The sequence below is a fragment of the Dermacentor albipictus genome, chromosome 1 (assembly GCF_038994185.2).
Source record: "Dermacentor albipictus isolate Rhodes 1998 colony chromosome 1, USDA_Dalb.pri_finalv2, whole genome shotgun sequence".
Classification (NCBI taxonomy): domain Eukaryota; kingdom Metazoa; phylum Arthropoda; class Arachnida; order Ixodida; family Ixodidae; genus Dermacentor; species Dermacentor albipictus.
In genome coordinates, this window is record NC_091821.1 from 137,655,318 (window position 1) to 137,727,406 (window position 72,089).

Genomic DNA, 72,089 nt, shown 5'->3' on the forward strand with positions numbered 1-72,089 from the left:
GTCTTTTCGCCACAAAATATCACGGTACTTCTTGTGCGCCGCATCCACAGCGTCTCCAATCGCGCACAGTCGAACGATGTGAACTGATCGAGGTGCTGTTATTTATTAGATCATGTGGATTTATTTTACTTCCCTCTTGTGAGTCGCCACATATAATAAGGTGGACTGGCCGAGAAGCTGATCATATACACGGCCTCCTCGAGGGGTGCTTGGTAACGGCGCGTGTCTCGCTTGTTTTTGTCGCAAACAGATTGCGCTGCGCACTGCGCGCATTTGTTGCATGCATGCATGCTGCAGGTTTCTTCAGCATGAGCTGGTGGCCCTTAACATTGTCGAATGATTTCGGAGAATTCGTGTCGATCTGGAGTTCCCTCGAAGCTTTATACGATTATCGAGACTCCTACTATAGATCGTGCATTACACTCTATGAGCGCATCCCCAAGTCGGGGCTCAAATTACTGCTCGCATTAATTCATTGAAGTGAATCAAGGAGTCGCTGAAGCATGGAAATGTCTTCAGGAGAACACGCGCATTCACCATTTTGGTTGATAACATCATCACGGCGTTATTGACCAAACACGCATCTTTCTTTCGTGATCAAGTCATAAATTAGGTGGACGATATGCCACGCCGATTCTATTTTGCCGTATTTGGCCGCATTCGTCAACAGCGTGAAGGCAGCATGTGCCTTGTGGTGAGATTTTTTTGCATTGTGCGTTGCTTCTGTCGCGCACCGACTGCTTTTCCTTATATTTTTCACACATTTGCAGCTCCCGCTCGTCTCAGGTTTCTTCTTCGTCTTCGTTGCTCAGGACAGTCAAGAATTTGATGCGCAATGTAACTTTCGGCTAAGGAAGAGTTGGTTATTCCCGAATTAGCTTGTAAATTATCCGCTGTAACACATACCTTCGGCCTTTAGCAGTAACTTACCACTTCTGCTGCAATCTAAAAGTAAGCGGACGAATTAATTGTCAAAATCTAAGTAGGTGCATTTGTTTTAGAAGCCAGATACAATCCCAATAGCGTTGACGATCAGCTTCAGAAACTTCAACCCCAAAAATGGCCACCGAAAGCCTCGGTTTCACACGCCACAAGTGATTATATCACAATCATTATTGAATCCGTTAGATGTAAATATATATGATGTAATCACGGTAAACAGCATCTGCTATTCATTGGTTATTACTTATGATGACTTTTACCTAAATTTTGCAAAGCATCTTCCCTCGCATATACTTAACCGCTTACTCCAGGATCACTTGAATCAGCTCCCCGCTAATGTAATAATAGCAGCGGATGCTTCGCAGAGTGAGGAAAAGGCCGTAGTGGGAATTTTTTCATCATCATTGGATTGGTCTTTTTCTATTCGGCTTCCCGACTTCACTCCAATATACGTAGCCGAATTCCGAGCTGTTGTCCTAGCTTTGCGTAAGCTATAATCTTCCAGGACAACCTTGGTAATGATCACAGAATATTTGTCGCTATGCACCTCACTTACTGCTCCCGGCGAGCCGCATATATTAAAGACGTTGTACTCACTGGCCCCATGTCTTTTGAAGAGCTTGCGACTAGCATGGGTACCTGGGAACAGCGGCATATTTATGAATGAAGTTGCAGACAGCTTGATCAAGGATTGTATCAGCGGCCCGGTGCTTAGCCTTCTTCCAACGACGGGTTTTATCACGTCTGTCAGGTTTACAAGATACATCCTTTTCACATCAAAATCAAATCTTAAATTCTCCTCGGAACTACACCCCTTACAATATCCTTGGAGCAGGAAATTTCGCAAAATAAGAGAAACGGAAGTGGCATCAACGAGACTGCGTTGTCGAGTCCCATCTCTAAATTTATAGATGCACCCATCTGGTCTGGCCATATCCCGTTTCTGGCATTTTTGCAACTCGTTAGAGGCGAGCGAACACTACTTACTGGAATGCCGGCGTTTTTTCTCCTTTAGAAAAATGACATTAGAAATTACAGTGCGAGAGCTCGACGTGCCATTCATCACTCCGGTACACAGTAATGTGCGCATTGCCTTAGAAAAATTCATTATTGAATCAAACCGATTTCATTGTTGACCGCATTATTCTTTCCATTCCTCCTTTATCGGCTCATATATATTATATATAATTTTTTTTCTCTTGATTGAGTGACAGTCTACTGAACCGTTTTAAACTTCCCTCGCTTTAATTTATGCAACAAAATTATGATCTTTAAATTCATTACCTGAACACATAGGCAAAGTCTACCCGACTCTTGGCCAATCCGCGTGAGAGGTTATGAGCCAAACTCATCATTGGCAACATCATCATCATCATCATAAACACGTGGCGTGCGCAAGTAGGAAAAGAAGAAGACGTTGTTCTGAAGAACGTTTGATCACGGCTAAAGTACAGAGTACGTTCACGGCAGCGTTCTTCGGGCTTAGGCAGCGGGCATGGAAGTTGGAATGGAAGCCGCTACCTCCTGGCGGTCTTGGGGTAAGCAGTCAGACAACCGATTGACCTGCGTGACCCTAACAATGTCTGGTGTGTACTGTTCGGATGCTGTGTGGATAGCTGCGCTGACAATGGCGACTATGAAGGCGCAGGTTGGGGCGGCATGGGATCTACCCGCAAGGAGAGCCTTCACAACGGCGGCGCCTTGGCAGCCGGAGCGGATTGCTGCGGTGAGGCAGCCCTGCAAAAGGCGGAGCTCAGATCCATCTACGGGGGCGGCCACCCTTGGCGACGTCGTGGGTCAGCGAGAAGCACCACCGGCCGAACCTACGTCACGTGCAACCAAGAAGGGCATATGAGCCGGGAGTGTCCCACCGCTGCCTCGGGACGAGGCTGCTTCAAGTGTGGCGAAGAAGGCCACATGAGCAGAAGTTGATCTGCAGACATTTGGGCGAGACACACCCAGATGTGGGCCGCTGCCCTTCGTGTGTGGCCAAATTATGCGTTTTGCGGGTACTTCCTTCTTTAGTAGCTTGTTTAATTTTAGGAAATTGTGAAATTTTTACTTTTTTGATGATAATAGTAAATATATTCTTATACCTTCTACTGACTTGTATTCCTTTTCCGTATTCGCTTTCGTAGTTTCAATAGTTACGTTCCCATACGTGTGTCACATATATATTCTTCCCACGTTGCCAGGCGACATGAAATGGGCAATTTACGTTGCATGGAACGCAATCGTATTTAGGGAACTTACACGGGATCCAACAAGAAATCGTGCTCTTGTGAAGCGTGAAAGCATCAAAGCGTCAAGCGTCCACAACTACGAAGTTACTGAGAAGCAAGTGCGTTGTTTACACAATTACCCCTCGTTTAAAATGGGGCATTCGGCGGCATAAGCAACGAATTTAAAAGCAGAAAAATGTGTCGCGACTTTTTGTTGTGAATCGCGCGATGTAGGCCTGCGATTAATGCAATCTATATAATACGTCCCTCAACTTGACGCGATTAGGCTCTCCTCTAGGTAGTGGCAACTGCATTCTCTATTAGATGAACGGTTGAACACGAGATCACCTGTTTAGCAGAAAAAGCGGTGCCTCGAAACACCGAGGGTACGCGTGTCGCATCATATCGCGTCCTTCTACAATGCACCGCTTCTTTCCGTAACGACGAAAGCATTCGGTGTCTGGTTTTGGTAGCATCGTCGCGAGGGACGCTCAGACAGTCTGACACCGCATACGCAGGAAGGAAACTAAAGTGGACACCTTGCGCGGCCTTCATTTATTCATTAGCCTTAACTGAACACGTGTAAAGCAATGAAACCAATCTCGCAAACACCAGTGGAAATGTCGAACTTCTCAGTTGTTAAACTGGCACCACCAGAATTCAGAGAACCCGTGGAGGAGCAAAACACGAAAACATGCGAGGCGGCATGTTGTAGTAGACGAAGTTTGCGAGCGTGCCTTTGCGAACACCATAAGAGTGCACAGCATTGCTATTCATACAACGTAAAGACCTTTTTTTCCAGGAGACACCGAAGAAAGGTTGCACTTTATAAATCACAAGTTAAGCACCTGACCTAAGCAAATATACAACGAAACACAATTTGTTTGAATGAATTAAACAGTGCACTTTTTAACTAAGGCCTTTATATTGACAGTATTTGTTCTCACATGAGTCATGCTTGAATCAAAACGCCAACCGCACTCCCGGTTGACGTCGGTGACAATTGCTTCTGGACCACTTTCTTCGCGACCCATGTGAATATAATTAGAATGTGCCGATTGCCACAAGCCACATATGGCTCAAGGCGGGACCTGCGCTTGCTTGTAAACACACTGTCCAGCAGTCTGTAAATGGCGCTTGGCTCGCAGCGGCTGCGGCTAGCCGCTTCGTGGTCGTTTCATATGCGTGCGTATGCGTTCCCAATTGTGCTTGGTTTACATGATTATAAATCTGCAGCACAAGTTCAAGATGTAATACACAATAAAAAACTTCGAATTACAGCCTGTGCAATTGCATGTGTGTACAGTATCAAATGAGGTAGAAGTCAATACATATTCAACTAATTAGGAAATTCAGTAATTAACATATTATATTATTTACATTACTGCCCATATTGCAATTTACAAACTCTATCCGGCGAGACTGCAAGACACATGCCTATGAAATGAATTTCCAGGACACCAGTTTCGAGATATTATTTGCCAAAGTGTGGGACGAACTAAATGAGCGTTCAGTTACTGTTTTGATTCTATGCATAAGACAGCACATTCAGGAGATTTGTTTATTTAGTTGAATATGTACTTTGATTTCTCTTGCAGGTAATGTGCGCCTCTCTGAATAATCAAGCTGAAGGAGCAGAATTATGTTTTAATTAAATTTGAATTCTATTTTTTTTCTGGAACAGGCAATTTTAAATATACCGTGATGACCCCTTACATTTCTGTATGCGACGTCACATTTCTGACAATGCAAATTCTATTCAGTTCTGGGGCCCTATGTGATCTACTCGGAACAAGAACGTGCACATAGGATGTGTGTTGGCGTTGGAGCGGACAGCTGAGGTGAGGCAACCCCGGAGAAGGAATAGCTCACCTCAATCTACGGGGGCGTCCGCCATTGGGTGCGTGGCAGATCAGCGAGTAGCACCGCGGGCAGAAATTACGTCAAGTGCAGCCAAGAAGGGGCACACGAGCCGGGACTGTCCCAGTGCTGACTCTGGAGGACGACGAGGTTACGGTCGCAGCTGCTTCAAGTGGGGCGAGGAAGGCCACGTCAGGAGAGATTGATCTGCAGACACTTGGGCGGGTCACACCCAGTTGTGGGCCGTGTTCCAAACAATGGCAGGAATTAGATCCGGAACCGGACGTCTGACTCGTTTGTCATCTGACAGGAACTGCACGAGTAGCGCCCATGACCACCGCTTGTTTTAGGCGCACCTTCTTTTTTATTTGAAACAGGGCGCTACGGTTCGTGTGTGGCCAAATTAGGCTTAAAATTGTTTAAAAAATGGTGTCTTAAAAATAAATAAATTCTGAAGTTTCACGCGGGGCGAAACCATGATTTATTTATGGGGCAAAAAATAGTGGGGTACCCTGCATACATCCGTACCACCTGGGTGTTTTTAACGTGCACCCAATTCACGGTATACAGCTGTTCTTGCGTAGCTGTAATTTGGTGGGCGCGTCGCGCCAATCTGTCTGTATTCAATGGTGCGAAAATCAGCGGCCGATGTTATCCCTTTATCTTTCTTTTTCAGGACCAAGCTTGAACATGGCAGCAGCTACTCAGAAGTGCTATCTGGTGGAGCACAGGACGACAGTCAAATGCCTCTTTCTCGAAGGGAAATGTGCAAAGCAGATGCGTGATGAAATGCCGCAAGGGAAATGTGCAAAGCAGATGCGTGATGAAATGCCGCAATCTTTGCGCAACATTGTGGCCGCTCATATGCTACCGTTACACATTCGGTTGTCAATTCTAAAGCTGGCTATTCCGGTCTTGAAAGTAACAAACGCAGCGCAAAACCTGTTTCTCTCACTGTACCTGAATGTGAAATCGATTCATGCCAATATACCAAAAGTACTGCTACTCAACTCGTTAAATCATGTGAGAGGTTTTTTCACATCATCCACAACGACCTGGAAATGGGAAAGCTTACAGCAAAGCGGATCCCAAAACTGTTGACAGAGGAGCAAAAGAGAAAACGTGCAGTGTCATAGGTGGCTGTTCTGGAGCGTTAATTATTAAAACCGCACAACAGCGGACGGAGGGAAGGAATAAAAATCGAACGTATACAATTTGTTTCCGTCCTCCATCTATTGTTGCTCTGTTTTTATCATAGATTACCAACTAGCCCGGTCACACACAATGTTTTGGAACATTTTGGCAACTATTAGGCACATTTCCCGGACAACCTGGTAGCTGGCAATGAGACGATGTACTTTTCTGATCCCGCGACAAAGCAGCATTTAAAGAATAGAGGCTCAGTGGTTTTCCCATACCCACGATGTTTCGCGTGCAAAGGTCGGTGCAGAAGCAAATGTCATCGGTTCTTTGGGATAAGAAAATATTTTTCTGGTGGACTTCCTCCAACAGAGTGCAACCATTAATGCAAGATATTACTGTATGCTTCATTGACGATAATGAGGCAAAACAAGGAAAAACGTCGTTTAAAGCTGTCCAACAGTCTCATCCTTTCGTATGACAATCTCTTGTCAAACACTGCAAGGGATGCTCCATCCACCTCATTTGCCCTACCTGGCTCTCTCTGAACTTCATTTTCCCCCCTCTCAAAATACACCCTAAGGACAACTATTTGGGAGTATTTTGGATGCAACAATGATGCTGCAAATGAGTTGGTACACCAGCAGAAAGAAGAATTTTATATCAAGGGGACTTAAGAAGCTTCAGGACAGATGTCGCAAGTGCATTGGCTTCCTGGAGGCATATGTAGAAAAGTATAGCAGTTACAGCTTCATAGCTAATTTTTTATGGGTAAAGCTCTAGGCTTATCAGCACCTCTCGCACCTACATTTCTGTCAGTGGCGTCGCATGCATGTAAACGCACCTTCTAACCAGTTCCTGAGCCAGGCAATGCGAAAAAATCTTATATGACCGAAAGGAAAACAGGCGCAGCGCTATCAGCTGCGTATATGGTTGCGTATATAGTTGGCAATGCGCATTTCGGAATTGTTTCTGGCGTTGCGAGTGCTCTGAACGCGATGTGAAAGCAATCGGGCGCGATATATTATTTTTTCATGCGTGCGCGCGAGCTTGTGTATGTGCGTCTGTGTTGAGCGATTCACAAACAACCGCGGAGGCAAACGAGGTACGTGGGTGACGTACGTGCCCCACGTACGTCACCCACGTACGAGGTACGTGGGTGACGTAGGCTTCGATGAAGCTCGTGATCATGAGCTGACTGCTTGGCCATGCTAAGGACCACCCACAGGAGCGTAATGAGAGATGCTTGGCATATTATCGCACTCCAAAGATGCAGTTGCTACACCAGCGGTCACAGGAGGCATTAAAATTGCGGCTGCGAAAGACGATCACGTAAATGTGATATTAAATAGAAGATAATTTTTTTATTTGTGAGCTCAAGGGACCCAGACGCCAGGTTATCGGCACTCCCGTGAGGTGGCGCTAATATAAAGTGTTGCGTAATGTTTTTGTCGATGGCTCCCGCCACCGTAGTGAGCCCGATTTGAGGCAAGGTCCGCCATCTTGGGCACCAATGCTCTGCCGGAAAGTCGCTCATCTCATGCGAAGGAGCAGCGCTAACACTGGTAGCGATGTCAGTAGCAAAGTTTTTATTCTCGTTGTCTTTATTCTTGCTATCGTTTTTATTATTCTTGTAATATTAACGCGTTGTGTTTTTCCGCCTACACCTAGGTACGATTACTGCAAATGTTATGCATTCTCAGCACGTATGGCGCACAAAGCATCTGCCAGACCTTCCGATATCCAGCCTAAGCTTCGAGTACAATACTAAACATCCAGAGAATTTCTGTTTCATTAGGCATGCATGCGACCATGGGTCGCGGCAGCTGAATGGCGTTAACGCTCGAAATTAAAAGCGCGAAACAGCCCTGTTGTACCACTCTAGCGTTTCCGAATGAAAGTTCACCTGAACCAGATGTATGCCATGAAGAAATACGTACGCCCATCACTTGCCCTGCGCCGCTACGTGGATACTAACAGTATCCACATAGCGGCTACAATATACTGTGGCCACAGTGGATACCGACAGTATAGCTCCCTTATGTGCATAATAATGAACGTCGCGTCTAGATTTTACTCGCGTTACGGGGTTTAGGTAACGCGGAGACTCAAGTCGTGTGTCCTAACGGTTCCCCGCGCGAAAGTATAAGTTTTCTGGGGGCGCTTTGAATTCAGCAACATCTGTAGTGACGCGCTTGTACCAAAAGAAAGAATCAACTTCATTCTTACAGTTGGCGGTGCATGAGGTATTTCCCGCGTGGTACTGCGTAAAACAATTTCCCGCTTTCATTTTTGTATGACAGTGCAGCGCGCTACACCTCGTTATACTGACACAGGTGTCAACGCATCGCACCACAGGGACGTTTCAACCAGTTCCGCACGACGTAACACTTGCGACCACTGCCACGGAGGCAGAAGCTCACGATCTAACCATGGAGCAAGGAAAGAAATAGTGAGAGACGACATCAACAGTGCATGACCGGCCGGGTTACACGGTGTCTTGGCGTCGCCTCCAACGAGTCGGCTTCGCCGCAGCGTAGCGTAACCAGTTTTGACCACGTGATGGTGCTCGGCGAAAGTAGGCGTTCGCCGAACAACAGAAAGCATCCCGAGAGCACAGGCAGGCAAAAAAAATGCGCAGTTGCCGCAGGATGGGAAATATACCGGGAGAAAAAGTCTATGCTTCAAATACTGGTGCAAGCAAAGATAAAAGGTGAAAGTGAACGTTGGTTGTCAGAAATACGTGAGAAAGAGAAGGCCGCACCTAGAACATTGTGGAACCACATAAAATTATTAGGCAGGAAGTCACCAACAATACAGCAACATATCCTAGGCGAAGATGGAAGCAAACTGGAAGAGCAAGCGGCATTAAATTACATCCGAAAAATACCAGCCGTATCTTTCCAAGACAACGACGAGATTGTATTTGAAGAAAAAAAGAGCATGAAAGAGAACCAGATGGAAATGGAGCTGGTGCTCACAAATTTCTACTGGAAGAAAGCCGAAAAGAAAATTCCTAAGCGCACAGCCACAGGGCTAGGCGAGGTTCCCGTTAGGATGATTAATGAACTACGATAAAAAAAATAAGGAAGCTCTGGTGAAAGCAGTGGAGAAAAGTTTAAAAGATAGGCGAATATCAGACAGTTGGCGACGAAGTAGAATGAATTTAATTTGTAAAGGTAAAGGGGAGAAAAACAGAAGCCATTAAGATAGACCATTGACCATTACATCGGTAATATATAGGCTAGCAATGCAGGCAATTAAATTAAAGCTGCAAGCATGGGCAGAGAACAATGGCATTTTGGGAGAACTTCAGAATGGCTTCAGCATAGATAGGCGTCTGAATGATAACTTATTTGTCCTTACTCAGCCTATTGAAATATCGAGAGTAGAAAGGAGACCGTTATATGTAGCCTTTTTAGACATTACAGGAGCGAATCACAACGTAGACCTCAACATTTTGTGGGATATTCTGGAAGGGAAGGGCTAGTGCGAGAATTGTATAGAGCTTTTGAGAGATATTTCGCGTCCAATATAAATTTACAGGAGTCTTGTAGTCTCAAGGGATGGAATTCATGAGAGCGCAGATTGTTCCGATTGGTGCTGCTGTAGCAGAACTGCGGTGTTACCCGCAGTATTGAGAGAACGTACGGGACAAATAACACCTGCTCATTCTTAACATTCAATACGAATTCCTCACATTTGGCCAGCTTTATATATTTAGTTGTCTGAATTTATGCAAACCAATTTATTATTCGGCCAGTATCAGCATAGTTGCATCCCTTTAAAACAATAGGCGGTGTGGCATCTGCTCACTTCTTTCCTTCAGCGAACGCAGCACTCACGTGCATTTGGCGACGTGTTCTTGCCTCATTGTATTAGGATCATTGTCATGGCGTAACAAAGGACTAATAGCAGTTGTTTCTTATTTAAAAGCTCGTCTATTAAGCAGGCGCCCATTTGTGGTAGGCGTTACATGAACCTATAAAATATTCTTAATGGCCCTCGCTTTTTTTTTTCAGAATGGAATCCATACAACATTTTTTATATCTTTGTCTAGAAGTCAGGAAATGTGCGATATTCGATTTTATATTTGTACGTCGTTTTTCTATAATATCCCCATACGATTCAATTAGTAAATTTATCGAGTAGAACACACCGGTACTTTTGAGGTTCCAGCAAGCGAGGAAAGGGTCATGCGTCTGTTGCTGTTAAGAATAGCGTCTAATTTACGTCGTAGTCCAAGCGGCGGGTGTCGGTAGATCTTGCAGGAAGCCGAAACAGCCGCAACACAATCCGCCAGAGCCTAGTGCAGTAAGCAGCACGTCAGTATGAGCAGAACGCATTCATTTCTATTTTTTTTCTTTTCTGTCGTTCATGCGCTCACTAAACAATCGTTCGATATACGTTTATTTTTAATAACCTCAACATCCCTTCTTCTACATCCTCACAACATGTCCTTTGCGTAGCCTCAAGCTACTGTGAGCCCCGATTATAACCAGTCTTTTTGCCTGTATTGCCAAAATAGGTGGTTAATCCGAAATTTGAAGCCCATTGCCACAGTCATTTAATGCGGCAGTTCTGAAAGCACTTCGCGATCAGTCGTACACTTTAGGGACACTTCACATAAAACCTTACACTTCGTAAAGTCAGGCCAAACGGCATATGGCAACTGCCTCGTGTAAGACAGATTCGAGAACTTTTGCAGCCTCTACATAATACGATAGCATTAGCATTGATGCTATCGTATAAATGCCGTAGTGGCTGCTACATTAGCAGCCACTACGGCTCTTTGTACGTGACTGTCACGTACAGGCCTCTCCGGCACCGTGCAAACCACGATCTTCACTGGAGGGGGCAGGTCGCGCAATAGTCTCCACCCTTCGCCAAACGCTGGGCTAGTCCGATCCCTTTCCTCTATAGGACGTCATTTAGCCCACCTGCTACCTTGACAAAGTTGCGTACGTGGGCACTTTCCGCGAGCTGTGCCTTTGCTCGCTCCATGACAGAATCCAGTGTCCGCCCTGGAAATGTCCCTACCGCCACTCTTTTATCGCCTTTCACCTTCTCCACCATTGCTTCTGAGCTCCTAGTCAGGTTTGAATCACGGCGCTAATCAACGTTTCACTCTCTCCAAACTCTCTGTCTTTCCCTTTGTCCTTTTCCGCGGGATTCGGACTTGACAGGGGGCACTGACCCCTGCGCTCCTGCTTGTTCTGTGTGGCAGCTGCCTCAAAGTAGGTACCGCTCTTTCCAGCTAACCCCTCCCCACGTTGCATGCATTCCACGTGTTTTGCTGACACTGCCTTTCCTGTCACGTCGGGGGACTGCGTTCCATTGTCACGACCATTCTCGTTCGCAATGGCGGCGCTGTTGTGTTTTTCCTCAGCTGTTTGAAGTCTTTCTTCCAGTACCTTCCGTGCATCACGCTCCATATTTACCTCATTTCTTGAGCTCCTCGACCTGTATGACAAGCTCATTCTGGAAAGCCTCCAGTTGCTTCAGCCTAGCATCGACATCACAGTGTGTGCCGACTGACTCGATTCCCTCTCCATTCTCATCCGTTCCCTCGTCCGCCTTGAGGGACCCCCCGCACACTGCACGCTTTCCCGGCTTTCTTGCCACGTATTGCACGCCTTCTTATAATGCAAATACTATAATACTATAGCAATGCAGAGCACGTGCCTTCTAGCAAAAAACTATACGCACAGAATCTAAATCCTTAAAATGCCCCAAAGTAATTCTCATCAATGCCGCCCAGACTTAAGGTATGACACGTCATCGCACGTGTTCAACCACGTGGCCACGCTCTCACTTTCCTACCAAAGCAATATTCCCGATACCGAAGCAAACACAGTAAAACCACTAATAGCTATCAGTCTTCCAGCTACTATTTAAAGACTATAAAGACAACGTCCCATCCGGTTGCGCGTGTTGAAGCACGTGGCGCGAAAGGACGCTCTTATTATCCTGCAAAACCAGATATACACGAGACACACCCGTGCACACGAAAAAGAAAAGGCGAGAGAGAGAGAGAGATAGAGAGAGAGAGAGAAAAGAAAACTACGCAATTATTATATCAACAAATCAAACACAGAAGCAAGCTCAAAGCGTGCACATTGGATTAGATTGGAGCCAACTTTATTTATGCCTGCAGTTGGGCGCTCGCGCGCCCCGACGAGGCCTACATCAACCTTGAAGTCGCCGTTACTCGGCGCGGGTCTCCGCTCGCCGTTGCCGGCTCGCTGGGTCCCTGCCTTTCGAGCGCCTCGAGGACCTGCTGGACGGCCCAGAGCTGATCGTCTCGGTCGTAGCTCTTCGCGGCTGCCTCGAGCCGCGGTGGTAGCATTCTTCATTTTGCTTCTTCTGGATATTTAACGCAATCCCGCAAGATGTGCGTGTAGTCTGTGGTCTCCCTCCTGCACACTCTGCACATATCTGTCGGATATGTCTCGGAGTACATGCGATTCATCAGTCTCGGGCTCGGTAGCGATGCGTTCTGGAGCTGTCTCAGTACTACCGCCTCCGCTCGACTCAGTCTCGGGTGCGGGGTTGGGAGAGTCCTGCGAGCCAGGCGGTTATTCCCGTGATTTCATTGTAATCCGTCATGCGGTCCTTGATTCCGAACCACGTCGGACGGTCTGTCGCCGGGGCGCGGTTGGTTAGCGCTCGCGCCGCTGCGTGTGCCGTGCAAAAAACTTATGATTTCGTCGCCGCCACGGAGCCCTGGAAAAACACGTCTATTCGCCACAAGATCTCACGATACTACTTGTGCGCCGTATCCACAGCGTCTCCAGTCGTGCACAGTCAAACGATGTGAACTGATCGAGGTGCTGTTATTTATCAAATCATGAGGATTTATTTTACTTCCCTGTGTGAGTCGCGCACATATAATAACGTGGACTGGCCGAGAAGCCGATCATATACACGGCGTCCTCGAGGGGTGCTTGGTAACGGCGGGTGTCTCGCTTGTTTTTGTCGCAAACAGATTGCGCTGCGCACTGCATGCGTTTGTTGCATGCATGCATGCTGCAGGTTTCCTCAGCATGAGCTGGTGGCCCGTTACATTCTCGAATGATTTCGAAAAATTCGTGTAGATCGGGAGTTCCCTCGACGCTTTATACGATTACAGGGACTCCTACTATAGATCGCACATTACACTCTATGAGCGCATCCACAAGTCGGGGCTCAAATTGCTGCTTGCATTAATTCATTGAGGTGAATCAAGGAGTCGCTGAAGCATGGAAATGTCTTCACGGGAACACGCGCATTCACCGTTTTGGTTGATAACATCATCACGGCGGTATTGAGCAAACACGCATCTTTGTTTCGTGATCAAGCCATAAATTAAGTGGACGATAAGCCACACCGATTCTATTTTGCCGTATTCGGCCGCATTCGTCAACCGCGTGAAGGCAGCACGTGCCTTGTGCTGAGATGTTTTCGCATTGTGCGTTGCTTCTGTCGCGCACCGACTCCTTTTCCTTCTATTTTTCACACATTTGCAGCTCCCGCTCATCTCAGGTTTCTTTTTCGTCTTCGTTGCTCAGGACAGTCAAGAATTTGATGCGCAATGTAGCTTTCGGCTAAGGAAGAGTTGGTTATTCCCGAATAAGTTTGTAAATTATCCGCGGTAACACGAACCTTCGGCCTTCAGCAGTAACTCACGACTTCTGCTAAATTCTAAAAGTAAGCGGACGAATTCATTGTCAAAATCGAAGTAGGTGCATTTGTTTTAGAAGCCAGATACAATCCCAATAGCGTTGACGATCAGCTTCAGAAACTTCAACCCCAAAAATGGCCACCGAAAGCCTCGGTTTCACACGCCACATGTGATTATATCACAATCATTATTGAATCCTTTAGATGTAAATATAAATGATGTAAGCACGGTAAACAGCATCTCAAATTATTGGTTATTACTTATGATGACTTATACCCAAATAATGCAAGGCAGCTTCCCTCGCATATACATAACGGCTTACTCCAGGACCACTTCAATCAGCTCCCCACTAACGTAATAATAGCAAGAGACGCTTCGCAGAGTGAGGAAAAGGGCATAGTTGGAATTTTTTCATCGTCATTGGATTGGCCTTCTTCCCCGACTTCACTCCAATATACGTAGCGGAATTCCTAGCTGTTGTCCTAGCTTTGGGTAAGCTATAATCTTCCAGGACAACCGCGGTAATAATCACAGATTATTTGTCGCTATGCACCTCACTTACTGCTTCCGGCGAGCCGCATATATTAAAAACATTGTTCTCACTGGCTCCATGTCATTAGCAGATGTTGCGACTAATATGGGTACCTGGGCACATAGGCATATTTATGAATGAAGTGGCAGACAGCTTGACCAAGGATTCTATCAGCGGCCCGGTGCTTATCCTTCTTCCAACGACGGGTTTTATCACGTCTGTCAGGTTTAGAAGATACATCCTTTTCACATCAAAATCAAATCTTAAATTGTCCTCGGAACTACACCACTTACAATTCCCTTGGAGCAGGAAATTTCGCAAAATAAGACAAACGGAAGTGGCATTAACGAGACTGCGTTGTCGAGTCCCATCTATAAATTTATAGATGCACCCATCTGGTCTGGCAATATTACCGTTGTGCCATTTTTGCAACTCATTAGATACGATCGAACACTACTTACTGGAATGCCGGCGTTTCATTTCCTTTAGAAAAATGACATTAGAAATTACAGTGCGAGAGCTCGACCTGCCATTTAACACTCCGGTACTGCTGTCTTTCGGAGCGTCTGTGCTTGGGCACTCACACAGCAATGTGTGCATCGCCTTAGAAAAATTCATTATTGAATCAAACCGATTTCATTCTTGACAGCATTATTCTCTCCATTTCTCTTTTATTGGTTCATTTATATTATATGTAATTTTTTTCTCTTGATTGAGTGACACTCTACTGAACCGTTTTAAAATTTCCTCGCTTCAATTTATGCAACAAAATTATAGACTTTTAAATTCATCACTTGAACATATAGGCAAAGTCCGCCTCACTATTGGCCAATCCCCATGAGTGGGTGCGCGCCAAACTCATCAATGGCATCATCATCGTCATCAACAACACGTGGCGTTCGCAAGTAGGCAAAGAAGAAGACGTCGTTCTGAAGAACGTTTGATGACGGCTGTAGTCCCGAGTACTTTCACGGCAGGTTTCTTCGGGCTAGGCCGCGGGCTCGGAGCCAATGTGGGAATGGAAGCCGCTACCTCTCGGTGGTCTTGTGGTAAATAGTCAGGCAAACGATTGACCTCCGTATACCATCACAATTTTTGGTGTCTCCTGCTCGGGTGTTGTGTGGATGACTGCTCTGAGAATGGCAACTATGAAGGCGCAGGTTGGGGCGGCACGGGATTTACCTGGCGCAAGGACCTTCGCAACGGAGGCGCCTTGGAAGCTGGAACGCTCTGTTGGCGTGAGGCAACCCCACCGAAATGGGAGCTTGGATTCATCTACGGGGGCGTCCGCCATTGGGGACCTCGTAGATCAGCGAGAAGCACCACCGGCCGAGCCTGCGTCAAATGCAACCAAGAAGGGCACATGAGCAGGGACTGTCCCGCTGCTGCCTCGGGAGGACGACGCGGCTGCCTCAAGTGTGGTGAGGAAGGCCACATGAACAGAAGTTGATCTGCAGACATTTCGGCGGGACACACCCAGATGTGGGCCGCTGCCCTTCGCGTGTGGTCATATTAGGATTTTTGGGTGTATTTTGTGATATATATAATAGCTGATATAATTAGTTGTAAATTTTTACTTTTTTGATCATGATGTTGATAAATATATTCTTATATCTTCCATTATCTTGTATTGCTTTTCCATGTTCGCTTTCGTAGTTTTAATGTTTTCGAGTGTATGTGTGCGGCACACATCACTCTTCGCATCGTTCCATGCGACATCAAACGGTTAATTTACACTGCATGGAACGCAATCGGAACAAGTGGAAGTACATGGGGTCCAACAAGAAATTGTGCGCTTGTAAAGCGTCGAAGCTCACAAATGCGAAGTTTCAGTAAAGGACGCGTCTTGTTCGCACAATTAAGGCTCGTTAAGAATGGGGCATTCGGCGTCATGAGTAACGACGAAAAAAAGGAAAAGAAGAAGAGAAAAATTGCGTCACTGTTTGTAGTAAATGGCGCAATATAGGACTGCGATTGATGTAGCATATTTAATGTCTTGCAACTTGACGCGATTAGACTCTCCACTGTAGGCAGTGGTAACTGCGCACACTAGTTGATGAACGGTTGAAGTCGAGATCGCCTGTTTAGCAGGGAAAGCGATGCAGCGGCACACCGACCGTGCGGGTGTTGCAGCCTGTCGTATCCTTCCACGAAATACGGCTGCTTTCCGTAACGACGAAAGCATTCGTTGTTGGGTTCTGGGCGCATCGCGCGGACGGACGCTCACCCGTCGGACACGGCAACGGCACGACGGAAGCTAAAGTGGACATTTGGTCGGCCTAAAACAATTAATTCATTGGCACTAACTGAATGCGTTGACTTGGTTTCACGGCAGTGAAACCAACCTCGCAAACACCAGCGCAAATATTGCACTTCTCAATTGTTCAACTGGCACCAACAGAATTTAGAGAACACACGGAGGACCAAAACACGAAAACATGCGAGGAGGCATATTGCAGTTGACGAAGTCTGCGAGCGTGCCTTGGCGAACACCCCAAGAGTGCAGAACATTGCTACTCATACAAGGTCAACGCATTTTTTTCCAGGAGACAGTGAAGAATAGATACAATTTATATGTAATAAAGGAAGCACGAGACCTAAGAAAATTCATTACGAAACAAATTTTGTTTGCATGACATAAACATGGCATTCTTTTAATTAATGCGTGTCTTTTTATTGACTGTGTTTGTTCCCGTCTGAGTTATGCAGTGCACCAACCACCCTCCTGGTTGTTGTCGATGGCAGTGGGTTCTCGATTGGCCTTTTCGAGAGGCACGTGAATAAATTTGAATGTTGCGATTGTCAAAAACTAATTACGGCTTGCGGCGGATGCTGCACTTGCTTGTTAAAACCCTGTCCCACAGTCTGCAAATGGCGCTAGGTTCGCACAGGCAGTGGCCAGCCGCTTCGTTGCCTTTCTATATGCGCGGGTTTGAGTGTTGAATTTTGTGGTTGGTTTGCGCGAAGATAAATTTGCAGCACAAGAGCATGATAAAATGCCCAATTAGAATTTCGAAACAGAGCCGCTGTGCGTGCATGCGTGTATAGTATTGCAACAAGTACAATTCGGCGTTTACCGTAAGTAGCCTATGTCTAAGTGTGTCGAGCTTCACTGAATTTTTAAAAATCGCCTGTTGCAGGTAGCACAATTCTTGTCCTTGAGTTGAATGATGCGAATAGGCGGACATTACTGGCACAAGAAATTGAAACATATAATAATCTGATTAACACAAATTAAGTAACTGATTTTAATATTATTTACCTTACTGCACATGTTGCAACGTACGAATTGTAGCCGGTGAGGTTGCAAGACGCTTCAATTTGAAATTATTTTCCAGGACACCACTTGCGGGATATTGTTCCCCAAAGTGTGGGAAAAAGTACATGAGGGTTCGGTTACTATGGTTAATATGCATAAAAGACCATTTCATTAAAGAAGGCGTGGACCAACGGTGCATTTTACGGTGATGTTGAGGGCGCATATCTCCAGGCTAATGTCACTCTGGAATTTCATTTCAAGTGGATGCGCCTTCCAACCTCACCGGCTGCAATTCATATTTCATGCTATGTGCCATAACGTAATTAATTAAGAAGTTCATTGAATACTTTTTGTTAATTAGTTGAATACATTCTTCGATTTCTCTCCCAAGTAATGTCCTCCTATTTGAATTATCCAGCCGAAGAACTACAGAAGGATGTTTGAATTACATTTGAAAATGTTTGTTTCTGCGACACGCAATCATTAAAGATTCCTTAAAACCTGCAAATGATCACGCCGTATATTTCTGTATGTAGCATCGAATTTCTGACAATGCACTTTCTAACCATGTTCTTGATGCTAGCAACGCATACGACTGAACCAAGGTGGACACAGCGCTGTTAATTGAATTACTATCAACTTAAAAGAAATTACCGCTGCGTTCTCAACAACAGAATACAAACTTGTCCATCAAACAAATCATCGTTCTAACCAGTGGTTGTTCGAAATCTGCTCGAGATACGAATACGAGCGCAACGTAGACTGCAATGTCTATTGCGCAACTGTTTCTCGTTGCGAGTCTTCTGAGCACAATACGAGCGCAATCGTGCGCGGTGTAGTGCTGATTTTAAAATTAATTTCATGTGGGTGTGTAACCGACGCAAGAATGAGCGCGGAGGTGCGTTATTGCTTGTAGGACAACAACGTCATTTGAAAACTTCTTGGTGCACGTAATAACACCCGGAATGTGTCGCCTCCGTTTTCTTGTACTTTCTTGCTGCGCAAAAACTACTACAAGCCTCGCTCATACACTCGTGCAGCAGTGTTTACTGTGATCGGCGCCTGTTGCGATATGGTGAGGCCCACTCCCCCCCCCCCCCCCCCATAAAAGAAAAACATTACAAGCAAAGCTTTTCATCATTTCTTTAAGCTCATCATCTCTGGTTGACAGCTTAAATGATCGGGATAATGATCACTGACGGATACATAATCAGAAATGGTTGGCATTTCATGGCGGCCGAAAAACTCAGCGGCTACACCAGTGGTTGCAGGAGGCGTTCAAATTGTCACTGCGGCAGACTGTCATGTAAACGACGTATACGAAATTGAAGAAAAAGATGTGTCATGTGCACAGTCGAACGATGTGAACTGATCGAGGTGCTGTTATTTATCAAATCATGAGGATATATCTTACTTCCCTCTGTGAGTCGCGCACATATAATAAGGTGGACTGGCCGAGAAGCCGGTCATATACACGGCCTCCTGGAGGGGTGCTTGTTCCCGGCGCATGTCTCGCTTTTTTTTGTCGCAAACAGATTGCGCTGCGCACTGCACGCGTCTGTTGTATGCATACATGCATGCTGCAGGTTTCCTCAGCATGAGCTGGTGGCCCGTTACATTCTCGAATGATTTCGAAAAATTCGTGTAGATCGGGAGTTCCCTCGACGCTTTATACGATTACAGGGACTCCTACTATAGATCGCACATTACACTCTATGAGCGCATCCACAAGTCGGGGCTCAAATTGCTGCTTGCATTAATTCATTGAGGTGAATCAAGGAGTCGCTGAAGCATGGAAATGTCTTCACGGGAACACGCGCATTCACCGTTTTGGTTGATAACATCATCACGGCGGTATTGAGCAAACACGCATCTTTGTTTCGTGATCAAGCCATAAATTAAGTGGACGATAAGCCACGCCGATTCTATTTTGCCGTATTCGGCCGCATTCGTCAACCGCGTGAAGGCAGCACGTGCCTTGTGCTGAGATGTTTTCGCATTGTGCGTTGCTTCTGTCGCGCACCGACTCCTTTTCCTTCTATTTTTCACACATTTGCAGCTCCCGCTCATCTCAGGTTTCTTTTTCGTCTTCGTTGCTCAGGACAGTCAAGAATTTGATGCGCAATGTAGCTTTCGGCTAAGGAAGAGTTGGTTATTCCCGAATAAGTTTGTAAATTATCCGCGGTAACACGAACCTTCGGCCTTCAGCAGTAACTCACGACTTCTGCTAAATTCTAAAAGTAAGCGGACGAATTCATTGTCAAAATCGAAGTAGGTGCATTTGTTTTAGAAGCCAGATACAATCCCAAAAGCGTTGACGATCAGCTTCAGAAACTTCAACCCCAAAAATGGCCACCGAAAGCCTCAGTTTCACACGCCACAAGTGATTATATCACAATCATTATTGAATCCTTTAGATGTAAATATAAATGATGTAAGCACGGTAAACAGCATCTCAAATTATTGGTTATTACTTATGATGACTTATACCCAAATAATACAAGGCAGCTTCCCTCGCATATACTTAACGGCTTACTCCAGGACCACTTGAATCAGCTCCCCACTAACGTAATAATAGCAAAAGATGCTTCGCAGAGTGAGGAAAAGGGCGTAGTTGGAATTTTTTCATCATCATTGGATTGGCCTTTTTCCCCGACTTCACTCCTATATAGGTAGCGGAATTCCTAGCTGTTGTCCTAGCTTTGGGTAAGCTATAATCTTCCAGGACAACCGCGGTAATAATCACAGATAATTTGTCGCTATGCACCTCACTTACTGGTCCCGGCGAGCAGCATATACTAAAAACATTGTTCTCACTGGCTCCATGTCATTAGTAGATGTTGCGACTAATATGGGTACCTGGGCACAAAGGCACATTTATGAATGAAGTGCCAGACAGCTTGACCAAGGATTCTATCAGCGGCCCGGTGCTTATCCTCCTTCCAACGACGCGTTTTATCACGTCTGTCAGGTTTACAAGATACATCCTTTTGACATCAAAATCAAATCTTAAATTATCCTCGGAATTACACAACCTACAATCCCCTTGGAGCAGGAAATTTCGCAAAATAAGACAAACGGAAGAGGCATTAACGAGACTGCGTTGTCGAGCCCCATCTCTAAATTTATAGATGCACCCATCTGGTCTGGCAATATTACCGTCGTGCCATTTTTGCAGCTCGTTAGATACGATCGAACACTACTTACTGGAATGCCGGCGTTTCTTCTCCTTTAGAAAAATGACATTAGAAATTACAGTGCGAGAGCTCGACCTGCCATTTAACACTCCGGTACTGCTGTCTTTCGGAGCGTCTGTGCTTGGGCACTCACACAGAAATGTGTGCATCGCCTTAGAAAAATTCATTATTGAATCAAACCGATTTCATTGTCGACCGCATTATTCTCTCCATTCCTCCTTTATTGGCTCATTTCTATTATATGTAATTTTTTTATCTTGATTGAGTGACAGTCTACTGAACCGTTTTAAACTTTCCTCGCTTCAATTTATGCAACAAAATTATAGACTTTCAAATTTATCACTTGAACACATAGGCAAAGTCCGCCTGACTATTGGCCAATCCCCATGAGTGGGTACGCGCCAAACTCATCAACAGTATCATCATCGTCATCATAAACACGTGGCGTTCGCAAGTAGTGAAAGAAGAAGACGTCGTTCTGAAGAACGTTTGATCACGGCTGTAGTCCCGAGTACTTTCACGGCAGGTTTCTTCGGTCTAGGCCGCGAGCTCGGAGCCAAAGTGGGAATCGAAGCCGCTACCTCCCGGCGGTCTTGTGGTAAGTAGTCAGACAACCGATTGACCTGCGTTACCATCACAATTTTGGTGTCTCCTGCTAGGGTGCTGTGTGGATGGCTGCTCTTACAATGGCGACTATGAAGGCGCAGGTTGGGGCGGCACGGGATTTACCTGGCGCAAGGACCTTCGCAACGGAGGCGCCTTGGAAGCTGGAACGCTCTGTTGGCGTGAGGCAACCCCACCGAAATGGGAGCTTGGATTCATCTACGGGGGCGTCCGCCATTGGGGACCTCGTAGATCAGCGAGAAGCACCACCGGCCGAGCCTGCGTCAAATGCAACCAAGAAGGGCACATGAGCAGGGACTGTCCCGCTGCTGCCTCGGGAGGACGACGCGGCTGCCTCAAGTGTGGTGAGGAAGGCCACATGAACAGAAGTTGATCTGCAGACATTTCGGCGGGACACACCCAGATGTGGGCCGCTGCCCTTCGCGTGTGGTCATATTAGGATTTTTGGGTGTATTTTGTGATATATATAATAGCTGATATAATTAGTTGTAAATTTTTACTTTTTTGATCATGATGTTGATAAATATATTCTTATATCTTCCATTATCTTGTATTGCTTTTCCATGTTCGCTTTCGTAGTTTTAATGTTTTCGAGTGTATGTGTGCGGCACACATCACTCTTCGCATCGTTCCATGCGACATCAAACGGTTAATTTACACTGCATGGAACGCAATCGGAACAAGTGGAAGTACATGGGGTCCAACAAGAAATTGTGCGCTTGTCAAGCCTCGAAGCTCACAAATGCGAAGTTTTAGTGAAGAATGTGTGTTGTTCGCACAATCATGGCTCGTTAGGAATGGGGCATTCGGCGTCATGAGTAACGACGAAAAAAAAGGAAAAGAAGAAGAGAAAAATTGCGTCACTGTTTGTAGTAAATGGCGCAATATAGGACTGCGATTGATGTAGCATATTTAATGTCTTGCAACTTGACGCGATTAGACTCTCCACTGTAGGCAGTGGTAACTGCGCACACTAGTTGATGAGCGGTTGAAGTCGAGATCGCCTGTTTAGCAGGGAAAGCGATGCAGCGGCACACCGACCGTGCGGGTGTTGCAGCCTGTCGTATCCTTCCACGAAATACGGCTGCTTTCCGTAACGACGAAAGCATTCGTTGTTGGGTTCTGGGCGCATCGCGCGGACGGACGCTCACCCGTCGGACACGGCAACGGCACGAAGGAAGCTAAAGTGGACATTTGGTCGGCCTAAAACAATTAATTCATTGGCACTAACTGAATGCGTTGACGGCAATGAAACCAACCTCGCCAACACCAGCGTAAATATTGCATTCATCAATCGGTAAACTGACACCAACAGATTTAGAGAACACATGGAGGACCAAAACACGAAAACATGCGAGGAGGCATATTGCAGTAGACGAAGTCTGCGAGCGTGCCTTTGCGAACACCCCAAGAGTGCAGAACACTGCTACTCATACAAGGTCAACGCATTTTTTTGCTGGAGAAAGTGAAGAATAGATACAATTTATATGTAATAAAGGAAGCACGAGACTTAAGAAAATTCATTACGAAACAAATTTTGTTTGCATGACATAAACATGGCATTCTTTTAATTAATGCGTCTCTTTTTATTGACTGTGTTTGTTCCCGTCTGAGTTATGCCGTGCACCAACCACCCTCCTGGTTGATGTCGATGGCAGTGGGTTCTCGATTGGCCTTTTCGAGAGGCACGTGAATAAATTTGAATGTTGCGATTGTCAAAAGCTAATTACGGCTTGCGGCGGATGCTGCACTTGCTTGTTAAAACCCTGTCCCACAGTCTGCAAATGGCGCTAGGTTCGCAGAGGCAGTGGCCAGCCGCTTCGTTGCCTTTCTATATGCGCGGGTTTGAGTGTTGAATTTTGTGGTTGGTTTGCGCGAAGATAAATTTGCAGCACAAGAGCATGATAAAATTCGCAATTAGAGCTTCGAAACAGAGCCGCTGTGCGTGCATGCGTGTATAGTATCGCAACAGGTACAATTCGGCGTTTACCGTAAGTAGCCTATATCTAAGTGTGCCGAGCTTCACTGAATTTTTAAAAATCGCCTGTTGCAGGTAGCACAATTCTTATCCTTGAGATGGATTATGCGAATAGGCGGACATTACGGGCACAAGAAATTGAAACACATAATAATCTGATTAACACAAATTAAGTAATTGATTTTAATATTATTTACCTAACTGCACATGTTGCAATGTACAAATTGTAGCCGGTAAGGTTGCAAGACGCTTCAATTTGAAATTATTTTCCAGGACACCACTTTCGGGATATTGTTCCCCAAAGTGTGGGAAAAAGTACATAAGGGTTCGTTTACTATGGTTACTATGCAGAAAAGACCGTTTCATTAAAAAAGGCGTGGACCAACAGTGCATTTTACGGTGATGTTGAGGGCGCATATCTCCAGGCTAATGTCATTCTGGAAAATCATTTCAAGTGGATGCGCCTTGCAACCTCACCAGCTGCAATTCGTATTACGTGCTTTGTGCCATAACGTAATTAATTAAGAAGTTCATTGAACACCTTTTGTTAATTAGTTGAACATGTTCTTCGATTTCTCTCGCAAGTAATGTCCTCCTATTTGAATTATCCAGATGAAGAACTACAGAAGGATGTTTGAATTACATTTGAAAATGTTTGTTTCTGCAACACGCAATCTTTAAAGATTCCCCAAAAACTGCAAATGATCACCCCATATACTTCTGTATGTAGCATCGAATTTCTGACAATGCACTTTCTAACCATGTTCTTGATGCTAGCAACGCATACGACTGAAGCAAGGTGGACACAGCACTGTTAATTTAATTACTATCAACTTAAAAGAAATTACCGCTGCGTTCTCAACAACAGAATACAAACTTGTCCATCAAACAATCATCCTTCTAACCAGTGGTTCATCGAAATCTGCTCGAGATACGAATACGAGCGCAGCGTAGACTGCAATGTCTGTTGCGGAACTGTTTCTGGCGTTGCGAGTGTTCTGAGCACAATACGAGCGCAATCGTGCGCGGTGTAGTGCTGATTTTTAAAAATTAATTTCATGTGGGTGTGTAATCAACGCAAGAATAAGCGCGGAGGTGCGTTACTGCTTGTAGGACAACGACGTCACTTGAAAACTTTTTGGTGCACGTAATAACACCCGGAATGTGTCGGCTCCGTTGTCTTGTACTTTCTTGCAGAGCAAAAACTACTACAAGCCTCGCTCATACACACGTGCAGCAGTGTTTACTGTGATCGGCGCCTGTTGCGATATGGTGAGGACCACTTCCCCCCCCCCCTCCCAAAAGAAAAACATTACAAGCAAAGCGTTTCATCATTTGTTTAAGCTCGTCATATCAGGTTGACAGCTTAAATGATCGGGATAATGATCACTGCCGGACACATAATCAGAAATGGTTGACATTTCGTGGCGGCCGAAAAACTCAGCGGCTACACTAGTGGTTGCAGGAGGCATTCAAATTGTCACTGCGGCAGACCGTCGCCTAAACGAGATATACGAAATTGAAGAAAAAGATTGATTGATTTCTCTCTGCTCTTTAGGTGGTGGGAAGGAGGGGGTCAGAGATCGAAGAGCGCAAACGGTCGCTCATGTACCTTCCCGCGTGATTGCGCTATCAGAAAGCGCCGTGCAGCAATGTCGTCTTTGAGAAATTTTCAGACATAGGAGGCCGCTCATCGAGCACGGCGGGAGGCGATTGTTATCGACTCAGCATTTCAGCGGTGGTAAAATCCGCTCGTTGTGGGCGCCGAAATTTTCAGGGTGAAGGAGCCATGATTGCTTGTTCACACTGGTGTTATGACGTGAGCGGAAATGACGGTGGCACCTTGTCCTCTTCATCTTTGTTGATTTGTTAAAAATGTTGCCGAATTGGGAAATATGAACTGAACTCGGTAGGTTACCACCTGCTCACACCGAGAGAGGAGGGAAATAGAGAAACGTGAATGGGAGACGCGTTTTCTTCTGCAGTCTAACGTGAAATTCACGCGTCCTGAATGAAGTGTGTGTGTCCAATTTTTATTGATTAAAATGTCGCGGAGCTGATAGAGCTGCGAACTGGATCCCAACTAGCCTTTAGCTAGGGATTCAGATGTGCTGTACAATATTTCCTGTGTACTTTTCCTATTTTCAATAAACTTAAACTGCAGCGTGGCCGTATAGAGCCTACATGGGCAAAAGGACAGCTAGGTGGGCGACCGCGTGTGGATCCATGCATTGGATCAGCAGCGCATCAGAAAGAAGACAAAATCCGTTCTCGAGTTTCTTTTTGACGCCGAAAAGTTTGTTGTGTCATTGTGATGCGAATGGCTCAAAAACATTTCCTAATTAATCTAACAATTTCAAAGGAATGTTTGATCTCACACTGATTCGCGTTCCAGACCTTAATGCCCACAAATTGCAGCTAACGATAGTCATTAAAATTTTTGTAGGGGTGAAGTTAAAGCATACAGAAAGAAGATGTGGCGTAGCATAGATTGATGACGACAGCAAGGGTGAATAAAATGGACGACCGTACTTAAGGCCGTTATGGACGGATAAACAGAGTATCATGACTCGCAGCACTTGAAAACACTAAATTTGTAGGTAAATGAATAATGGACTGGCTTCGGCAAACTTCGAATGCCGTGATATCGTTACTGCGTCTTTCTGTAAATACCGAACTGGTTTCAGATCGTCCTACGTTCTTTCCAAAGAATTGACGCATGATGCAAGAAAGAAAAGTAAAGTATTAAAAAAGTGGGCAAATCAAAACGACCCTGTGCTTGAAACGTGCAGGGGCTAACACATAGTAACTGCATTAATGTAGTATGTATCAACTGTGTTAATACTAGTGCAGATAGACAACAAAGGTTACACCGAAGTACGCAAACATGTTTTATCTAGTGCTTAGCCGTAAGCACCAAAACACTTTGGTGTGCTTGAAATATGACACACTGTGTTTTCTTAGATTTACAGTAATTTTTGAACTACTAACAACATATTGAGAAATTTTCGTAAGTTCTCATTTTAAGTTCCATTCAAGGTATGCAGGCATCGTCGATGTAATTAGAACTTCAACAATGTCGAGAATGAGAATGAAAAAAAAATCTAATGGAGGTTGTAGGGGAGAGCTCCGGATTAACTTGGGCCACATAAGTTTCTGTAGCGTTCACAAAAAAAATAAAAACAGTATACGCGAGTCTTTTAAGTTCAGCAGCAGCAATCCGTAGCCACTTAGCTGTCGTGGCGTGCAAACTACATTATGAGATAAGTTACGTACATATATTGAAAACAAGCATAGTCTCTTTCACGGATCCTTGAAGGACGCCCAAATTGCACCAGATCGAGTTATCATTTGGACAACAGGGTTGGTTGTCAGTTATAAACAAAGACTAAATTCCTACATACCTGCATTTCTGAACAATACTGCTATAGCTTTATGCTTGCAAATGTAACAAAGAAATCACCGGTTTCTAGATTGTGCATTTCACATTCGTGTTATCGAAAACTCTTGGGAAAACGGCACTGCGACGAATTTTTCTGTGATCTCTTTGCTAGTGCGCTTGACCAACTGAAACTTGTTTGCATGGATGTTTCTTTGCGCAGACGCTGGATTACTCGGTAAACTATCCGAGGGAGATTTCTGTCACATGGGTAGTGGGGTTTTGAGCCCGTATTCAGAAATACCTCCTATGATAGTATTCTTCATAAGAGAAAATTCCAGCCGGTCTTGAATATTGGCTTATGATTGCCGAAAGCGACCGGCCAATGGCAAAAAGGGCGTGCAAACAAAAACATTGAGAATTAGGGTCCTGTTTATACTTGCCGATAAAGATACTACATGTCTCATGCATAAGTGTAGTGACGAGCTGGACAACATGCCAAGAGCGTGTTTATTATTGGAATATATAACTTGCCGGACCAAATTTAAAGTCCCGTTAGGTAGGCGGAACAGCGGGAGGATGATCTTTCTCTAAAAGAAAGCTACTTTCTGAGGATACCCATGAATATGCCAATGTTACATTCGTTTTAAAGGGCATGTCCTATTTTCCGTTTTTTCTCAACATCTAAATGTCGCAACCCACCCTATGCCGGACATCAGCTGTCTGCCGCATTTTGACTTCCTCCAATTTTTCTATGAATTGCACTATGCATCAGTCAGTCAAGCGACATTTGAGTGTCGAGAAGGAAGGACCGCAGTAAGCGCAGAGCAATCAAACACAGAAATGATAAAGGTTCAAGCCCTCTCGCTGAAGCATTTGTTCTGTGATCTTGCGATAACAAGTGCAGCTCACCTGTGGTATGTAGCCGGAATGACCGTATCGCGCAGTGATCTGCGACGTGCCTTCAGAACTGTGTCGTCACCGGCGTCTCTTCCTCTTAGTTCCTCTATGAAGACTCAAATGTGTGCCCGGAGCACGGTGCACTAGGTGGCTCGCTGCCTTCGTCTCCGACCAAGTAAGTGGCGACGCTGCATGCTGTGATGTACTTCCGAAGAGATCAGTTAGCAGCGCGTAGTCTCTCACCTTCCTGCACTGTTAAAGTGGAACAGTGCTACGAGAAACAATACATTGGCAGAGAGCGTGATAGAGAAAAATTTACGCCTCTATACCACGCCCGGGAAACTAGTTGGAGAAAGCATCTTGCTATGAACATTAAAGCCTGTTAAAAGTGACAGGGGGAAGTTTAAAAGAAGGAATTAAAGCAAATTTGAAAAGTATTAAAGCAAGGCACCCAATTGGGTATCAAGCGACTGATAAGGCTATATATGCCACTGTCATTTGGAAACGTCGCTATAGCTTGGGTTTTGTGGACGGTATTTAGAAAACTGTCTGGCTGGCAGGAAGGTCAGCTACGGAAGGCGCGAAGGAGTGCAAAGCGGTTGAACACCTGCGTGATTCCCCAGCTAAACCGCTAGGACAATGCAGTGATTTATAGAACATGCAGATTTTGCCCGTCTCATACCCGGCCGCAGAGGTCTCTTGGCGATGAACCCAGTTCATCCGACTTTTTCAGTTCAAGTCTGTCGGAAGCAAACTTCTTGAAGCGCTAGAAAGCGTGCTCGTGAGTTGTTCCTGCAACTCCATGAAGAAAGTGCGGAGAATCCCTTCAGTCTGCAGTCTGGCTCCGCAGAATCTCCACAGCGCTTAGTTAATCGAAAACCGTGGCTTACGAAAACTGAATTGAGGGTCAGGTTGTTCTGTGTTCTCTCTCTTTTTTCCCTTGAGAGAGGGGGAGGGGGTTTGTGCTTTAGCTTGCTTTAGCTTCAGCACAGAATGCTTTGTCTTTCTTGTAAGTGGCTCTAGTAGCTAGTTTTCGTTGCTCTAACGCAGGAACGATATCTCACTCGCTTTTTTATTAGTTCTAGTGATCTGTTATAATAGCCTAATGAACGAATGCCTATATTTTATTTACGGATGCTTTACTGATAAGAGCCTGAGTGTCTGTTGCCATTGCTTCCAAGTGCAACTTCTGATATGCAGTCCTTGTAATCATAGGGTCTTGTACATCTCTTGAATCGCTACTCCTTGCCAAAAAACTTGGCGACCTGTTTAATTGCCGACGCTAACGACATGTGGGTAGATAGCACATTAGTACAGTCAACGATAGCGTGTGAGCCTAGCTTTGATCTTCACGAGACACTTTGTCTCAGATGATAATACCTGCGCGACATACAATGTAGGTTCATTTACCATTCATCGGGCTTCACTCCGCTTAGTGTGCATTTGACATGAAAAATTGCACCCTATCGGTAATAACTAAGGTACTTCTCATTAGGTTGCCACTATCATTAACTCCGTTAAATGTCTTAGAATTTTAGTACCTAACCTTAATGGCGATTTATACAGCCTGCTGGAGTGGTGCCATACTAACCAGCTACAGGTAAACCTGTCGAAAACAAAATTTGTTGTATTCACTTCCCACCAACGAACACTTCATTCCATTCCTCCTATTTTTCTTGGCGCCAGTATTATCCCTGCAAGTTTTTCATGTAATTATCTTGGTATAGAAATAGACAGAAATCTTAAACTTACTGAACAAATAACCAAAGTAAAACAGAAGATCACTTACGGGATCAGGGTACTTCCAAGTGCACAAAACACATTTAACCATAAAATATTGCTATCTTTATACTTTTCATTAATTCATTCCCACATTAACTATATACGTAACTTGCTGGGGAAACACTTATGTAACACATTTAAACTCATTGCAAATCCTACAGAATCAAGCTATTAGGATAACTACATTTAGCCCATATAACCACCACGCCTCATACTTTTTACGAACTAATCACATTCTTTAAGTCACACAACTCAAATATAACCTAGGTACCTTTTTGTTCCGTCAAATCAATTACACACGATGCGATAGCTTGATGCCAAATATTCTCTAATAAATACTGATATTACCAGGTTTGCAATAAATAGGAACGTTATTTTACCCAAAATACATACTAACTATGGCAAAAACAGCGTCCATTTTTCATCTATCGCCTTCTGGAACACACTACCATTAGATATAAAAACACTTAAAATTCACATATTCAAGAAACAACTAACAGATTACATTCTGTAGAATACTGATGCCTAATTCATACAACCGTTCTTTCAAGGTGCCTTCATTTCATTTTCATTGTCATACCATTAGGTTTCTGTTTGATGTCCTTGCCTTACATATACATGCGAGTTAGCAAATTATACTGTGTTCGTCACGTCACTTACGCTGTTACCTTATTAGTTGTCAACGAGATTACGTTACAGTGCTTTTTTTTCATGACATTTATGCACACGTAATTCTTCAGTCATGCTATTCATACTAAAACCTGTAATTCTTCCATGTTAATGATTTGTTGAAACTGCTGTAATATGTGTTTTATTACGTTTACTTTGTAAAGGAGGTGCCATTGCAGTCTTTGACTTCGGGACCTCCTTCTGTATATTAACATCTTGTAATCTTTTAAATCATCTCTATAAAAACCGATTCTGATTCTGATTCAACACTACGTTTATGACGGTTAATTTGCTGCTTAGAAGTACAGTCGCGGTCAAAAATACGCGGCCCACGGCTCCAGTCGGCGGAGCGGCCGCGAGCCGCACCGCGGCGCTCGCGTCGGCGCTGCGAGAGTTTGCGCTCTGACGACAGGTATCTCCCTCGCTCTCGGGCGGATACGTAACACGGTTGATAAAGTTCAAGTGCATCGTTCAGCTGTTTCGAGATAGCGAGGGAGATACCTGTCGTCAGAGCGCAAACTCTCGCAGCGCCGACGCGAGCGCCGCGGTGCGGCTCGCGGCCGCTCCGCCGACTGGAGCCGTGGGCCGCGTATTTTTGACCGCGACTGTACGTGTACGGGCACGCATTTCAGGGTGTCGTACATTCAAACACAGAAGGAGAGCGTCGTGGTTGTCTGCTGACACCATATCAATAAACAGAGCCCCTTGGAGTGGGAAGAAGATGTTATCTGGCACGGTAGTTAGAATGGCCTTGACGAAATGAGGATCAATTAAATTGAGATGCGTGAGGACCTAACTGTTGTCGCAAAGAATAGGTGTCGGTATAACCCCCCCCCCCTCCCCGTCAAGAAATAGCCAACGTCATTATTTCACCTTTTATCGCTGACTCACTGCCAGCCTAGCGCTCGCATTCTCCTATTTCTCTGTGGTATGCCGCTGAGGCGTGCCGTTGCCTAGCCCGTCCTTGCTGCCAACCCGTTTTAAGGTTGGTGTACCTTGGGCCATCATGCTGAAACTCGCAAGCACTTTCGGTGTACGGCGATATTTTTAGCACTTTCAAAGGCAGTGGGCACCAAGTCCTCTTAGTTTTTCTATATGCACAATGCTTGTGGATCATTGCATGCTAGCTGTCCCAACGTTGAGGCTCGACCATCTTCGAATTCTTTTAAAATGTTTGTGATGTATTGAAGAAAAACCACCGGCTAGCCATGCGCATCTCGAGCGTACTATATACGACGAAGTGCCGGTCAGTCAGGCGCGTCACCAGCGCTTTACGCATGGGGCTGGTTTTGACTGCTCGCGGGGTTCCGAGTGCCGCACTGAGTTCGACCTCTCGCTCCTATTCGACAAAAACTACCCCCGAATATTGACTCTAATACCAAATATTTTCTCCTAACGTATAAAGAAGGGGCTACATAAAGTCCGATCGGTAAAAAATGAGGACTATTGAGCTTATTTAGTATATACATGCATTGCCACTCGCACCTAGACCACCACTTAACTGAGACGCTTATAAATGAGAAAAAACTGGTTTCAGTTACCTAGTACACCATGAGAATGACAGTAATGAACGCCACGAAATTTCACCAGATGAACGTGAGTGCAGTCTTATTCCTTTCTGTTACTCTCTGTGTTATACCACAGAGAAATAGGAGACTGCGAGCGCTAGGCTGGAAGTAAGTCACCGCTAAAAGGATTGTGATACAACACAGCGCATTGTTTTACAAGGGATGAAAGACTGGTGAGACGGAACGCATAATAAATTGCTTCGCCTATGGCAAGGAAACTAATTCGTATACAGGCTGCCTAAAAGCGGAGTCTTTTATTCTTGAACAACACGCAATTGCTAAGCAGTTACCTGCGCGATTTGCTCGCTCAGAAACTGGTGCCTTTTCGTATAAACCACTACTCTCCTGCAGAAAAGTAATTCAGAACAGTACTCACCTGCATCGGAACACCTGCGAGTGTTCTTATCCCTAATATTTTAACAGAAGCGAACATTGCACAACTTCGTAGAGTGAACCCTCGAATCGAATACGAGTCGAACGGTGACAAACACTGGATGCGCATTCCAAATTGTGAAAGTTCGCACACCGCTAGTAAAGGCCCTTCCCAAATAACACGTTGTAGTCTACGACTTCGTAATTCTCTATACTGCAATTCAGTCATGATTCTTTTATATGAACTCCATTTCAAATGTTAGGAGTTGTTCATCTGTTTGGCAATCATCCTTAAATGCAGCTAAATTTGACTATTTCTAAATGCTTTCTTTAAAAGGGGGGTGCATTAATGACTTACACATCATTGAAATTGGGCGTCTAGGTCAATGTTTTGTCAGAAACTTGTTTTCTGAGGCAAACTGAGCGCACTGGCTCCGGAGTACGAAGATCAAGTTGGGAAAAAACCGTATTGGTCCTAATTTAGCCGTTACATATACATTGAGGTGGTCCAAGCAAAAATATTCCGCAGGGCACATTTAGTACGAACAAGCTAAGATCTTTCATTCTCTGCATTTTGTGAAAGTGAATTTTCTAGTGATAGGGAAGAAATTGCGATCATTTTATCCTGGCTCTTTTTTTTTCTTTTTTGGTTTCGCTGTAAAGTTTTTTGGCGGGAAATGCAAATTTTGTCGATGCATAGATATCACTAGCTGCGGTTTATAGGTACGCTTATCTCACAAAATGTTAGGACGTTCTGTGACAAGAACATAGCGATGCATTTTGGCGGTTTCGGTTAAGCAATGCATCTAATATAAACGGCGATATGTGTGGCACATATATTAGGTCATGGTTTGCATTCTGCTGAATAACCTATTTAAGAACGTTTTCAAGTCTATCGGCGAACCCGCCCTTGAAATGATTACGACGATGACGTTTATTGGTATCGCCTTTGAAATGGGGCGGGAACAAACAAACCCCTAGTCTGCTTAATTTAAATAGTTTTCACTATATATATATATATATATATATATATATATATATATATATATATATATATATATATATATATATATATATATATATATATATATATATATATATATATATATATATCACTATTTAGCCTTTCGCCTTTCTGATTTCAATCTTAAGTTTCCTACTTACATTCTCTATCGCTATACTATTCCCTTACCTATACTTGCTATGACTAAGGTTCTACCAATCTCTTCCCTGCTTCTCTTCCACCCACACTCTATAAAAAATCCGGCATGCGCACCATCTAACAGCAAGCGTAGATGTCGTGCACAAATGTGCATAAAGGGAACGATTTGTTAAAAGCTCTGATCACTGTAAATTTTTCATTGTCCTGGCTCTGAGCTCCCTCCTGTCTTCAGGCATGTTCTCAATCTACCTATTGTGATGCTTGAAAGTGAGAAAATCTCACTAAGAGCATAGACAGCCATGAGATGGGCGCACGTCTCACTGAGCAGGAAAAGCGTGTACGCGTTTCCTGCAGCACTGATGCCCTTGCGTCGCCCTAATCAGTATTGCTCACCAAGAAGCTTCGTGGTGAAGCCGAAATAAAGGGGAAAAAAGCCCGTGGCATGATGGAATAATAAAAAAAAACATTTTTCTCAGTTAAAAATTATTTTGATAAGTCCAGGACAAAAAAAAAAAGATGCTTGCTTTTGTTAAATCACCATCTCGAATATTTTCACTAACCCATTTCAATATAAAGGTAACGGCTAAACGTGAGGCAGAACTGTTCTTTGCAATTGCATTGTGGTATTTTCCCGCCGATTGCATCTAAAAACAATTTTCAAACAAGATATGGTTCCCAGGTGCCTAATTGAGCTAAAACGTGAGCCATAGCTGCGAAACTATTCTTAGTTTCTAAAAATACTCGGAAATGCCTAAACTAAACCACTAGCACATGAACAAATCACAATCTCTGAAAGGAAGTTCAGATGAAATCTTCGTTGCTTTCAATGCAAACAGAGCAAGTTTTGATATTGCAGTCATCTAACGTGCTTTTTGGCAAGGCTTTTCGTTAAGCCAAGTTTTCCCTCTTATGGCAGAATTTAAACTACTGTGACCCCGAAGAAAATTGTTCATGTGGTACGTAAGTTGTTAATGAGCTCTTTCTCTTGTTCTAAATAATGTCAAAATGATTCAAAGAGGGTCCCATCTCGAGCCAGAAACAGTTGACCCTTATGCCTGAGGACGACATGGTTATAGCGACAAAATCGAAACTCGCAACAAACAGCAAGCTAGATGAGTGATAACACCATGCGAGCTGTTACATAACGAACATTCGCGCTAGCCTATAGTGGCAGCATGCCCCTTAAGTGCCTTCACTTTACGTAGCGCGCTCATCACCACGCGCCAGTTCCGTGCACATTATTCAGTAAATACCTCGGATATGGCAGTTCTGAGGAGGTATTCTGCAAATGTTAACTTAAAGAACATCTCCATTTCGGCTGCTGATCGAGTGCTGATTGGCGGGGTTGGGGTGTCAGTGAGAAAGAAACAGGTGCACACAGCCAGTTTTCTTCTCGGTGGTACAGCTCCCCGCCAATCAGCGGCTGCCGAAATGGGGAGTCCACCTGGTGGGTACTTACAGAATACAAACCCTCCTCCTCCCCCTGGTGTCTACTTAGTGACCGAGGGTGTATAAGCCCAGTACTGCTATCAAAGATTATATTACGCGGCATCCGCGGTTCGTCCAGCTCCACCGCCATTGATTGCCGTTCGTTAGCAGACGCTTACGATGTTATAAATTCGTGTAATGTCTATAGACATCGTTGCATTATGCTTTTGCCTTCTGTTTCCTACCTGCTTTGTGATCATTCTGACCCATCTGTCTTGCGTTCGCTGATTTTCACTGAGGGCGCACAAGATGGTCGTAATGAAGATGCGCGCTTTCGTATTCTCCAAGTTTTGAATTTCGTCTTTGGTTGTTTGCCTGAATGTTTGTGTCCTATTTAAGCGAAACATAGATGAGCTCTAACAGAAAGAGAACAACCGACGGCTTCAATATCACTGTGCGCACGCCCGTTTGTGAACAGAAACGGTCAGCATATATTGTTAGGAATGGCCGTACGGGGTGACAACGTGCCAGCTATTTCAGCCCTCTGCACTTGTTCCAATCCAACCGGACGGGGCCCAATTCAGAGAACTGCGAATAACCGGCAGCCACGTGGCGCGGGGTCAGCTCATGAATGTGGTACCCGGCCGCGCCACCCGGGACGAAGCAGAGTTCTACGAAGCCCCTCTGACGTCGGCTCCGGACCTTTACACCTGTGTGTGTGTGCGGCACTGAAACCTGTGCAACACGTGTATGTGAGCCCGCCTCCTCCAAAAGGACGGATCATCTTCAATGACGTCGAACTATGACGTCGAGGGGAGAGGATATAAGCAGCGATTGTCGGTTGCTAGAGGGTGCTCGTGTGCTCGTTGTGTGCTCGTTGTCATGCTCGAAATGTACTCGTGAGCTGTGTGCTCGTAAGCTGTTTGCTGTATGTTACTCTTGCGGTCTCCATATGGGAGTCACGCTAGACTGTCGAGGTATGTCTTGTCTAAGATGTAAATAATGTAAATAAATCCTGTTCACCGAGTTCCTCTCTACGACCTTCAACTCCTAACAAATGGTGGCAGCGGCGAGATCGTCCGACGAATCTAATAATATTAACGTGACATTTGGGAGATGTTGGCGCCTTTACGCGACACTGGCTAATCCTTTTCACATAGAATAGACGAATGCTAAAATTAAAACTTTAAGGCGGCACCCAACAAATGAGAGGTCGCAAGGATTAAAAAATTACATAAAACAAATTCAGACGAAGTACTTTCTTGTGGACTAGTTGGTTCATACGGAACAAGTAACGTACTGCGCCAAAATAAAAAAAGGAAGAAGGAGATAGAGGACCACTACCAACTGTTTATTGCATGAAGCGACAGAAAACCAATATAAGGCAATCTAATCACATGCGCATCCGGAAGTGCAAGAACCATTTCGTGCAATAAACAGTAGCACGTCCGTCTCTTCTCTCTATCTTACCGACCTTCTTCATGGATTTTGCGCAGTACGTCACCTGTTCAAATTTGAAGTCAGGTGACATAAATGCCCTAAAGGGAGTGAATGGTGATGGCATACAATATACTGCGAACAAAAGAACAGCCAATGTCTTCCTATCCCCGCGGCAAGTAGTAACATATTCGAGCCCAAAATTTACGAGATGACTTCGCAATAATAATATGTATGATAATAATAATAATATATGTGACCATTGCAGTACATGTTTCCCCATGCCTTGCACACGTGTACGGTTCATCGAAATGCACCACTGAATGTTTTTTTTTGCTGTTTTTACGTTTGTTTTCGCTCGCACGGTATATATTTATCGATGCGTGCGAAAATAAAATCTATAGTTGAAAGTGAAGCGCTGTGTCTGTGTATCTGTTTCTTTCTACGTCCTCGTTCAGCCGCGCTTATACACTCTACCATGGAAGACTTCGCAAATGAAGTTCAGTGGGTAATTATTACTCCCCGCGCGTTTCAAGGCATATGAAGTTCAATAATATTGCAGGTGCTGTGCGCTACGTCCTATTTACTAGCTCCAGTAAGCGCTAAGGACGCCGTCTTCCAGGAACCGTTTCCCAGCTCTCGCGTGCACTCTTCCAGGCGCGTACGCGATTAGTAGCTACCTCGCGTGAGGAAAATTGAGATACCAGAGTTGCCAGCTCGCATTCGTATCCTCCTCCACCGCGTAAACAGAGCACACGAGCCTGGGCTTTCGAGTGCGCTTATATTTTTTCGCCACCTATTTCCCGCAGAGAAAGCGTCGCCGCCGCTAACAACATGCGAGCGTGCAGCCCTGAAACACGGCGGTCGCGTGGCTTCATTTGCGCGCTCCTGGCATGTGCGACGAAGATTGCCGGAGCCGAAGGCGCACGGTGGGCGGAAAAAACGCCGCACCACCGGGCAAAGCGCGGGGCGGCAAGCGAGCAAGCGGCTCTATAAGCGGCCCGGCCGCTCCGGACAGCTTCCTCTGTTACGCTCGCGTTATACCACTCGAGGGTACGATCGCGCGCGAAAACATGCAGCGACTCGGTCATTCCCCGCGCTGCGCTCCACAGACAGCGCTGCCGGCGGCTGGGCGGTCACGCGCGGTCGCGCACGAGCAAGCGAGACTGTGGGCAGGGCTCGGGCACGCCCATCACCCGCATCGGGCCACGCACGAGCCCTTGAATCGAGAGCGTCCTTGCGCGCCGTCTGGGCCAAGGTGGTTCCTCACATTTGGAGTACAAGCCCTTCCTGGGGATCTCCGGCAGCTCCCAGCGATGACAGCTCATCGCGAGGCAGGTGACGCAAGCCTCCGGCGAAGCAAATGTACTCGCCGATAGTCACCAGCAATGCGCGCGTGTTACAGAGAATGCATTACTTTCCTTCTGATGGTCCGAGCCGATTTCGCCTGACAATGGCCCCGTAACTGGCGAAGGAGTTGGGCGAATGTATTTAAATAAAAACAAAAGTAATTATTATAGTTATTTTTCACCACATTGATGGAGGAGGATGAGGGTAAAAGCTGCTCTTCCCAGACGCAGCTTGACAAGAGCCTGCAGCCAGACAGTTCTGTGTAGAGCAGTTAACAGCAGCAATAAGCGTGTAGGTACAAGACTGTACAAATGAACAGGAAGAATTTCTACAAAATTTGCATGCTGCATGCAGAGGAAATGTCGACGCACCGAATCTGGTAACAAATACAAATCAAGGGCCTTATAAGGTAAAAGTATTCCAATCTGTTTTTATTCCAATCCCCTGACGTCAAATTTACGTAACCGCCGATGCAAGCATCGGGCTGTAACCCGCAGCGTCGTTTGAAAAGCCCAATCAAACGTGGCCCTCGTTTATAGGAAGTCATTTTTTTTTCTTTTAAAGCGGATAGCCTTGCCTACATTGAAAAGATTTTCTTATAGAATTGGCTGAGACGAGGCGAGGACCACGCTCAAGTGTAGAGAGATTCGATAAAGCGGAGCCAGCGCAGTGAAATTAGGGGTGCGATCTTGTACGCGTTCCAAAATAGAACGGAGGCGGTCCGTTCCACCGAGCCGCACACGCTTGGTCAGTTTGAACGACGACGAACGCCATGACGTCAATTGTGAAGTGATATCTGCTGTCAATCATTCCGTGGTGTCTGCTATCGGACGAACGTAACGGAACGGACCGCCAATTTCGCGACGGAAAGAACGGACTGCCTCCGTTCGAGTTTGGAACGCGTACAAGATCGCACCCTAGATAACCGGATCAAGAGGGTGGTGCCAGCGTTTGCGATTGATGCGCTTCCCCTTATTTAGCTTGCGGTGGCTGGTTGAAAATCGCGGCGGCGTGCAACGGAACGTTAAAAATTCCGCCGGGATGGATCCTCAGCAAAAAAGAGTTGGCAAAGTGATTTCGTATACGTGCCGAAAGGGCTCGATAACGCTATACTGCCACGAAAAAAAAAATTATTATACGCAAATAAATGCATGCTCCGCAGCCGCTCCGAGTAGCTAGTGCCAGAGCAATCGGCAGGCAGCCATCTTCTATTCCTTTCGGAACGGGGCAGTCTTCCCCTATTCAGAAAAAAAAAATCAGTTTGTTCGGCATATTAATGCGTCTTTAATGCCGGTGTCAATGCGTCCTTTTTGACACAGTGAGTTTTCGCGGTTTTGAGACGTCGCGTGACAGACAGGCGAAGTGAGAGCAGCCCGAAAACGTTTGATCAATGGCAGTCTATGATGGCGAAAAAGGCGTTGAACCAGAAATTATTATTTTTCTTTCAGTTGGTCTAATCATGCATAATCAGTGTGCGCACATCATATCAGTTTTCGCGGTTTCCGTGACGTCGCATGAGAGACAAGTGAAGTGGGGTTGGCCCGAACATTTTCTCACCAATCATGGAGGACTAATTGCAGAATTAGAATAGAAAACTTTGGAATAGCTTTACGTTGTAGCGCCCCTCATCTTAGTTTCACAAACAAACTTGACATGCGCCATTTCCTCGATTCGATCGGCGCGCAATGAAAAAAATCAGGGGAAGCGAAGCTTCGCAACGATATTGCTATTGGTCAAGGTTAATAGTGAGGATTGTTAAATGGCAGCTAGTGCCTCTAGTGCCTAGCCAGTTGATCGTGTTCTGCAAAGACGATGTCAACGTGGAGTGTGATTGTGAGTCTCTAAAAGAGCACCAGAGAACCTTCACGAGCGAACTCTTTTCAGCACAAATCCTCATCTAGTGCATAAGAGGCAAAGGCCATAAGCGAGGTCGGATGACGTGTACCACCAGCTTGCTTCGAAGCTAGCAACTTTGTCATAGCTCTATAACGACAGACACTTTTGCGGGACTTCATGTGACTAATATCTCAAAGTTGTTGTCCTCAAATCCCTGGATGAAATGCCTGATCATTTCGGCTTCCCACATCGTCGGTGCTCGCGGCATCCTCGATTTAGCGAGTGCAATTGTCCCGCTACTGCTGAAGTCAAAGGTTCGACGGAAGCCCGTCTGGTCGGGATGAAACAGAATAAAATAAAATAATAATAAAATGACAGACACCGACCAAAAGAAATGCTAAAAATGAAGAATTCTTTAAGACGTTTCCGCTTCGCTACGGAAGCCTTGTTCACAATGGGGTGAAAAAAAGTTCATGGAAGCTTTTCTATTCGTCAGCATGAGACGTAAGTAGCGCGCGTACGACGGGGGACGGATTCCCTCACTTCGACTGAGCGTGAGACGTGTTTTTTTTTATCTCCAACTCCAGATACAGCCGCGATTTCAAGTTTCTTTCTTGGCCGATAATTCTTGAGTTTTAACAGTCAATCTTGAGGCCCGTTGCATGTGTATGCTCGGGAAGGGCATGCGAAACTGTTCGTTTCCTTTCGACATCGTTCTGACGCTGCCTTAGTCTCTGCCTAAAGTTTCCCGATTCACCCGTGTATGCCTAGTCGCAATCTGCGTAGGGTATCTTGTAGACTGCGCTAGGAAAGGACTCTCTCGAAAGCCTTCCTTGCAAAAATATTTTATATAAAGTCTATAGACAGTCTATAGACGTCTATAGACTTTCTATAAATGTTTTTGTAAGGGCTGTCCTTACCGCCCCCGAGTGCGTACCTCAGCCTACACACAGGCACGTGTGCCACCTCAACGTCATAACTGCGCAGAACGCGAGACAAGGTTTCGCTTATCCCAGGAACGTACGGTATGACATTACACTTTCTTGGTCGGGGGCTAGCCTTTGGTAAAGTATTGGACAGGCGGCGTTGCACAGCACTCAAAAACGGCGTGGCATAACCGCTTGTCGAGAGATCGTCTCGCACGCGGTCCAAGTCGGTGAAACGACCACCTGCTTTGGCGCAAATGTGGTTCGCACGGTTGAATAGGGAGGCAGCAACCGACCTTTCGTGAGCATCAGGATGAACGGATTGAAAGTTTAGGTAGCGGCCAGTGTGAGTGTCCTTTCGGTATACGCTAAACGAAAGCGATCCACCGCATCTGTTGACAAGCACGTCGAAAAATGGGGTCTGCTGTCGACTTCCTTTTCAATTGTGAATTGGATGGCCTCTGACTGTCCAGGTGCGCAGTGAACGAAGCCAAAGTCCTGCGCTGAATCACGCAAAGGCAGTCATCTATATAGCGCAGAAAGACTCTTGGCCTAGGACTGAAGGACGCCAGAGCATGATTTTCCAGCCATTCCATCGTAAGATTGGCAGCAGTAACGGAGACGAAGGCACCCATTGCCGTACTGTGTACTTGTCTGTAGAAGGCCTTGTTGAAGCAGAAGTCCGTGTTTCCAAGGCGAAAGCAGAGGAGCCTCTTGAGGTCGGGAACGTCAATAGGCGGCCTGTCTGGCATAGTCTTGTCGCATTCTAGAGCAGAAGTGCATGCTTGCACAGCCATGTCAGTCGGAATCGAGGTAGAAAGCGACACCCCATCAAAAGAAGCCACCACCTCGTCGTCGTCTAGAGTCACATCACAAAATTTTTCAATAAAGTCGCAGGAGTTGCTCACATGCGGGGAGCCCTTCCCCATGAGTGGAGACAGAACCTGGTGCAGGTAACCGGACAATTTGTAGAGAGGGGAGCGAGTGTAGTCAACGATTGGATGTAGGGGGACATTAAGCGTCTGAACTTTCGGCAAGCCATAAAGTGCAGGTGCAACACCGCTACAATACAGAGACTTGTGCTAGGGAGCTAGGAACGTCTTAAAGAATTATTCATTTTTAGCATTTCTTTTGGTCGGTGTCTGTCGTTTTATTGCTTCACCAGACTGCTGCGCGCACTCACATAAGCGTCGTTCAGCCCAAAGTTTACGAAGTGCAGGATGGCCAGAAACGACGCAAGGAATAATCTTGAACAGCGACCATGTCAGTATACCCGATCCGTGATTTCCGTGCAACACATTGGCGACGTCGCTACGGCAGTCAGTGATGGTGATTATCCCTCGTAGAAAGCAAGCCACATTTTTACATCTTGATCTCCGGTTCCCCCGAAAATTTAAGCTTCCAAGTGACGCTCTGCGCCAGGACGCATTACAAAAGGCACGAAAAAAAGTTTATATTGTGGTTTATATGTTTATATGGTGGTTTCGGATCGTGACGCGGTAACAACAAAACACAAAAGCTTTTAGACCTAAATTATGGTTGCAACCAACGCAGTAAGTGAATACAGTGTTATACCACAAACAAGTTTATCATTATACCCTCTTTAAACAAACCGTCGCCCCCCCCCCCCCCCTCGACTGTAGTAGAGCCGATCTGCATTAGCATTGGAATTAGGGCAAGAAACCCTACGGAAGCACCAAAAGCGTAGAATCTCCTCGTCTCTGAAGCAGAGTGAGCCTTCATATAAACGTCGGCCCCTTTATACCGATCTTATCTCTTACCCGAAGATAGATAAGGTGCGCGGCTGCGACATATTTGGTCCTCGAACGGGGTTCCTTACGGCGTACGTACTTCCTGGTTTTCTGCAGACACTAGCGTTTCTGGATCACGCCGCACTGAAAATGCATACATACCGGCACTCAAAAGCGCAGACTGCGCGGCATCGGCCGTCTAACCGATAGTCTGTTTTTGTGCGGTTGATTTTTTTCGTTTGATAGCAACGGGAATCGCATCAAGCAATCCCTGCAATTTCGTGACCTGCCGTCTTCCAATGAGGACGAGCTCATCATTCTTTCCCAAGGGACAATATTCTTTGTTTCTTAGAAATACGACCGCTGTTCGCTTCATGTTTAGTAAACGGAACTGCTTAGTACACTGACTGGAAAGTAAGACACATGGGGCACCCACTGCTCTCTGCGTAGCGCTTTCTCTATCGTTTTTGCGATCACTACCACCTACACATTCATATTGCCCACTTACTTCACAATAACCTATATTTGCACGTACAAAGTATCACACCTCGTTCAACTCGCGGTCATGATTTGCGTAAAGTTCAAGTAGGCTTTCATCATGGCCAAAACGTTGAGGAGGGATTGTTTGCGACATCGAGAGCCACCCGCCGTGGTTGCTCAGTGGCTATGGCGTTGGGCTGCTGAGCACGAGGTCGCGAAATCGAATCCCGGCCACGGCGGCCGCATTTCGATGGGGGCGAAATGCGAAAACAACCGTGTACTTAGATTTAGGTGCACGTTAAAGAGCCCCAGATGGTCGAAATTTCCGGTTTCCTCCACTACGGCGTGCCTCATAATCAGAATGTGGTTTTGGCACGTAAAACCCCGTAAGTTAAGTTAACATCGAGAGCCGAATATTCAAGCTGAAAAGATGAAAACTGACCCCTTGTCAGTGCCAAAATAGATTTTCCGAGAGTGTACGTATAACAGCGAAGAGGTTTACTAAAAGGGCGACTCACCTCGGAGGCGCCGTGACTAAGGCATTCTGCTGCTAAGCAGGAGGTCGCAGGTTCGATTCCCGGTCAAGGTGGCCGCATTTGGATGGTGACGAAATGCAAAAACGCTCGTGTACTTATATTTTTGTGCACGTTAAAGAAGACCAGATAGTCAAAATTATTCCAGCGTCCTCCACTATAAGACATATTTCAAAGCATCATGTTGCTTTAGGACGTTAAACCAAATGAATCCATCAATCTGGCGGAACTTTAGTTATTCCTTAAGTCTCGGCGTTTATGTACGTTGCTTCTCCATACATTATAGGTTTTCAAGCAGTTCGGTCATATTGTACAAGTGAGCATAACGCAACAAGATATGGTAATTTGCTGCCTCAATTGTTAACATAACCGATACATCTGTTTTTAGAACTACTATTGAATAATACTTTTGTTAATACGCACTTTCAATTTTTTTATTATTATTATACCCTGTTACCTGCACATGCTGTGTATTCGTTCCACTCCCTTCTGTAACGCCTTCGGGCCTTGAAGGTACAATAAATAAATAAATAAATAAATAAATAAATAAATAAATAAATAAATAAATAAATAAATAAATAGTAGAGCTCTGGATAGTTTAACTCAACATTTCAACAGGCAAGGAAGGAATATACTCTGAAGACACGTAATAACTTTACATTTGTATCCGACAACCATTAGATGGTGAGGTTTAAAGCTAGTGACTCCTGCATATTGAAGACTCGCTTCCTCAGCAAGTGGGTTGAGATTAAATGAAGCCTCTTGCTTCTACTGACAAGCCAAGATTGGACCACAAGCCTACCCGTTTGAGAATCAAAGCTCAAATAACCGGACCACTGAAAAAAAAGGTACCTGCTTTCATTATATCAGACACTACGGTAGTTTCTTGAATGTGATCACTCGTCCAATCCAAGCATTGCAGCCTCTTCCTAGCCTCTTCTCAGAATTGCTACCCTTCAATTCTAACCTCCCTAAGGTATAATCAGAAATTAAGAGCAGTACGTAAAATCGCGAGTTAAGTTCGTTAGAAATTAAACACCCCCTTCCCCCCCGCCCATTTTTTTTTATTTATTTCAATGAGCTGCGGTGTTCGGCGGCAATATGATGCCGAAGCTTGCTGCAAGAGCGGATCATCCCACAACGACAGTTTTCTGAATGGGTAGATACCGACAGCAGCAGGAGCAGCGCCAACGTCAGCAGCAGTAGGAGCAGCTGGGACATCGACAGCAAGGGCTCTGTGAGAGCTGATACAAATAATGAGCGCCTTAAGAAAGAAGGTTGTGATGCCGATTCGTCACTTACCTAAACGACCATAAATTTTCATCGCGTTCGACAAGGCTTTGAACTGTTTGGGATGAACTTTATTAAAATGACGCCCTTGTTTTTTGCTACTCATCCATAATACATTTTATTTGGTTCGAATCTTAGCGACCTTATACATTATGGTCATCATGAGCGTACAAAAAAAAAGCTGCTTTTACATTCGACTAAAGACGGTATTATCTGGGGTGGAGCGCGGCGGAAATGGGCTACCACGTTGCCCGCCTGACGCAGGACCCGGTGTGTGAGGGGCGCTGGCACTTGCTTAGTGCGACCAGCAGTGATAAGAAGCTACCTAGGTGCCAATAAATCAGGCCCTCACCACCACTCAAAAGAAAATGCGCCTCCACCCTCCACCCTCTGAATGTGGATGTACAGCGAATCTGTTGCCTACGTTAGACAAGCACGACCGACGTTAGACGACGTTCGACGAGCACCGCCACCCCAAGCAACGCACGTCACGCGCGCACGCACGCGTGTGGAAGTGCAGCGTACGTGTCCATTCCTCTATGCCCTCCGCCAAACGCAAGTGCCTTATGGAACTAATTCAATTTTTTCAAACTAAATTTCCTCAGAGAATTCGTAAAGTACCACTTACACACAAGCTGCAGACACGATAGCTTCGGAGTGTAATTCGGATATACGAGAAAACATATTTCTCTTACGCAGAAACTCACTCTTTTCCCGCTGCCGTTTGAGGGTTGTCTGAGTGGCCGCGGCCGCTAGGTGGAGGTACGGTTTCTCTACAGTGCTTGCCATAATGTCAATTACGGTCGCAACGCACGCGACAGATGCAGCGGGCTGAGCGCTCACACATCAAGGACAGATACATTGTGTGCACACGTGCGTCATGCGCGAACGCACGTGTGTGGAAGTGCAGTATACATCCTCATTATCCTAGGCGCTGCGCCAAGCGCAAGTGTGTTATTCAACTAATTGAATTTCTCAAAGTCACGTCAGGAAATTGGTAAAGTACGAGTTACAAGCTGCAGACATGATAGCTCCGGGTTGTAATTCAAGAATAGCAGAATGGCGGCATCGTCACGTGACGATATCGCCTGATGACGTAATCTGATGACGTCTTCACGTCAAACGTGACGTCACGCGATAACGTCTTCGCCAAGTGATGATGTCACCTGATGACCTCTTATGATGCCTCTTGGAGAAGCAGCAGACTGTGCGCTTACCGCTTCTTTGCAGCGTCTCTGGGATCGGCCCACGTTTTTGTGGGGGCACCGCGCACGCGAACACGAAAAATCCCGACCAACTAGAGGCTAGCAGTTCGCTGTAAGATAAGTGCGCCGTAAACAAGGGGGCACCGGGCTTAGCGAAAACTACGAGCAGCGCAGACGGAAGGACCGATGGCAGAAACGCGGCAACCGGAGCGCTGTGTGGTGCGCCACTGAACACCGCGTACGAAATCGCCGAACCGAGAGTACCTATAGTAAACAGCCTCACGTAGGACTAAGTACCACTACATAGCGCAAAGAGTGCCGGTTGCCTAAGAAAATGTGAAAATATGCTCTTGATAGAGGTTACTGTGTTTAGAGAGTGTAGAAACGTCTTGCTGCCGCCGCGCGTGCGCCAGTCGTTGCGGCTCCGGCCCATTGAACGTCATACCGTATGTGATTCAGAGCGGCAACTTTGACAGCGAACTACTTGTGTAAACAAGGTCTCAGCATATCACCAGAAAAATGCGCACTAGTGGCATTTACTCGCAAACCGATGACGCCTTATGTCATCTCAATCAATGGGCGGACCATTTCCTATGTCAGAACCCACAAATTTCTTAGCGTAATTATTGACCAAGACCTCTGTTGGAGCCCGCACATGGCCTACATGAAACGGCGCCTGACAGGAACTTCCCAGTTGTTTCAGTAGACGCAATGCTGAAACTCTACAGAGCTCTCTTTCTCGGTTTTTTTAAGATATAGTCTACCTATACTAAACAACACCTGCAAGACAAATATTCGCGTTCTGTAGGCAACACAAGCTCAAGCACTCAGAGTTTTCTTTGGTTTGCCTAGATGCACGTCAACAGAGGCAACTATTGCGATTGCTCGGGGCCATGCAATGCGAACTCACATTACGGTAGAAGCCCTGAGAACGCACATCAGACATTTTGCACGTGCCCCCTATCACCACCTTGCAACACTACCTTCAGACCGGCACCAAGCATCATTCTCTAAAACTATCGTCAAGTACAACGACAAACTTCCCTCGGGCTTCAGCGCTGCATCTAAACCATCGATACCCCCTTAGTGTCTTATCAGCCCCACAGTCCATCTCAGTGTACCAGGAATCAGGAAACAGTGAAACAACTGCCTCTGCTTCGTCTGCACGAGAGGTACGCGGACAGTTTACATATTTATACTGATGGCTCCACAAACATCCAGTGTTCGTCCGGTGCTGTGGTTGTCCCAGCAAGAGCTATTACCATCAGCTTTAGGACTGACCACCCAACAACATCGACATCTGCGGAACTAGCTGCTCTTCGCGCTGCACTTTGTTTCGTCAATCGGGAACCACCTCGACAATGGTCAATCTTGAGTGACTCAAAGGCAGCCCTACAATCTGTGCTATCAGCTCTGCGTCGCGGGTCATTCGAAAGAGCTCGTATTGGATATTAGATACCTACTCCATACATCACAGGAGAAAGGACACCACGTGACGTTTCAGTGGCTGCCAAGTTACTGCGGCGTCGTAGGAAACGAAGACGCCGATAATGCTGCTCGGGCAGCTCTTGAAGACACACAAGAAGAGGCCATACCACTTTCACGGTCCGACGCAGCTAGCAGACTTCGAGTGCTTGCACAGGAGATCACGCTTTCTCTATGGTGCGCACCAAACAGCCAGACCAACCGAAGCAACCGTCAATACCACCTGCCCTCTTTGATGCATCTCTGTATGCCAACTGGACTCCGCCGAAGCGAGGCCACTCTGCTTTATCGCTTATGGCTAGGTGTGGCTTTCACGAAATCTTACTCATTTCGCATTGGAATGGCCGACAACACTCTCTGCAATGCCTGTCTTTGCGAGGAGACGCTGGAACAAACACATTCTGTGCGACTGTCCTGAACATAATGTTCAGCGGCAGTCCCTGGCATCCGTTCTAGCGCACCTCGACACTAGACCATTGTCCCTCGAAACGATTTTCACATGCCGCCGACACAAGACATCGCATGCAGCTGAAGGCGACGAAGGGACTACTTGAGCTTTTGAAAGAGACGGGATTGGACAAGCCGCTGTGACAGTGATATCACGTACCTTGCAAGAGTGATGTACTCTAACTGACGATGTGTGTGCTGTGCTATGTGTTCTCTCTCTCCCTTCCCCATCTTTCATCCCCCCCATCGCGCTCCCATGTGTAGGGTAGCGAACCGGTTAAGCTAAACTGGTTAACCTCCCTGCCTTTCCTTCTCCACTTATTCCTTCCTTCCGTGATTCAGCTCATTATGCTATGAATTCATAAATTCAATAAACTTCAATTACATTTCTTTACAATAATTGTGCCAAGCAAACACTCATGATCTACACGAAGAACGTTCACTCATGGTCACAGCATGACTATACAGGTAGCAGATGCAATGAGAAATCATGAAATGCTTTAAGAGAAAATGGCACCTTGCGAAAGTGAAGTAACCGAACATAGCCGGCGGTAGCGGCATATCAAAGAACGCTTTATTGCTTGGTGTTGCTAGTTTTATAACAAAACAGAAAAGGGTCACATGACTGGACATGATAGCAAGAGTGCGACACGTGTAATCTGTCTTGCTCATGCTATACATCAGCACGCGGGCTTGATAACGTTACATCACGCGTGCTTGATAACACTACATCCCTTCCCCCTAAGCTGGAGTAAGTGAGACGATCTGGTGGCTTCCGTAGGCGAGTCGAACGACGTGGCAGCTGTTGGTCTTCGGCTTGAGAGCCGACAACCCGTGCTTCCGAACCTTCATGAGCTGCGGCCTGCTCGGCGCTAGACAGCCTTGTCGCCGGTCTGGACTTCGCTCGGCTTGCTAGGTAACGACCCTGTGCCGAGCCGTGGCCGGAGTTGGTCTACGTGGCGCCGCTGCGGTCCCTCCGGTGTTTCCAATGTAACCATGCGTGCTCCCGTCGTGGACACGACTGTCGCCGGCATCCACTTCCGAGCAGACTGAAACTAGCGAGACCATACTTGCCTGCCAGGTTGATACAGTGTTGGTGCTGTTGCTGCTCCTAGAACAGGTTCGCCGAAACAATAATTTTCTGTCACCTTTTTGTCTGTCAGTGAAGCTGTCAGCCTGGTTCGGGGACGGAAGCCCAACAGCAGTTCGACAGGCGATTTTCCTCCTTCCAATGGTGTCGTTCTATAACGAAATAAAAACTTGATTAGTCGCTCCTGCAATGTACCTGCCGCATTCTTTCGAAGCCCTTCCTTTACTGTCCGTACAGCCCGTTCCGCCAACCCATTTGACTGAGGATGGTATGGGGCTGTTCTGATGTGTTTCACTTGGCTTTCCTTCAAGAAACTGGACAGAGTAGCACTTGAAAACTGTGGTCCGTTATCAGATACTAAGCAGTAGGGCAGGCCAAAACGTGCGAAAATACCTTGAAGTACTTGAATGGTCGTCTCCGCTGTGGCGGTCTTCAAAGGTATGGCCTCAATCCATTTCGTCTCGGCATCCACCAACACGAAAACATTGGAAGCCACTGATGGGGCCCGCGAAGTCCATATGAAACCTGTGCCATGGTTTGTTGCTCGCCGGCCATGGAGACGGAACTTCAGCAGCCGGCATGGGCCAACATTGTATACACTGAGGGCAGCCTTTAACCAACACTTCGATGTCCCTATCTAGTCCAGGATACCAAAAAAGCGCTCGCGCTGTGCGCTTCATGGCACTGATACCTGGGTGACTTTCGTGCAGTTCCTTTAGCATGCATCGTCGCGCAGCCTCTGGCAGCACTACTCGATGGCCCCAGTAAAGGCCAGAATACATGGAGCGAACTTTCACGACGATGTTCGGGCGGCAGAAAATCTGCCGCGGCGCGACGCCGTATGTTCGTCGGGCTGCGCTACATGGAGCAAAGACGCGGCGGCCGCCACAGGCGAGTCGCTGCGTTGTTATCAGTGTGGCTAGACGAGGCAAATGCGCTGTAGTGAAACACATGACACAAAAAAAAAAACTTTAACGACAACTATTATCGCTTTGAATTGTGGAACACTCTAAAAACGCGTAAAATTTTGTTTAGAAATGGTTTCTAGTGTTTTTTATGTGTTTGAGACATTCATCTGCCGATGTAGTTTAAAGAAAGCGGCGATGCTATGCGTTGTGGCAACACTGGGCGGGTAAACAACTTTTGGTTCCTTCAACTCTGCGGCTCTGTTCTGTGGCTCAACGCGCGCGCGGCACGCTTCTGAACAGTCGAAATTAACTTGTTAAATTCCAGCCGCGCCGCTTTGGATGCCATGACTACGAAAAGCGGGAGACCGGCGTGAACGATAGAGCGGGATCGGGATACACGGACAAGCGGGGAAGCCTAGTCGGAAGTCGGGGCGGATAGTGAGACCTGATTGGCTCGCTGTGGGGCGCCGCTCGTTTGCCGCTTCCGGTATCGCCGACGCCCGACGAACTTTTCTGCGCCAGCTAGATCGGCGGCGAACGACGTTTTCTCCGCCGCCGCGCGTCGCGCGTACGCCGCCGGCCGTCGAACGCCGACTATTCGTCGTATATTCGCTCCATGCATTCTGGTTTTAAAGCAGATCGTGACAGGCCGTGAGGTCGTTACGGCGAGAAAAGTACGGCATCAGGTGTTGCTGTACCACCGATAACTGCCGCGGCCAGCCATGTGTGATCCACCCCCTGATCTGATGCAGCGTATCGTCCGATCGGCTCAGTTCCGCTAAGTGCTGAGCGGAAAGGGTCATGGAATTTAGGCTCCGCGTATAAAGCACGTATTCCATGGGTTCTTGCCCTCCTCGGTCACCTAAGCACGGCAGTGGAAGGCGACTGAGGGCGTCTGCGTTAGCATTTAGGTGCCCTTGGTGGTACTCGAGGTCATAATGGTAAGCCGACAGTAGCAATGCCCATCGTTGAATTCTCGCTGCTGCCATATGCGGTATCGGCCTCTCCGGGTGAAACAGTCCTGTCAGTGGTTTGTGATCCGTCACCAGAGTAAAATGCTTTGCCAACAAGTAATCTCTAAACTTAGTAACGCCGAATACCAAGGCCAATGCTTCTTTCTCCAATTGCGAGTAATTCCGCTCAGCAGGCGTCAGTGCCCTCGAACTGGACTGGACATGATAGCAAGAGTGCGACACGTGTAATCTGTCTTGCTCATGCTATACATCAGCACGCGGGCTTGATAACGTTACATCACGCGTGCTTGATAACAGTACAGATAGTGTACCATTAAGTTGTGCATCGCTGATCGAACATCTCCACTGTGACTATTATGGTGTCTATATATTGCTACGCGAATAATTTTATATTGAAGTCGAATAAGGAATACGCAGTATATGGCGTCTACAGCAATTCCTGAATGCGGAATTTCCGATATGTTATAAACACTTCGCCACTCAAGTCGTGCTGATGTTAAAGGAGCTCATTAAAACTGTCCATTTACTTATTTATTTGCTATAAAGTCTTAAAGCAGAACACGCCCTATGACAGAGGCCGTAAAAAGGTGGGGGGGGGGGGGGCGAGCACTCCAGGTTAAATTTAGCGCCTTAGAGTTTTACTAAGATGCACCAAAAACACGGTACGCGAACGCTGTTGAATTCTCGCTACATCGTGTGCAGGCGCTGTGGTCGTGTATCGAACCAACAAGTTTGTGCTCAGCAGCAGGACGCCATAGCAGATGAGTGACATCGGCGTGTGTAACTGTTAGTAGCTCATAGATAACAGAAGACCACAATTCACGCGTCAAAAGCTGCGGGACTTTGCAACAATGCCTTTAATTTTTTATTGTATATTTGACCTCCCGCGGTGCAAAGCCACGCCGCCGCTATCGCCATGCTGGGGCACTGGGCAACGATGAGTAATAAGTATAATCGAACAAAAATAATCCTCACAAAAATGAAAAAAATTATATGGAAACAGATACAATACAATACTGGAATTTCAATGACGCCAAGCTTGCTTTAGCTATAGCGAAGTAGCGGTGGTATAGTGGATGGCGCGCACGGTCTTGTCGCCCGTAGCTGTTATCTCTGTCATGAGGAGAAAGGCGATGTATAAGATGCTTATCGAGGGAAGCGTGGGCATGGGAGGCATATATATATGGTCAGAACAGTGCGTGACGTATCCAACACATTTAAAGCTTTCACACCCCTTATGTTACAGTGACACAAACACTTCCTGGGGGATTGACTAAGACTCGGCCCACGCTCACTGACCCCAAGAATGGATCACACCAAATATAAGAAATACAAGAAGATCAAAGAAGCCCTTGCACGTCTTGGTGTATTCCATTAAAATTGAAACAAGTTCGCTTGTGCTGGAGATACCTATATGTGAGCCGACATTATCCATACCAGTTTTATGGCGTGATGTATTGTCTTATTGCTCAGGAATGGAGGTGCGCTCATTGGTATTGCTTTTTCGGTCGAAATTCCCTGCTATATAGGCCGGAGCATTCAGTGGCGCGTATATATCCCCATCTGACCAAGAAAGGGGCAGCAGCTCGCATATTAGAAAATTAAAGAAGACGTTCAGTATGTTGGGCTATACCAACAAGGATCCTGTGGACTTCAGAGATGCATTTAAGTCGACAATCTCAATGCAGGTTTGTATTGCACAAAATTATTTGATTACGCAAAAGTTTATTGGTCAATCTCGAGGGCAATATAAGTACGTACACCGTTACAGTAGACATCGGTGAATTATAGGCAAAGAACGCTTCAAAACGGCACCATCCGTTCCCTTCTACCCTGATATCGAGAGATTCATTAAATAAATGGTTGTTAACCAGGATGGTGCAGAACCTATGGGGAGAATGCGGCGCGTAGTCAATGGGTTGTGCGTAAGTTAGCCCACAAATCCCTCTTTTATACGCGGCTTCAAGGAAAGCAACGGGCACCTACGGTTACCCCCCCCCCCCCCCCCCACAAAGGAACATTTACACTATATCTTAGCCAATGCTAATTAGAAAAATATTTTAGAAGTTATGAAGAAAACTGCTTACCTTCAATGACGCTTTGCCGACGCGGTGCACAAAGAGTTGCGAGGCTGGGTGAATTTTTTATAACGCCCTAGATTAATCAACGTTAGAGTTTTCGTTTAACACGTTCCAAAAAGGGGACGACAAGCCAGGATGTAGTCAGCGAGCCTCCTTTCCTCCCCTTCCAGCGGATTTCGTGCGTACTTGCAGCAGAAGCATCGATCTTCGCGCGGCCCTGTCGGCTACTTAGATAAACACGCTCCCAGCTGTGTTGTTCACGAAAGCAAAACGAGGAGCGCGCGATTTGACGAAAATAACTACAACACCGTGCGAAGCGGCGCGCGCGTATAGCGATAATATTCACTCTACGGGCGCTCATTTGAACGCCTATCTAGGGAAGCCTAATCGGGCAGTAGGCGTTCTCTTATCCGCGCCATGCAAACGACTCCGGATGGTCTTTTTCTTCCCAATCGGCCGAAACCGAGCCTATGGGACAGAAAATTTGACTTCCGTCCACTCAAAATAGGAGCCGCCCATGAGTGCCGCGCGAGCGCCTTGAAACGGTGCTAAATAAAGACCTGCAGGAACGCTGCGGAGAAAACAAAAGGAAGAAAACGAAAGAACAGTCGGGCCAGCGCTGTTCCCGCTGGCCGGGATAAGGCATCGCCGCTTTATCGTGGACGCGTTTGCTCACGCGAGAGCGTCGGCGCCGCGAGCTGCAAAGCGCGATGGCCGCAGTGCGCGCGGGAACCACTCACGCGGGGAGTGGCGCCTCGCGTCGGGGCCTCGGCGCTTCCGCTCCTTCCTGAAACCGGAGGCACCGCCTTTTCCGCCTCCCCCTGGCGTCATATAAAACGAGGCCGGCGAGAAATGCCGCCACAGTGGATAAACAAATGCTCGCGAGCAATGAGCACCACCATGCGTCAACTCGTAAGTGCTTCTGGATTCTGCCTGCTCCCTTCGGACACTGCGCGACGGCCCGACGCGAGGATGGTGCCCCGGACTCCTCCGCGGCTTAGTCCGTGCGCGGCGGAGCGCGCGCTCGGGAACGACGGGCTGAACACGCAAGCGGGGCGGCGTGGACAGAGGCCTTTGTCAAGGCCGCCCCACTTCAACTTCAGCCTCGTTTCCGGACGCGCGGCGTTCGAGTACGTGTCGATTGCGTGACAAGGCAACCTCTGCGTGACTTCTGGATACTCAGGCTGTCGCTCGCCACTGCTACGCTGGTCCTTTGCTGACGACCCCCCCCCCCAACCCAAATCCGAATGTCTTCTACGCCTATGCTCAACGTGCTTAAGATACCGCGCGTGCGTGCCACGTCAGCTAACGCCTTACGGACTCTGCTTTGTTCATCCCGGTTACAATGTTCTCCCGTGTATGCAGACGCATTCGTATACTGAAATGCAAGAGTAGGGTTTGGAACCATGGGAAGTCAATTTTCAATATGTAGTGAGGGTTATTTATTATCCCCCTCACTTATTTCTAAAATTTGCGCTTCTCTCGTACAAAAAGTTACGGCTTACACAGGTTATTACGACAGCTGAGTATGAAGATGACCTCACTCCATTTTATTCATACTCAGCTTGCGCATAACCTATGTAAATCGCATCCAAGAAGCAGGAGTTCGTTCTTTACTCTCTTTTAACATTATCAAAGCCACTAACATTATCAAAGCCAATTACACGTATCAACATGAAAGCGGTGTTTGGAAAATCTCTCTTTAAATCACGCGTTCTCGAAAATGTTTTTCCGAAATGGAGAAATGAATGGAGCTACACATTTCATATTCCCTGCGCAATATGGCCAACTGCGCGGTGGCCATTTTAGCATAGTGTATGTTGCATAGGTTCGTTGGTAGTATTTTGTTGGAAAAAATTTCGATGGAAAGGGCAATGGTCTCAAACACTTGCACTGATTCTTCACGTAAATATTCACGTGTGAAATGACGTTGCAATCCCGCAGCTGCCGCTGTGGCTTAGTGGTTGAGGGGTCCTGCTGCCAAGGACCCGGGTTCGATGCCCGACCGCGGCGGCTGCATTCTGTCGGCGGCGGAATGATTAACGCCCGCTTACTTGAATTTATGCGCACGTGAAAGAACCCCAGGTGGTCAAAATAGGTCCGGAGCGCCCCACTACAACGTCTCTCATGACCCACTGTGCATTTTTGGGGGAGGTTAAACACAGCTACTGAGAAAACTTCGCGATTCTATTCCGATGCTACTCGCTTTCGTTCTTCATCAGTGGCCCGAGCAGCATTTCGCCCACGCCGGGGGCAGCCGGTCGTGAACGGTGGGTGATAAGAAAGGAATATAATCGAGCGAACGAAATCCTGACATAATTTGAATTTGCCGGCGTTCAGTGGTCGCAGCGCGATAGCAATGTTTGTGGTTTCGTGAGGCAGGAGCAAGCAAGGCAAATTGTAACCGCACAATTCGGCGCAAGTGTTCTACCTAGGCTTCGTGGTCAGTAAATGTAAGTTGGGAACGAAATAACCTATTGGCCAAATTTGCATAAGAATTGGAAATGGTGGCGTCAGAAGCTCCAATATCTAAGTAAATTGGGGAAGGTCCCGCTCACAGGTTGCCACTCTTCCATAGAATTTTTGCCGCCGATCTTAGCCATTGAGATTACATTTCGAGTACAAGGCTGTGCCCACTTCGAAGTAAATTAACAAGTTAAATGAATTACATTGCTATAGCGCATTTTCACGAGGCTTTAGAGAGCTCTTAAACAAAATGTTACGTTGTCGAACAATTTTTCCTTTTCTCGCATGAATAACCTTTCATGCCATTGCGGGGCGGAACATCTTTGCTAAAACGCTAATTATTTAGCACATTTTTGTTCAAGCACTGTTCGAGCACTTTTTGTGCCCATAGCATCGAGCGGGCCAGTTTTGTACTGACAGATGCAGCACGACTTCTTTTCTTCGCTAGTTTTTCTCTTTTTCAAAGGTATACTAACACCGTTTGCACATGCTTCAAGAAACTTCAAGAAATTTCACGAAATTGACACTGTAAGTTTTGTAAAGGAAGACGCAGGAACCTCGTGCCAATTACGTTATGTGTGATGCAGGTTACTTAAAATACTGTTCTGTCACAAGTTGGCACGGATGAATAACGAGATAGTTATTATCCTTTTACCATAACAGAAGATTAGCAAGAAAGCATCAGCCAAACGAAGCGAGGATGCACGCGGTTAAAATAGCAGATATGATACAAGCAGCTAAAGCTCGCCGAGACCATTCTTGTCTTCAATACAGTTTTTACGTGCAGGTTTCTGGCCTTGTACTGGTCATCATCTGTAGTGGCGTCAACGCTGGTGACATTCATGGAGGGCTGCCTGACGTGCCGCAAAGACTGGATGGAATGGGAGGACTGGACATGAAATTCGGAGCCATGGGAGGAGCTGGAGGCCCAGGTCCAATGGGACAATTGGGACCACATGGCGGTCCCTATGACGGCGCAGGCCCGGGTGGCCCTGGGGCCGATATCCCTCCTAACGTTCTCGATAAAAGAGGCTACGGAGAGCCCGAGGCAGGACCCAACGGCGACTATGGTGGCTTTGGTGGCCCAGGCGGACCAAGCCAGGGTCTACGTCTCGACATCGGCATGGAACAAGGCGGACCTGGTCACGCTGGGCCTGGTGGCCCCAGCGGGCTCGACAGTGCTGCTAGCCACGAAGGACCCTTTGGGTTCGGAGGCCCAGGTGGGCTCGGCAGCCACGGCGGCTTGGGCTTTCTCGGTGGCTTGGGCGGCGCTGGTGGCTTCGATGGTTTTGGTGGTCTAGGCGGCCATCGCAGCAGTATCGGCCAAGGTGGACTCGGAGGCGAGCATGGCGCGCAGCTTGGTGCTGGTGGAATTGGTGGACATGGGGGTGAACTTGGTGGTTTCACTAGTCAGAGAGTTGGACAAAGTGGATACAGTGGAAATGGTTTACTTGGACTTGGAGGTATGGGCGGTATGGGTGGTTTTGTTGGCCTTGAAAAACAAGGCATGTCTTTTGGAGCCGGAGGACCCTCAGGAGGATTGCATGCATTTGCTGGTGGAAATGGAGTCAATGGACTCGACTCGAGAGGAGGTGTGAACGGTGGTTCCGCTGGTGGAAACGGTGGCTATGGCGTAATTGACAGTAAAGGCAGTGCAGCGGCTGGGCAGAGGGACGGAGGTCAAGGAGGTGCGTATGGTGGCCAAGAATACAGAGCAGGTGGAGGCGGTGGTTACAGTGGCACCAGCGGTCTTGCTAACGAAGGCGGTGGGCAAGGAGGAGGCTACGGAGGACTTCGTGGCTACGCTGGAGAGCGCGGAGCTTTAACAGGAGGCTACGGAGACCTACGTGCGAAAGGTGGAGCTGGCGGTTTTGGTCGCCAAGGTGGATATAATGGCGGAAATGGAGGACTCGGACAGGGGTACGGAGGCCAAGCATCCAATTCAGGTGCAAGTGGCGGCTTCAGTGGAACTGATGGATATGGCAGTGGAGGAGGAAATCTTGGTGGCATCTATGGGCCTGGTGCATATGCTGGAGGAAGCGGAGGAGATCGAGGAGGCGGAAGCCTTGGCAGTGGCTACGGCGGTTCTGGTGGATATACCGGAGGAGGGGGAGGAGGCGGAAGTGGAGGCCTTGGCGGTGGCTACGGCGGTCCTGGTGTATACGGCGGTGGAGGAGGAGCCCTTGGTGGGGATTACGGTGGTTCTGGTGGATATGCCGGAGGAGGTGGAGGTCGCGGTGGCGGCTACGGCGGTTCTGGTGGATACGCCGGAGGAGGAGGAGGAGGAGGTCTTAGTGGCGGCTACGGTGGTTCTGGTGGATACGGCGGAGGTGGTGGAAGAGCAGGAGGCGGAGGTCTTAGTGGCGGCTACGGCGGTTCTGGTGGATATGCCGGAGGAGGTGGAGGAGCAGGAGGCGGAGGCCTTGGTAGCGGCTACGGCAGTTCTGGTGGATATGCCGGAGGAGGTGGAGGAGGCGGCGGTGGCTACTCCGGGCCTGGCGGATATTCGGATGAAGGAGGAGCTGGTGGTCTTGGTGGTGGCTACGGTGGTCAAGATGTCAAAGGAGGTGGAGATGTTGGCTACCGAGGATCTGCTATGCTATCATACCAATATGGAGGGCTTGGAGGGAGTTACCTTCCTAGTAGTGGTACGAATGGAAAAGGTGCTGCATTTGGTACGTCTGGCGGTGGTGGTGGTGGAAGCAAGGAACAAAGCGGTAGTGGTCGAAAAGGCCGCAGCTTCGATAACTCTGAAAAAAAGGGCAGCAAGGGAGGCAAGAGTGAGAACGAGGCTAGAGATGACGTAAGCGGTGACATTAGTGGACTCACCGAAGCAGAGATAAAGCTCAGGCAAGCTCAAATAATACGCCTTGCCCGATTTACAGCACTTCAAGCAACCGCGCGGATGTCTGATGAACTTGGACAAGGCGTTGTTTTCCTGCCAGCTGTTGCAGCAGGCACCGCTGGCCTAGGACACCTAGGATCAGGCGCTGTGAATCTGAATAACGCCGGAGCTGGCCTCCCAGGTCTCGGCCTTTCTGGCGTTGGAGATCTCGGTACAGGCGCAAGTCTTGGTGCTGCGAGCTTGGGTCTCAGTGCCGAAGGCGCTGCTTTTAACGGAGGTGTGGGCCACGGTGGTGGAGCAGCGGCTGTCGGCACCGCTTTGCCTGTTCCCGTATCGGTGGCTGTGGAAAAGGGAGAATTCGCCAAGGAGGAGGCCTTGCAGGACCCGTACCATTATTACAAGTTCATGGACGCTATGCCCACGACAAAAGCCGTCAACTACCCAGTCTTCCAGCTCTATCACAACTTTGGGCCCGACGTATCGGTCAGCCATTCGGTGAAGCATCTTGGCAACGGTTTTGTGTATGGTCATCCCCACAACAATGTCCAAGGTTTCGGTGTTGGGCTAGGCATAAGGATTCCAATTTTGGGACTGGGTGTAGAGTACTCCAAAAAGATCAAGCGGCTTCATCATTAGCGAACACTATAGGTAGGTTCTATGAACTCCTTGTATATGACATCGTCCTAAACTCATTGCATCAAAATAAAACGCATTCCCAGCCCTAATAAAACTGTCTATCACACGTAATAAAAACTCTTAGGTGATGCCTATGCTCGAAAGATCGCCAACATTCTATTTCACGCTAGAATAACGCCTTCAGAAATTACACCGTGGCAAATCATCATTCTCTGTTCATCGCAGCAACCTATAGTGGCTGTACAGGCTTTCTCTCCCCTTATTCGCCGATACAAGCTATTCACAAAAATGCGCGTGTAGTACGTAAGCGGAGCTAAACCAACGACTAGCATTCGCTAGAATACCGATACGGTTATGAAGCAAAGTGTGCTACTTTTGATTCATACGGTGATGCTTCACATGACGGTACTACAAATAAATAAGTCTTTATCGGAATCTTCTTGGAGAAATTTATGACGCATCCAGATCATCAGTCATCGACGGTATACATGCCTGTTCTCGTCATGAAATGTTTCTCCGTCAATCCACTCCATGCTGCCTGGGTGGTATGATCGGTATTTCGGTGTTAAGGGATGTGCGTAGTGACATAATTTCTTGGCGTATGGAAGTGTAGCGAAACAGGATAGTCAAGAGAATACGGCGTGCTGTCGCAGCATCACGCACTGGACTAGTATCCCGTTTACAATGTAAAAAGCTTTCCATACTCGGCGCGAGCTGGGTTGCGCTCAATTCCGATCTATATAAACGACTGCTATGTTCTTGTAATGAAGGTCTGCATAATGGAACCTTAAACAACAAAAGTGGAGTCTTCTGCTGTGTGATTTTGAATTAAGAGCTGTAGAGCGCACAACTCTTCACGTGCACCGCACAAGATGCGCATACGTCACAAATTAAGAGCAACACCATATTATTGGTTCTTTACAGCGTGTTTGAGCCTTCCAAAATGGCGGTGGCCTCGCTAAGATCCTGGACGCGCATGCAGTCGTGTATGTTCTTACATAAATAGAGGAACGAATGCAGATGACTGACGAATAAGGAAGCAGGGCGTCGCCTGCTTCTGTTCGCATCCTTCATTGGTCAGGTCCCTCATGAAGCTCCTCCTCGCACGTTAAAGCACGTGTTACGAATTTACGCCAGTTAGCAGATGGTTATTCCTATGCGAGCTCACAGAAGCTAACGTACAGAGCTTACAGAGCTAGAGCCCCGCATTTCGAGTCCTCTTGTGCTAACTACCGGAGACCCCTGATACTTGTGCATCTAAGCGGCAACAAGGACCAATGCTATCAGTCACGTGAAGAGTGGGCTGCACTTTGTACGGCTGGCGGACACTTCCACACGATTGACTAAACAAGCGACAGAGAAATAGCAGCGAGGAGTTGGAGTGGCTCCCTCTTGCGAGTGACGTCGTAACGGTCAGGACGCCACTTGCTCCGGCTGGCTCGGCTGCGGCGCGCACTCGTTCCCTTCCTGCATGCATGGGGTATGAGCGGCTCGAGCCGTACTTACTGAAGGATACGTCGGCTTCTTTATGCTGCCATGCCTGAACCGCTGTTTCTTCATCAAAACCGCGTGAATCAAGAAAACTTGAGGCTTGGATATCGCAAGTTACGTAGCACTAAAGGGGTCTAGTGGTTTTGCAATGTATATATGCGCCGTGTCAGTCCATGAATTTTGCGTAACAAGAATATCTGCAAATTCAGCACGCGAAGTTCTTTATGATGCTCGGCTACACACTGAACATTCACTTAGCACATAGCTATGAGGGACAATGCATTTTACATGGAAGAAAAAATCGTGGTAATTGATGTTGACATTACAAATCCGTGTTAGGACACTGCCCAGCGAAGCTTTCATCATGGTGGTTATTACTCTAGTAAAAGGAACAGTTAGGCGCGTTTTGTATGAAAAATTCTGCTACTGTACTTACACCGTCCTCCAAAACAGGCACCGTTATGGTTGGCGTCTGGCACCACGTGCAGAAAGGAATTTCTCTCACCCGACCTTCACACACCTTGCCTCGTCGAAATGAAGCGTGACTTCCTAATTCGCCATGACCATTTCGAGTGTCTGCCGGTCTGGCGGAAGCCCCGCAGTGTTTACAGGCCTCTTTTTTTGTGTGTGTGTGTGTGTGTGTGCGTGTGCGTGTGTGTGTGTGTGTGTGTGTGCGACTTTAGAGGGACCCTTTCCTCGAACGGCCAAAGTCTACAGGAGAACTTCCACGAACCAGCAACGCGCAGAAGAGACGGACAAGCGTCTACAATTCCAGGAGGCGGGACGGCCTCCTCCTTGCAGCAGGCTTTCTGTACCGGTCACGTGACGTCGACAGAAGCAAGATCGCTCCCACGATTGTAGAGAGCCTATTTAAGGGTCCCCGAAATGTACTTTTTAGAACACTTCATTCTCTTCTCATCATCTTTCATCAAACTTTCAATAAACCGTGCAAGTTTCGCACTAGAAATCGTCTCGCCCTTGCTTGGTCGCCATGGTCTACCGGATGCCTGCAGCCCGCCGACAACGCCACGCTACCCAACAAGTAACGTCGGTCGAGCTTCGATAAGCAGGCATCGCTACTACTCGGCAGCAGTACGATACACTACCCTGGAGTACGCAACAGCACCCAGAAAACGCATTGCTCAGTGCTGTTAACACGACGGCGGCTGCTGTAAATGCTTCACGAATACCATACACCAATCACATGAAAGAAAAGTTTTGGGATTAAGATCAAAAGTCAATCAACTGACGCTACGTATATTGTATCACAGCGGCCTTCCTAGTGGCCCTCAGTAGCCTTAATCGACAATATGGAATACCCCTCACGCAACGAAAGCAACCGACTGTCGTAATGCTGAGGCACGCATTGTTCGTGAAACCAGTCAATTCACAACAGCTTCGAATTGAAACCCTGATGGAGCTTTTACCGCGCCAATTGCAATGCCTAAAGTGTACTCGAGACACTACAGCGCAGCATAGGCTGCCTTGAAAATGAAAATTCAAACACCTTCTGCCTCACCATGCCTCGAACCTTCGTTGTATAATTATAAAAAACTGTAAACTATTCGCTTTGTCAGTGTATTAAAGAAAACTTCGAATACCCACCCCATAAGGAAGACACCACAATTAAGCCTCAAATGAATTCACTTGAATTTCGACCTCCACCGCGGAATAATGATATATTCAATATGTCCCATATTACTAATGAATGAGGCTTCGGCTTCTTTCTGGCTGCAGCCATACGGTTCAAAAGGCATATTTAACTCAGAAATATGGGCCGATCAGCCTGCGTCAGTTCATCAAACAGATTCGTCATGTCTGTTCCTCAAGCAACAAGCACCAGTAAATTGCTAAAGTTAGTTGAACGTGTAGCCCGGAACAGGAATAAGTGTTGGTACATTCCTTCCCGTATGCTGCAAACAGCTGTACGCCTCAATTAGCGTTACCTAAAATTGCCGCCACTTAAAATTTACCGATGAAGAACGGCCTAACTTTGAGAAGCAGTTAACGAAGCAAGTGGTGTTGGTAGCATCTAAACTGCAGTGCTGCTCTTGCATTTGATAAACAAGAACAACAATGACGCGATAAGTCAGCATACGGTATACTGCCGATATACTGCCGCGGTACGCATGCACTCAGCATGCGGTATAATGCTCGATATACCTGTGAAGAAATTTAAAAATTAGTTATTATACCATGAACCACTCGTCGTGAACAAACATAATTTAGCGGGTTGAAGTGACGTTAAATGCTGTAGAAGGCATATATAACCAGCGTTTATGAGATGCTTGTTGCATCACGGCAGGTACGATATCCCTAACTGAATTCTTATGTGCTAGGTTTTTGCGTTTATGCTTTTAGTATTCGCTTGAGCTACCGCAGCAAAGTGTAGATCCGCGCATGAAAAACCCGCAGTGCACACTAAGAAAAAAAAGAGTATCCCTTACTCTTTTCGAAGAGTCTGGACTCGTCACGTATACGACTCACTTTGTGGGAGACACCCGAACTCTCTTTTGGCAAAGAGTCCCGAGACTATCTGTGCTCAATAAAGGTGTTTGCGTGACTCCGCACACAATAGTCATGCATACTCTGTTGTAATAGTCACCTATACCCTCTCAAAAGGGTCACAAGACTAGTGCTGAGGGAGTCCGTTAACAATTCTAAATGAGTCCAACGACTCAAGATAAAGTGTCACATGAACACTGCAAGAATGATTCACCTAACTATTCTAGATGAGTCTGATGACTCCAGCAGTGTGTCAAGTTACCCTTAGTGCGTGGTGCCGGCCTCTTTCAAATAAAGTAAGGTAACTAATCTATGTAAGTCGTTTCACTCTTGGATGGCAGTGTCGAGCCGCTTTTCAAAATGTGTCAACAACTCTTGCTGTAAGTACACACGACTACGGCTAGTTCTCAAGAAGACTACTATGAAAAGACAACATAGGATAACAAAGAATCCACAGTAAACTTGACAAAAAGCACATGGCAGGTTAGCAAGAAAAAGTTAATATTTCATCAATCTTTGTTATTGTCTCTGGAAAATTCAAATGTATAAGTCAGCACAGAATCACTATGAAAGCAAGACAGTTCTCTTTACCATTAAACTGGAATCAATAGCCAACTAAGCAAAACAGTCTTAAATAAATATCCAATATGTAGCCTGCAGCTGCATATGCATGACACTGCAATGCCACTCAGAACCATAATGAGACCCCAAAATATTATGTAACTCATGTAGAAGGTTAATTCACCACCGCACAAGTGTCTTATGATATGTCAAAAGATTCATAAGTTCCACCTATTTCCTTGTTCTAAAAGACTTAACTTACGACTTAACATTCTAAGCAAATAAGCTACACATAACAAATAAGAGAGGCTGCACTTATGTATAAAGGAGACCCATATAATGAAGTGCAATAAAAACAATATTCCAACTTAGATTACATTATCTATGCATTATGCTATGCTTGCTGAAAACAACTGGTTGGCAATTGATAATCCAGTCTAATAGTAAAAACAGCTGTCTTACCTTATGGTACTCTTGTTGGCACTTTTTCCCACACAATTTGTGCATGTTAGCGTGAGATGAAAATTGATCTGAAAAACACCACATTAAAAAGTTGTGCATCAATTTTATTCTGTCATACAACATGCAACAGTGTATAAAAATCTCATAACTGACAAAATTACAAAAATAAATACAGCAACACTTATACTGATCATTTATTTATGTTGAGAAACATACTTTTGCAAGACTAAGTAAAATAGCTGACAGACAATTTCACAGGTCGAAATAACCGCTAATACAAAACTTTCCATAATGCAAACACGTTGACAAAATAAGTAGCACAGGCAGCTGTATTTTGTTACGGCAAAGATAGCGCATGAATGATGAGGACAAGAGAGGAAGCAGAACACATATACAAACTATACCCAGCTGCATGCACGCAGCTGTAACAATACACATAGTGCACAAAGATCCAAAAGAAACAAAGAGGAAGATGTGAGGAAGGCTTCTTTTACTCATCACAAGTCATCCTGTAAGAGCACATTATGCACTGGCTGTAATCTATCCTCAGGACATACATGAATAAGTTACTTTAGGTGCCACATCTATAAACCACTCATACAATGTTCTTGTGATTTTCCTTATTCCAATCTTTAGCTTAGCAAGCATGACTGAGTTACGTAAAGCCTCCCTACAGCTTGGCACATATACACAAAGAAGTGTTTCTATAAACACTGGAAGTCACGGACGGATGACTGACACATACCTCTTTTAATTCTTTTGTCTTTGTCATTATGATTACCTACCACAGTAGTCTTTTGTAGAGTGAAACACATCCAAATAACACACTGTGGGCAACCAAGTGTGAATACCTGTTCTCGATTTCTACCTTTCTCTGGTGTCCCGCTAAGGTAACAATGGTGCGAAGGATTGTCTTCCCAACGTATGCATTCCCATACAACAGGAGCAGATGATAAGCCACATTAATGGTGCGTGAAATAAAGCATCTGTGCTTGACTTTCCACTGCCGTTCCAATCTGGAGTGACCTTTTTTTTTCTTTGTATACACTAGTACAGGTGCTACGTAGTCCCCTTGGCACCCAGAGCAATTCTCACACCACAGCAGGATGTCAATTTTTTTTAAAATTCTAAGCAGAACTCTCGTTATGGGGGACAATTGCGAACTTATATTTTTGCTTTGTATCTTAATTATGTTGTTGACCTTTAAATTTAGCCACTTTACTACTTTTCTGCAGACAGGCCATTGCACCAATGCTAGGTTTTGAAAACACCAGAGCAGGGTAGAAAGCAAGAACAGATATTTATAATTTAGGTGCCCTCTCTGCATTGCATGGATATGTTTCAATGCACGATAAGACTACTTGGTAGCTAAACATATAAAAGATAAGAGAATTAAGCTCAAAGCCTACCAAATTAGTAACTGGGAATTTCATATGTAAATTAAATTTCCTGATTCCCAGTGATGAAACAGTTTTGAGAATATGTGCGAAGGCAACCAAGTCACTCATGCTCACAAAGGAAACAAAATAAAAACAAGCAAGATTACAAGAGCTTCGAACTTGCAACCTAAAGTAAGACACCTGACATGACTGATTTATGTATTTACTGAGCATAAATTACAGCTAGCGCATAATCTGCTTGAACAACATGACAAACAATGAGTTACTGTTGCTTTCTCTCTGGGGCATTTGGCTCTTCTGAACACATGCACATTGTATGGCACAGCTGCGTGGATGTAGCTGGGCATAGTTATGAGTCAGCATCACTTTGTTATTATGGTTCTTCACTATTATTGTTATGATTTATATTTGGCAAGCAGCCTAACTATCGGGTTGATCAGCTGTATTTTAAACAAAACATACTGGCAGATTTCCGTTTCTAGCTAACATAAGGAGGCGGGTACATCCTTTCAGATTTCAAGAAACAGCTGTGCAACAGAAAGTCTACAATGACCAGTACCTTTATTATTAAGTGCCATGTACTAGATCTTTCTGCAATGAATACCTCTATTACCAAAAATTGTAGTCTGAAAAACTAACTGGAAAATATTTACAAAAGTGACAGATGCTAGAACTGCATTACAATTGCAAATTTTCTCGTAAACAAGATCACAATAATTGAAGTTTTATTAATTTCAGCAAAATGGCTGACATCCTATTATTGAGGCTAGTCAGTGCTGAAGGTATTGTTAGTTTGTAGGAGTCCTCAGACTGACAGCTCTGAAATATTTATCGCCATACTTGGTGGAACATGCTTTGCTGTTGCAGATATTACTTAGCCACAAAACATTTTGTAAGCCTCATGGGACAATTCTGTGTGGAAGATAAACCTGTCATGTCTTTTTGGGTTGTGTATCTCGGAACTGGTGCTAGTCTGAGTTCTTACAAACTAGACGTTATTGAGTACTGTAATTATAATGCCTGCCACTGCTATAAATTTCTGTTAGCGAAAATTGTCGCATTGTCATGAAGCAGTTATGTTCAATTTTTAGCGGCAGTCACTGCTGAAACACTCAGTACAAAGCACAAAACAAAGATATGGAGTGGAAATGTAAATGTCGAACAAAGTTATAGTCAATTCTTCATTTCACAGAACTGTCTTTTTTTCTGTTAGTTTGCCAATACCAATTGCACATCCACAAACATTTTAGTATTGCACTTCTGGTAAATGCAGGAAATTTCAGTGTTTAACAGAAGCCCTTGGGAAGACAGCCCAGAGTCGCTTTAACAAAAAGACTTGCATTCAATTTGCGTTTCTATGTTGTAGGTCACCATAGCAAGGGGCATGTTTTGCTGATTGAATATTACTCGAAACAGTCTTATTATTCGTACTAGAGGCTTTGAAAGAGAGCAAATTGTAGAGTTTTTCATGCAGATTTCATATATGTCATTAGTATTTCTTTAGCTGCTTCTTGAGTTATGTCCTACACAATGGGAAAATACACTGATCTTTGCGGGCACTTTCTTGTGTACTAAATTTTCACAAAAAGCAGTGTGCTGTAGCTACCTCAGCTCTTCGTAGACTACAAAGTACCGATGTCTATTCAAACAGCATGTAAAGTTACTAGAAGTATGCAAGATTAGTAGGCAGGCAGAGAGGCCTGCCTATTAATCTTGCATACTTCTCATGCTATTGTGAAAAAAAGCTATTGAATATACTTCAAAAACATTTTCTCACAATAGCATGAGAATAACCTTATGCACTTATAGTTGTCCTATACTAACGAAATTTGGCATACGTACTCTTCAAGATATGCAGATGCTGATATCTAATCGAAATTGCAATCTGTAAAATTATTTAATGTGGCCTAATATATTTTTGCATAGTTCCAGTAATTGTACAAGCCGTTTGGATAGGTATCACCACTTTGCAGTATACGAATAGCTAAATAAGATACAGCATAAAGCTATTTCTGAAAATTTTTTACACAGGAAAGTGCCCCCAAAAATATTTTGCCACTGTGTAGGACATAACTAAAAAACAGCAGCTACACAAAAATAAATGACAATTCAAATCTAATAAAACACTTTATGAATGACAGTATATTCAAATCTCTAGTACAAATATATAAAGAAGTTGTTTCGAGGAGTTTATAAGTGGGTGTCAGTGTATTCTACGAAAGTGTTAGAAAATGCCTTCAGGCATACCATGGGGAGCTTTATAAATAGCACACGCACGCATCTGCCTAAAAAGCCCCATGTCCTGCTTGAATTCATTAGTCATTTTTGCATTCTGTTGTATGTCACCATTTGCATCCCTTAACATAGAGTGCACAAAACCAAAAACAGCCTATTGCCGTATTTACTCGCATAATGATTGCACTCGCGTAATGATCGCACCCCTAAATTTTGTCGTTTTAATTCGATTTTTTTTTTATTTCCCACGTAATGATTTCACCCCAAACTTGCCGCAGCCATGTGTCATGTGCCAAATCTAGCTAATAATGATCGCGCTTACCGTCTGTCGACTGCTATGCGAACGACTCTTCAAGACAAACCAAGCAGTCTGCACGCAAAAAACTTTCTTAAGCAGATGCCCCATTTCATTGCTTTCATCACTTTCCGCACTTCTACGACAAAAAAAAGCTACAACCAAACTTTCCTTTATTATGTGTAGGCTTTATAATGGTTGTGGTCAACAAAAACAACAAAAAAAGGCGTCTTTCGATTCTTCTCATCTGCACTTGTGGGCACGCAACAAATCACGAGCGGCAATGATAGCAGCCACGTTTACACTGATACGTTAGAAGTGTACCCTATTCATTCGCCGACGTTTGTAACGTAGCTAAGATATTCACCCACCCTCAGCGGAAACGTGCCACGTTAGGATAGTGGTGAAGACAAATGCCGCAGTTTCCGCAGCATGTGTTCCTATGTCACTGGCAGCTAAGCGCGCCCATCTGTTTCTGTCCCCTCAAAGTGGGCATGGCTATGTTATTGCCGCAAACTTGCCAATATTATTCATTACTAATATGGAAGAAACTGTTTGAATGCACTGTAATGTACTCACGAGAAGAAAAATGCATTCGGCGCGTTCGGCTTGCTCTGCCGGCCACCATTTTTTTTCGTGTCCTGCACTACATACAGCAGCAGCCGCCTATTTGTTGACCTGTTGTATTCCCATAGTAAATGCCAGATAATATATTTTTTTCTTATTGCGGGAAAATTAACCAGTGTAATGACCGCACCCCTGTATTTGAGTCAATTTTTTTTGCCAAAAAGTGCGATCACTATGCGAGTAAATAGGGTAACACACTGAATTTTTAGCCTGTAAAGGGGTTGTATACAAATGGGGGCAGCCAACTCTAGTGTGACAATAAACAAATATTTGTTCTCACAATATTGAAACCAGTCATAACATATATCCTCACAAATTTGGAAATGAATAACCAAAGAACCTTGCTGATTGTCTTATTAGTGTCCTAAACAAGATCTTTTGATGTTTATAATTTCTAGTTTAATTCACTTTCTCTAGTAAATGGACTCTGACCTAGACTACTCAGTGTAGAAGACTAACCCAGACCTGGAAGCCAATATTTAAATCTTAAATAAAGACATTCATCCCACGACCACGTCACTGCTATGTCATCAGAAGCGTGCATCCATGGACATATAGTCTGTAAAATAATTTTTACATGATCTGTACTGTTACTCTTGCACTAATAAATTAGGAAATGCACTTGCTATTTAAAGCACTGCTGTAAACCTTTGTGTTCGAGAAATGAAATACCCAAAAGTGTAACACAACCAATGTGTGCATATAACCTACGATGCCTTTGACACTCGTCAGTGTGGCAAATAGGCACCGAGAAATGCAAAGGGCATCATAGCTTTCTTGTTTGAAACCTTGTATGCGAGTATATTACTGGTATCTTTGCAGTGAAAGGAAGTCACATTATTATCAGACTTATGAGGGGAACTCATGTTTTTCTAGTTTAATATTTTCTTTTTTGTGCTCCTATATTCTTGACTTTTCCAAGAATAATGGGTGTTTGAAATAAGTACTCTATATTGCTCTTAAATTTTTCCTGCACAAGAGCCCACGTTAGGTTACATTTCTTGAACACTTTGCAGTGCTGTAGATTATCAAAAGAAAGAAAAAAATGCTGTAAGTTTGCATTTTAGCTTTCTGTATAACAAGTATGAACCTATCAATTACATACACAAGTACAATAGAACTACGAAAAACTGGGCATAAAGACATACATTATAGTAATACAGTAAAACCTCGTTAAACCGTACCCGCTTAAACAGTAGTTTCGGTTTAAAAGTAGTAAAGTCAATTCCCCGACTCAGCGGCCATTGAACATAATGTATTTTGTATCCGCATTAACCGTACCAGCTTATTGCGTACGCATCGGTTAAAACGTAGCGTTTCCACTTTTCGTCGCGCAAACATGGCGGTGCGTCGTCTCCATCGGGCGGCCCGGCAGAACAACAAGCCTCAGAGATCGGTACAACGGCCTCCAAGCGCCCTGTGCGTTTGCATGTGAAGCCGCATCAACATCAACATCATTTCGACGCCGCATGGACGCCATGCCAGAGAGCGTTGTGGCGTCGTGCAAGCGAGGACTCGCGTCATGTCAAAGCTAGGATAAAAAAGACGTCGGGTGCTCAGCATAGAAGAAAAATTAGACATCGTCCGTGCTACCGAACGTGACACGAAGAAGTCGGCGCTGGCCTGCGACATGGATCTGCTGTTGACTACAGTGTGTGGCATTTGGAATGCGAAGTTGCTCGGCAGCGCTGCTGCGACCGCGAAGAGATGTCGGCTACGAGGTTCGACTATTCACCATCGTTGCCGCTGTTGTTGCCGAAGTGTCAACTAGCGACAGTGATGAGGACGACACGGAAATCGACAGCACGGGCTATTCAGGCCCGACAGTGGCAGAAGCTGCGCGTTACGTCAGCCTCGTGAATGCGATCGTCGCAAGAACAGGGGCGCGATAACGTAACTATTCCAAACGAAAAGTTTTCCGAACTCCGGCACCCGGCAATGAAAAAGGCGCCACGGGACTTATGCAGCACTACTGCGCGCGTGCACGGAGAATACGTAACGCCAACGAGGAATCTGTCGTGCCGTGCGAGTGTTTGCCGAGAAGAGGGGAGCTGGCTGAGAAGCTGGCACGCAGCTTCAGTAAGTTTGAGGCCGCTGTCGTCGTACTAGGCCGCCGCGACATCAAACGAAAATAACACTTACGTCCCGCGAAGTGAATAAATACTGCATGTTTTTTCCCCTTTCATCGCACTCTCTCTGAGTTCCGTTATCGACAGGTAAGTGGGCGATCTCATGCTATTTCGCTTAAACAGTACTACCGTTTAGTACGTACTTTTTCCGAGCTCCGGCCGACTACGGTTTAACGAGGTTTCACTGTAGCAGGAATCGATGGTGAGAATTCTAATAGAAAGGAACCATTAAAAACTAGGCACTAAAGACACATATTAATTATAATAACACAAGTATTTGCTAAGAATTTGAAGAGACAAATAGAATGTCTCTTCAAATCACTCCACCCTAACATTCATCCATGGTTCGATGAGTGACCACAGTTGGTGATGCTGTTTGGATAAGTTGCAGCTGAGGTGCAGCTGTGAAATAGGTGGAACATGTAGAGGGGTCACCAAAGGTTGCACGCTGGTTGCACAGCAGGTTGCCTTGATCTCCGGACTCACTCGACACTCATGCGTTGAGCCTGGTTATACGCCATTTGCAAGAGGCCTGGCCCGAGTGTGTGGTACGGCTTTGGTAAAATTTCGAGGCAACCTGAAAAACACAGGTCGATATCTATAAGCACCACAATATTCTTCACCATAGGGCAAACCTGAAGTTTACCATCGGCACATAGCAGATAATGAAAACAGACATAAGCCACCAGACTTCAGGTATAAAAATGTGCAAAAGTGTAAATGAGTGTGAAGAGCTGTTTATAGGATGGAATGTTTCATTTTGTCTTTTGTAGATCAATAATAGTATCTTAACATAAAGTCAAGTGTACTTGGCCCTCCCTAAAAAAATTTAAATTATGGGGTTTTACTTGCTAAAACCACTTTCTTATCATGAGGCACGCCGTAGTGGAGGACTCCGGAAAGTTCGACCACCTGGGGTTCTTTAATGTGCACCTAAATCTAAGTACACGGGTGTTTTCGCATTTCGCCCCTCTCGAAATGTGGCCGCCGTGGCCGGGGTTCAATCCTGCGACCTCGTGCTCAGCAGCCCAACACCATAGCCACTGAGGAACCACGGAGGGCATGGCCCTCCCTATTTGTGTAAGTAGGCAATTCCATGCGAGCTGTACCGACCTGGCACACGACCACTTGAAATTTTTTTTTGAAGAACTGGAGGCCCTTCAATATAGCGCAAATGTTAATTTCAAAAAATACTTAACTTAAAAAGTTTTTTTACTGGCGCAAGCACTAAGTGAGATTTTGCGTAATGCACCAATCTATGCGTCATAAAAGGTATAGCAGAAAAATTGGTTCCTTCATTAAGGGGGCCAAATTTTTCGGGACTATAAAAAGAGGCCTTACACCAAAAATTGAACTGCTTATTAGCCACTGCTTAGTTAATTATGGGTCATTAAAAATGGACAAAATGGCCAATTAATATTATTTTCATGAATCTGGCTTACAGCAAAAGCTGCAAATTTATGTAATCCACATATTTAGGAGTTGTGCTGCATGCAAAAACTGGTTTCAGGAACATAAATTATGCAGCAGTGCACAGAGATGAGGATGAACTAGCAAAAAAAGTCAGTTTTGGTGTGTTTATCGGCATACTTACTATCAAGGCAGTCCTAGTAAATTTATGCCCAATACCATGTATGAGTGTACACCGTATTCTTTTTAGATTGCTAAAGCTTTATCAAAGCAGTTTTTTGTTAAGCAAGAAAAAAAATTGTACAAGTGGTCTCCTACTGGTTTCAAAATTTGCAGCGCGTTTCGTCTAATCCACATAGCCTTTTGGCAGCTAAGCCAAACTGCATGGACTTGAGCATTCCTGCACCGATAGCAGGGAGTCTAAACTGCTTTGAAGTTAACTCTTTCATTGCTGAGTGGCTACAAGCCACTTCACTCAAAAAGTTGCCACTTAATCACATGTATTTACCTTAATCTTTCTGTCGGCTTCCAGCCTGCTTGGCATCATCACGAAGGCT

At 45.8% G+C, this 72,089-nt stretch overlaps 1 protein-coding gene and 5 long non-coding RNA genes across 7 annotated transcripts in view; 4 read left to right on the plus strand and 2 right to left on the minus strand.

The window, feature by feature from the left end:
- Positions 1 to 2,322: 2,322 nt before the first annotated feature.
- On the plus strand, positions 2,323 to 3,044 carry LOC135911773 (uncharacterized). The gene is made up of 2 exons (XR_010567447.1): positions 2,323 to 2,480; positions 2,585 to 3,044. It is a non-coding gene; the product is annotated as an uncharacterized lncRNA (long non-coding RNA).
- A 12,074-nt stretch (positions 3,045 to 15,118) lies between these two features.
- Positions 15,119 to 15,979, plus strand: LOC135911775 (uncharacterized). The gene is made up of 2 exons (XR_010567449.1): positions 15,119 to 15,408; positions 15,514 to 15,979. It is a non-coding gene; the product is annotated as an uncharacterized lncRNA (long non-coding RNA).
- Positions 15,980 to 21,276: 5,297 nt separating this feature from the next.
- LOC135911809 (uncharacterized) lies at positions 21,277 to 21,982 on the plus strand. Its single transcript, XR_010567460.1, has 2 exons — positions 21,277 to 21,413; positions 21,517 to 21,982. It is a non-coding gene; the product is annotated as an uncharacterized lncRNA (long non-coding RNA).
- On the minus strand, positions 21,583 to 52,897 carry LOC139050132 (uncharacterized). Its single transcript, XR_011508803.1, has 3 exons — positions 52,477 to 52,897; positions 27,709 to 27,948; positions 21,583 to 21,697 (listed from the first exon to the last, which is right to left on the minus strand). It is a non-coding gene; the product is annotated as an uncharacterized lncRNA (long non-coding RNA).
- On the plus strand, positions 27,779 to 58,787 carry LOC135911805 (uncharacterized PE-PGRS family protein PE_PGRS24-like). Of its 2 annotated transcripts, none has more exons than XM_070526322.1 (2): positions 27,779 to 27,871; positions 55,724 to 58,787. In XM_070526322.1, the coding sequence occupies exon 2, from the start codon at positions 55,817 to 55,819 to the stop codon at positions 58,415 to 58,417; it is 2,601 nt and encodes an 866-aa protein (XP_070382423.1). In that variant the 5' UTR covers positions 27,779 to 27,871; positions 55,724 to 55,816; the 3' UTR covers positions 58,418 to 58,787. The 2 variants fall into 2 exon arrangements, with proteins under 2 accessions (XP_070382423.1, XP_065300219.1); XM_065444147.1 differs by lacking the exon at positions 27,779 to 27,871 and adding an exon at positions 53,121 to 53,382.
- Positions 58,788 to 63,519: 4,732 nt separating this feature from the next.
- LOC135911806 (uncharacterized) overlaps positions 63,520 to 72,089 on the minus strand; it is an 11,351-nt gene continuing 2,781 nt past the window's right edge. The window contains exons 3-4 of the long non-coding RNA XR_010567457.2: positions 72,041 to 72,089; positions 63,520 to 70,699 (exon numbers count right to left, since the gene is read on the minus strand). The exon at positions 72,041 to 72,089 is cut by the window's right edge and continues 142 nt beyond it. This is a non-coding gene — a long non-coding RNA (uncharacterized lncRNA). The remainder of the gene's footprint in view (positions 70,700 to 72,040) is intronic.

Bases quoted from the DNA above. Each gene is read 5' to 3' on its own strand.
- LOC135911805 (XM_065444147.1), top strand. From the start codon at position 53,323: ATGCCGCCACAGTGGATAAACAAATGCTCGCGAGCAATGAGCACCACC. The intron at 53,383-55,723 runs GTAAGTGCTTCT...TTTTACGTGCAG, and splicing joins GCACCACCATGCGTCAACTC to GTTTCTGGCCTTGTACTGGT.